Source organism: Oryzias melastigma, linkage group LG22, assembly GCF_002922805.2.
Source record: "Oryzias melastigma strain HK-1 linkage group LG22, ASM292280v2, whole genome shotgun sequence".
NCBI classification, from domain to species: domain Eukaryota; kingdom Metazoa; phylum Chordata; class Actinopteri; order Beloniformes; family Adrianichthyidae; genus Oryzias; species Oryzias melastigma.
This window is the reverse complement of record NC_050533.1, coordinates 26,020,516-26,087,027: the sequence shown is the minus strand read 5'-3', so window position 1 is coordinate 26,087,027 and position 66,512 is coordinate 26,020,516. Positions and strand designations below refer to the sequence as shown.

General features: G+C 42.6%; 4 protein-coding genes across 14 annotated transcripts in view; all 4 read left to right on the top strand.

Annotated features, from left to right (window-relative positions):
• Positions 1–6,394: 6,394 nt before the first annotated feature.
• Positions 6,395–35,578, top strand: larp1b (La ribonucleoprotein 1B). Of its 5 annotated transcripts, none has more exons than XM_024271232.2 (19): positions 6,395–7,246; positions 11,145–11,206; positions 11,939–11,995; positions 13,884–14,097; positions 14,567–14,725; positions 15,096–15,221; positions 15,315–15,483; positions 19,274–19,418; positions 19,492–19,669; positions 23,030–23,217; positions 23,597–23,956; positions 29,273–29,384; positions 29,513–29,682; positions 29,977–30,083; positions 31,179–31,339; positions 31,413–31,557; positions 32,081–32,190; positions 34,113–34,240; positions 34,323–35,578. In XM_024271232.2, exons 1-19 carry the CDS (start codon positions 6,880–6,882, stop codon positions 34,584–34,586), a joined length of 3,222 nt encoding a protein of 1,073 aa, XP_024127000.1. In that variant the 5' UTR covers positions 6,395–6,879; the 3' UTR covers positions 34,587–35,578. The 5 variants fall into 5 exon arrangements, with proteins under 5 accessions (XP_024127000.1, XP_024127018.1, XP_024127008.1 ...); XM_024271240.2 differs by having other exon boundaries at positions 6,396–7,246; positions 13,884–14,091; positions 29,270–29,384; XM_024271216.2 differs by having other exon boundaries at positions 6,397–7,246; positions 29,270–29,384.
• Positions 35,579–37,637: 2,059 nt separating this feature from the next.
• pgrmc2 (progesterone receptor membrane component 2) lies at positions 37,638–44,961 on the top strand. Of its 2 annotated transcripts, XM_024271265.2 has the most exons (3): positions 37,661–38,188; positions 41,337–41,492; positions 43,567–44,961. In XM_024271265.2, the coding sequence occupies exons 1-3, from the start codon at positions 37,846–37,848 to the stop codon at positions 43,662–43,664; spliced, it is 597 nt and encodes a 198-aa protein (XP_024127033.1). In that variant the 5' UTR covers positions 37,661–37,845; the 3' UTR covers positions 43,665–44,961. The 2 variants fall into 2 exon arrangements, with proteins under 2 accessions (XP_024127041.1, XP_024127033.1); XM_024271273.2 differs by lacking the exon at positions 43,567–44,961 and having other exon boundaries at positions 37,638–38,256; positions 41,337–41,475.
• Positions 44,962–48,991: 4,030 nt separating this feature from the next.
• On the top strand, positions 48,992–55,568 carry asmt2 (acetylserotonin O-methyltransferase 2). Its single transcript, XM_024275432.2, has 8 exons — positions 48,992–49,416; positions 49,507–49,681; positions 50,651–50,780; positions 50,858–50,926; positions 52,589–52,707; positions 52,797–52,934; positions 53,024–53,146; positions 54,936–55,568. The coding sequence occupies exons 1-8, from the start codon at positions 49,336–49,338 to the stop codon at positions 55,145–55,147; spliced, it is 1,047 nt and encodes a 348-aa protein (XP_024131200.1). The 5' UTR covers positions 48,992–49,335; the 3' UTR covers positions 55,148–55,568.
• A 7,578-nt stretch (positions 55,569–63,146) lies between these two features.
• The window catches only part of jade1 (jade family PHD finger 1), a 13,511-nt gene continuing 10,145 nt past the window's right edge, over positions 63,147–66,512 (top strand). The window contains exons 1-2 of one of the 6 annotated variants that reach the window (XM_024268237.2): positions 63,147–63,208; positions 64,938–65,020. In XM_024268237.2, the coding sequence (XP_024124005.1) occupies positions 64,972–65,020 (49 nt within the window). In that variant the 5' untranslated portion in view covers positions 63,147–63,208; positions 64,938–64,971. Of the gene's footprint in view, positions 63,209–63,266; positions 63,595–63,631; positions 63,863–64,157; positions 64,819–64,937; positions 65,021–66,512 lie in introns of those variants that run through there. The other 5 variants (XM_024268229.2, XM_024268261.2, XM_024268252.2 and 2 more) reach the window with 5 other exon arrangements.

Below are 66,512 nucleotides of genomic sequence, written 5' to 3'. Positions count from 1 at the left end.
GGGTCTCATTGTGCCGGTCCCAAGCCCGGATAAATACAGAGGGTTGTGTCAGGAAGGGAATCCGACGTAAAATCTTGCCAAATCAAATCAAATCAAACTTTATTTATAAAATATGCGAATCAGACCTACGAAATCCATACCGGATCAGTCGAGGCCCGGGTTAACAACGACCGCCATCGGTGCTGTTCACCGACAGGGTGCCGGTGGAAATTGGACTACTGTTGGTGGAAGAAGGAGAGGAGGAAGGCGGGTTCGTAGGGAGAGAGAGAAGAGGAAAGTCACTAGTGTTGGACTGAGAGTTGGGACTTTGAATGTTGGAACTATGACAGGAAAGGGTAGAGAGTTAGTGGACATGATGCAGAGGAGAAAGGTAGACATACTGTGTGTCCAGGAGACCAGGTGGAAAGGTAGCAAGGCTAGAAGTTTAGGAGCAGGGTTCAAGTTGTTCTATCATGGTGGAGATGGGAAGAGAAATGGAGTAGGAGTTATCCTAAAGGAGGAGTTTGTTAGGAGTGTTGTGGAGGTAAAAAGAGTGTCAGATAGAGTGATGAGTCTGAAGATAGAAATGGAGGGTGTCATGTTCAATGTTGTTAGTGGGTATGCCCCACAGGTAGGATGTGAGCTGGAAGAGAAGGAGAAGTTCTGGTTGGACCTTGATGAAGTGATGATGAGCATCCCTGGAAATGAGAGAGTTGTCATTGGTGCAAATTTGAATGGTCATGTTGGTGCAGGAAACCGAGGTGATGAGGAGGTGATGGGCATGAGAGTGTTTCCAGACAGCACAGGATGGTGGTGTGTAGAATGACTCTGGTGGTGAAGAAGATGAAGAAAGAGAGGGCAAAGGCAGAGAAGAGGACAAACTGGTGGAAGCTGAAAAAAGAAGATTGTTGCACGACTTTTAAGAAACAGTTGAAACAGGCTCTGGGTGGTCAGGAGGTACTCCCAGATGACTGGATAACTACAGCTAATGTGATCAGGGAGACAGGTGGGAGTGTACTTGGTGTGTCATCAGGAAAGAGAGTTGATAAGGAGACTTGGTGGTGGAATGAGGTGTACAAGACTGTGGTGAGACCAGCCATGTTGTTTGGACTAGAAACAGTGGGACTGAAGAAAAGACAGGAAGCAGAGCTGGAGGTAGCAGAGATGAAGATGCTGAGGTTCTCTTTGGGAGTGACCAGGATGGATAGGATCAGGAATGAATACATCAGAGGGACAGCACATGTTAGAGGTTTTGGAGATAAAGTCAGAGAGGCCAGACTGAGATGGTTTGGACATGTCCAGAGGAGAGACAGTGAATATATTGGTAGAAGGATGCTGAGTCTAGAGCTGCAGGAAAGAGGTCTAGAGGAAGACCAAAGAGGAGGTTTATGGATGCAGTGAATGAAGACATGAAGGTGGCTGGTGTTAGAGTGGAGGATGCTGAAGACTGATGGAGGAAGCTGATTGGCTATGACGACCCCTGAAGAGAAAAGCTGAAAGGAAGAGCTAATATTTCAGCTAAATGGTAGCTGTTTTGGCTAGTTTAGGTTTTTTAAAAGTTCCTTAGGCTGTTCTGGAATTAGGCTAATATTTCAGCTACATGCTAGCTGTTTTGGCTAACATATGTTTTTTTGTTTGTTTGGTTTTTAGGATAATTTGGCATTAAGCTAATATTTTAGCGAGCTTCAGCATTTTCAGCTTCAGCATTTTTATCTATCAATTTTAGCATCTTCAGTGACCAAATTCAGCTTACAGCATTCACTCTAGCATTATCACAGGTAATGCTATAAATCTAGTTCATAATTATGTTAAAAAGTTACGGTTTAAAGTTTTAAAAATGTAGTTTTAGAATGTTCAATAAATGTTTATCTTGTTCGGCCCGCGACCTAAGGTGTGTTTTGGATTTTGGCCCCTTGTGTGATTGAGTTTGACACCCCTGAACTAGGGTTAAAGACCACAGAACACCATCTTGATTTCTGTATGCCTGTCATGCTCATCTCCTGACCAGCAGGTGTCGCCACCACCACCTAGAGCCTGACACTACCTCCTGAGAGCTGCTACTCCCCAGTAAAATCCTCCTGCTCTCATCATCACTAGAGTTTGACAGATCTGCTGGAGGTGGATTGTTGTGCTGGGACCTGCCCTCCACCCACTGCAGAAGATCCTTCCACACCAATGAATGAGTTTGAGCTACATCTAAAAATATGACTCCAAGCCGGTTCCAGGGCCACTGAGACCATGCAAAGGTTGATCAGATAATGTCAGTGGCGTTTATTGCAGGCACTGCATTACTACAATAATGTTTCAAATCAGCACAATGAGTTAAAACGCTTTTATTGGTGCATTTTCTGAGAAACGAGTCAAGATTTCTAATAAGTATTGGTGGTTTTTAAATTGAATTGCAAAGTTAAACTTTTTACAAAACCCTTCAAGAGTCTGTCAACGATGTAAACAAACAATAAACATTCCAGCAGCTTTCTCTTTATTTCACATTCTTTTTCATTCATATTGGGTTCCATGTGCTTTTGCTTTTTTTTTCTTGTTTTTTCCAAGATTCTTTCATGATTCAAACCACTTTTTGTGGTTCAAAGTGACACTAAACAAATTGTCCAGGATTGTACCAGGTTGTTGTCACAGATGTTGGTGTTTTCTTCTGAGGGTCATTGTAAAGAGCTGAGCCAGAAAGCAAAGCTTTTGATTTACTGGTCGATCTTCGTTCCAGTACTCACCTATGGTCATGAGCTCTGGGTCGTGACCGAAAGAACGAAATCCCGACTACAAGCGGCTGAAATGAGTTTTCTCCAGAGGGTGGCTGGACGCTCCCTCAGAGATAGGGTGAGAAGCTCGGTCACCCGGAGAGAGCTCGGAGTAGAGCCGCTTCTCCTCCGCATCGAGAGGAGCCAGTTGAGGTGGCTCGGGTCTCCTGGTCTGGATGCCCCCTGGACGCCTCCCTGGGGAGGTGTTCCGGGCATGTCCCACTGGGCGGAGACCCCAGGGAAAACCCAGGACACTCTAGAGAGACGGTGTCTCTCAGGTGGCCTGGGAACACCTCTGGAGGAAGTGACCAGGGAGAGGGAAGTCTGGACATCTTTGCTTAGACTGCTCCCCCCACGACCCGGTCCTGGATGAGTGGAAGAAGATAGATGGATGGATGGATGGATGGACAGTGTAGAGAAAAGCAGAAACGGTTTTCACTTTTCTGAATCCTCACAGTCAAAAACATCCAACCTAGTAAGTCGATGATTCATTAAACCCTTGCAGTAAAAAGAGGAAACTCGTGTAATGGAAAACTTAATTATTTTCTACTTCTGAGTGAACATCTTATGTCTGAGGAAAAAAAAGATTGTACTGTCTTCTACCCTTTTGCATCAAGAAAGAACACGCCTCTACTGGGATCAGTGAAAAAAGCTGAAGTTTGGCAGAAGGTTTAACTGGATTTGGTTCAACTGGGATATTTGACCAGTTTAATAAAGACTAGAACTTTTTTTTCTGTTTGGAGCCGTATTTAACATATCCAGGACCTGAAATCTCAGCTATTCTGATGAAAGAATTCTCCTGATTGTACTTTTTCTGTCGTCATACTATTATTATTGTATTGTCAGCAGTCTAAGGGTGTGTGTGAAAAAGGTGCTATTTTGAAAGTTAATTCTATCAAGATGTTGGAATAAATGCAACTCTAAGGGGTTAATTTAAAGGTTGCAAAGAGTCTGCAGTTTGAAGCCAGTTGAGTCCAGCAGCAGTTATCAGCACAACTTCTGAGAACTTTGGCTTTTCCCTGAACTTCTGCAGAAGTAAAGGTTTGTTCTGTTGTGATCTGTGTTATTATTTCACAGTGACCTTTCACAACAGCATCCCTGTTTCTTCATCACACAACATGAACAGTAACGTCTGTTTCTCTCCGAGCTCCGTCGGTCCTTTGTGTTCCTCCAACTCTGTTTTTCAGCCTCAAGACAGGCTTGAAGTTCAGCTTTCTTCATGGATCTTTATCCTCTCGCTCTAATTTACACTAAGAGAATAAATAACTTCACACAAAATATAAAGAAAAAATATTCATAACATTAGACATAAAAGCCACAACCTGTCAAAGTTTGGAAAACAAAGATGAACTAGATATACAGCATTAACTGCGATAATTCTGTAAGCTAAGCATGACTGCTGAAGATGTGAGAGCTAATAGCTAAAAAAGGTTGAAACTGATAGCTAAAAATGCGCAAGCTGAAAAATGAAATGCTGAAGCTGATAGCTTGCCAAAATGTCAGCTAAATGCTAAAACAGACAAAAAAGTGGAAAAATGTCTAATTCTGCCAAAACTGCTAGCATAATGCTAAAATATTAGTTAACCTCAAAGTTAGCCTAAATACTGGAAACATTTATTCTAAATTTGCCAAAATCAGGTAGCATTTGGCTACATTAAAAGTTAAGTTACAAACTATCCAAAAAATGTAGTAGTTGTTAAACATTTTAAAGTTGGAATGGTGTCTATAACTGAAAATATATCTGGAATTTCACAAGTTTCCAAGTACTCAAAGTTTTTGAAGAATTTCAGCAATTCCTCATTTTATTTCCTAAAGGGCATATTTTGCTCAATATTTCAATAACTACGAAGTTATGAATACTAAAAGCAAAAGCAGTAATCTTCTGAGCGAGCTGAACGTTTTGATACCAAGATTGCTAAAACCGCTGAAAGTGTGATTACGTTTTTACGTGTCAGAAAACGTATAGAAAGGAGCAGGAGAATCACTGGTGTGAATCCTGACTAAGCAATCACACAATTAAAGCTAAAAAGATGAGTGCAAATTTTTAAAAAAAAAATAAGAGAAGCATCACAGTGGTTTAAACTGTTCAAAATGATGTGAAATCAAACATTCTCTGAATGTTAGAAAGGAGTTTTTTAAATGTATGAAATATTTTAAATTTTAGAGATGAATCCCATTTCATCTTTGGTCTCATCCCATCTTAGCTGTCCTTTTGAGGGGGGAGTATGGAAATGCAAGAAGCAGGACGAATGCACCTTTAGAGACCGCTGGAGTCCCTTAAAGAACCTAAAAACAAGTGAAGAATGAGAAAGAAATGATTTAAATGTCCTGTTATACGTTCATGTACTGTAAAACTTTAAAATGACCATGAGGATTCGGACAAATCTGACAGCAGTTTATATAAATGTGTGAACACGCCCCCTGTGAAAAAATAAACTGTTACATGTTTAATGTTAGTTTTTTATTAAAATCAAACACACTAATAATGATTAAATAAATGATTTCTTTTGCCAATGAATGAGAAATAATGACTGGTGGGATTTTTACATCATTAATGAGGATTAGAGGGAAATTATTTTAGTTTTCATGTGCAGAGTGATCCTTTGTTCTTCTTTTGAAATGCTGTAGAACTTTTGCCGTCACTCAACTCCTTCATCTAAAACAGGAGTGTCAAACTCAATCCCACAAGGGGCCAAAATCCAAAACTCACCTTAGGTCGCGGGCTGAACAGGACGTTTCTTAAACACTCTAAAACTACATTTTTAAAACTTTAAAACCGTAACTTTTAACATAATTATGAACTAGATATATAGGATTACCTGTGATAATACTACTGTGAATGCTGTAAGCTGAATTTGGCTGCTGAAGATGGTAGTGCTGATAGCTGAAGATGCTGAAATTGATAGCTGAAAAATGCTGAAACTGGAAACACTGAAGCTGACAGTGAGGTAGCATGTTAGCTAAATGCCAAATTAGCCTAAAAACCCAAAAAAACTTAAATTAGCCAAAAGAACTAGATTATGTAGCTGAAATATTAGCTAAACTTCAAGATAGCCTTAAAAAGATGAACAAAGCCAAAATTACCCAAAACAGCTCGAGTGTAGCTTAAATATTAGCAAAAATTACAAATAGCAAAAAAAAAACTGAAACAAAATGCATAAATTAGCCAAATCAGCTAGTGTGTAAGTATTAGCCTAACTCCAAAACAGCCCAAAAAACTTAAAAAAAGAAAAAAAGTAAATTCACCAAAACAGCTAGTATGTAGCTGAAATATTAGCTAAACTTCAAAATAGCCTAAAAATCTTAGTAAATGTCAATATAGTCCAGAAAGCTAACAGAATGCCATTTTTTAAAACTTTAAAACCGTATCTTTTTAACATAATTATGAATAATAAAAAGGCAATATTATAAGAGAATAGATCAAGTTTAACCTGAAATAACTTTCAGTATTTTACTCTCCATAAAAATATATTTTGTCAAATACAATTTAGAAATGAGCACATGATAACATCAGGCCATAAATAACAATAAAGTAAAATATTGTGAGGATCCGGATCCCGCCCCCGGTCTTTGATTTTGAAACACGTGATTTAAAGGAAAACCCATAGAATGACGCTGGGACCCCCCATGGAGGACTCCAGGCCTCCGCTGAGGAGCTGCTCCTCTCGTCAGCCGTGCAGTACCCGGCGCGGCCGCAGGGGGCAGCAGCCTCAGTGTTTACAGCATGGGGGCAGTCGAGCTCCTGCTGGAAGCGTGGAGTTGAAGCGAGTCGCTGCAGTACTTTTATTCATGTTTTTAAGTTGGTGAAAGTCTCGGGAAAGCCAGCTCCGCGTGTTTGGCGTTGATGGTTACTTTGTGTCGGCTCTGAAGTCGCTCTTAGGTGGAATGAACCGGAGAATCGTGACGGTAAACCGCCTTTAAGTCGGGGTCGCTGCTCCTGCACGCTCCCGTGCTAGCTAGCAGTTAGCTGCAGGAGCTACTTGTCTAGCTGGCTGGCTGGGGAGGTCCAGCCCAGATTCTGTTTACCCCGAGTTGTGGATGTGGTCACTCCCAGAGCTTTCCACCTCATTTCTCTGGGACAAGAAAGCAAGGACCAAAAATCCACACTGGATTTGACACCGCGGGCGGTTAGGGAACTAGCAGGATGTCCGCGGAGGTCGAGCGTAGTCAGGCTGACTCGGGTTTGACAGCCACCAGCTCCGGCTTGGGGGTGCAGGAGACCCAGAGCAACCGTGAGGGGGCTCCGCCGCTCGGAGACCCGGAGGATCAGGGGCAGACAGCGGCGGAGACGCAACCCGGAGACGGCCACACATGCGAGGCGGGCAGGAGTCCGGCGGACAAGAGGAGCAAGGAGAACGATAAGGAGAACGAGCGCGGCGGGGACGCGGACTCCGCCGAGACCGTCAAGAGGAAAGTTGTGGAAGCTCCGCCACCCAAAGTCAACGCGTGGACGAAGAGGACCACGGGCAGAGTGTCGGTCCCCAACATCAGCCCCGGCTCGCAGGACAAAGGTGAAGCCCGTTGGTGCACAGCGCGGCGGGGCTGAGTGTGCGGGTCTCCGCGCTGTGACAGCTGCCCTGCACGGACACTCCACAGCCCCCGCGTGCGCTCTTTGGGGGGTTCATGTTTAGGTGCATAAACTGTCAGTGAGGAGTGGAGCTGGGGGGGCTCCTTCCCTCCCCCTCCCTCCCCCTCCCCCTCGGATCGCTCCTCAGCACCACGTGTTGATCGCTGACTAACGGCTACCTCTGTAGCCGCCAGCACAGACCTGCCGCGTGCGCGCGGGGCTCCGCAGTAGAGCGGCCGGAGGTCACACACTGACCCCGGGAACCCGCGCCTGAGTCCGGAACCACGTCCGAGGAGCTCCGTGGGGCTCAAACCCGGGCTAAAGCAGGCTAGCTGCTCAGCGCGCACGCACGCACGCGTGTCCAATGGCCTGGCTGCCTGCAGGTCCTCCCCCTGCCTGCTCCTCCTGTCACCGAGGAGGCAGGAGGAGCAGCCGCTCACGGCCTGGTTAGTGCACGAGTGTACTGCCGGGTCAGAGGAGCCGGTCAGGGTCCGACCCAGAATTCAAATGAAGTCCTAGTGTCTGAACAGAAAACGGGACTGGAACCGGTTCAGTTCTGAACCAGATCGTGTTTTAGGATCATCAAAGAAGCTGAAGAGTCTGATCCTTCATGCAGATGTGAAGTCTGACAGCTGACTATCACTAAACTAGAGTTAAACCACATCTAAAAACTAGTTAAACTAGACTTAGAAACCAAAGTTAAACTAGAACTAAACTAGAGTTGAACTAGATTTATAAACTAGATCTAAACTCGATTTATAAACCAGGTCTAAATTAGATTCAAACTAGAGTTAAACTAGATATAGACTAGAGTTAAACTAGGACTAAACTACTGTTGGACTAGATTTACAAACTACATCAAAACTAGAGTTAAACCACATCTAAAAACTAGTTAAACTAGACTTAGAAACCAAAGTTAAACTAGAACTAAACTAGAGTTGAACTAGATTTATAAACTAGATCTAAACTCGATTTATAAACCAGGTCTAAATTAGATTCAAACTAGAGTTAAACTAGATTTGAACTACAGGTAAAAACTAGTCAAATTAGAGTTAAACTAGATATAGACTAGAGTTAAACTAGGACTAAACTACTGTTGGACTAGATTTCCAAACTACATCAAAACTAGAGTTAAACTAGATCAAAGCTACAGTTGAACTAGATTTATAAACCAGATCTAAGGTTGAATTAAAGTAGATCTAAACTGAAGTTAAACTAGATTCAAATTACAGTTAAACTAGATTCAAACTACAGATAAAAACTAAATTTACACTATTAAAAAAAATCTAAATATAAACTGGAGTTAAACTAGATGGAAAAATAGAATTAAACTAAATTTTAAAGACTAGGATTAGACTAGATCTAAACTACATTTAAAACTTAATCTAAACTAGATTTAGAAGTTAGTGTTAAAAACTAAAGTTAAACTAAATCTAAAGTATACTTGGACTAAATCTCAACAAGAGTTAAACTAGATTTAGAAACTAGAGTTAAACTACACTAAAAACGAGTTAAAATTGATGTAAACTAGACTAAAACCAGTTGATCTAGATCTTAACTAGAGCTTTAACTGCATCTAAACTATAGTCAAACTAGATTAAAAAACTGGACTTAAACTAGAGTCGCTGCTTGACGCCTGAATAAATGTAGATGCTTAATTAAGGTAAGTTTGGAGCCGAACTGGGTTTAACTAGATTTTAAAAACAGAAGCTCAAATTCAAAGCTCAAATAATTAACTTCAGCTGAATTAGCAGAACCAGTGTGATCAAAGTTTAACAAACTAAACAAAGACGTTAACAAACCTGAACTGACCTGGTAGATTGTGGAAGAGGATCAACCGTCTGGATAGCTCCAATATCACTCCTCATTTATGTTTCAGGAGAATGCTAAGTGGAGATTGTGTGGGGCTGTAAGCTAGCAGGAGAGCGTGTAAACAGAGGGATGATGGGAAAGGGGGTGGGATTACACCATTCCAATGGTCTCGCACACAATTCAGAGGTGAATTTTAAATTAACTGCTGCCACGCTGTCACAATATTATTGATTTAGGCTCAAGCGGCATGATCATAATTAGAGACCATTGGGAACGATTTTGCAGTAATTCAGAGGATGTTCAGAGTGGGACTTGAAAGGATACATTTTTAAAGTGAATTATTATTTCTGAGTCATTTATCTAAACTGGAATTCATTCAAAACTATTTGAGAACAAATAAGAGGCCATCTTCTGCTGGTTTTAGAAGTCTGAACATCCTCACTGAAGCTAGTGGAAGTCCTTCTCGCTCGGAGAAGACCCAGTCTTCTCAGAAGTTGAGCAGGAATGTGCTGAAGGAGCTCCTTCATCTTCTGGGAGGAAGGATGAAGAAATGTTGACAACGTCTTTAGAGCTTCTGCAGATGTTTGGAAGTGCTGATCTGTTCTGGAGTGTCAAAGCTAGAGCTGGTTCTCTGCCTGAAGGCAGATGTGAGTTCCACCTCAGCTCAAGCTCTGGCGTCCCCCTCCCTGCAGGACAAAGGTCAAAGGTTATGTTTTGGACAGTGGTGGTTTGTGAAACGTTCTTTTCGAGTGGCTTCATGAAGGAAAGTTTCATTAAGGAACACTTGGTGAAGGAAGGGATCAAAAATAAATCTTTTCATGGAGGTTTCTTTACGAAGTGTTCTTTCTTGAAACGTTTATGAAGGAATGCTTTGAAAAGGAACATTTCATGAAGAAATGTTTCACAAAGAAAAGCTTCAAGAAGAAGCATTTCACAGTTTCATGGATCTGTTTGAGTTCCGTCGACCATCATCTAGAACTGGTTGGATGTCTGCAGATTAGAGCTGCCACAATTAGTCAACGACTGATTAACTGTTAGAATAGTCGACGACTAATTTAATGTTCAATTAGTCGTTACTTTATATTATATGGAGTCAGAGTGTAGTCAAGTTGAAAGTTATAATGTCATTCTGTTAGCTTTATGGACTATTTTACATTTATTAAGTTTTTTTAGGCTAATTTGGAGTTTAGCTAATATTTCCTCTACATGCTAGCTAATTTAGGCTTTAAAAAAGGCTTTTTTGGGTAACTTTGGCCTTTTTTTACATTTATTAGGCTAATTTTGCATTTAATATGTCAGCTGGCTATCAGCTTCAGTGTTTTCAGCTATCAGCACTACCATCTTCAGTGGTCAAATTCAGCTTACAGCATTCACACTAGTATTATCACAGGTAATACTATATATCTAGTTTTTAGTTAGTTTAAAGCAATGATGGTTAAGATGTGTTCTTTACATCCAGTTTGCGGATGACCTGATTAGTCAACCAATTAGAAAAATTAATCGGTGCTTAGTCGACTATTAAGATAATGGTTTGTGGCAGCACTATTGCAGATTGATCAGCTGATCAGGACTTTCTTAGCGAGGCTGAGTTTACTCTAAAGTTCACCCCCTCCATGGGTCAGACGTGCGTCTGAAATGTGTGTCCGAGCGAGGCGCAGCAGCAGGTTCTATATTTGAAGTGCAGGACTCAGGCATCGTTTTACAGGGTTACTGTACGATCCTCTGGCTGGGTGGATGTCTGCAGGCGTGCACGCATACACCCATGCAGTTGAAGGCCTTATCAATCCAGCCATCCTCTGCTGAGCGATAGGGACCGGCAGCCTGCAGCGGCCCCTCCCAGCCCGCAGAGACGCAGCCACAAACGCTGCTGGTCGTCTCCGTCCCCTCACATTCAGGCGTTTGGGTCCACATGTTCCCGGTCCGGGAGCGTCAGGACTTTGTCTCTGCGGGCTGAGAAACCGTCCTGCGCTCAGATGCAGGCCTCTCCAGTGTGAAGATGTCATATTCACGTGTTGATTGTGTCTCTGCAGATCAACAAAACGCTCTGAAAGTGGTTCGAGCCAGCAAGCCCAGAGTGAGGAAGTCCAGTAAGGTAACGCTCCTTCATTCTCTGACCCGTTTGAATCCTTTCCTGTGTTCATCTCCAAACATCTCAGCCGCTGGAGGAACTGATCATTCCAGGAGCTGCAGCTGCACGTCGGCTTCAGTTTTTCAACAGAACTGCTCTGGCTTAAGAATAAATACGTTTAAAGTTCTGATAGCAATGGTGCTGATAGGCACTTTGGGAAGCCAACATCTGTTCAGAGCTGCCGTTTGCTTTTCCACCGCCGCTCCTCAGGGTCATTCATCAGAAAGGAAGGGTGAAACAACGAAGGACAGAAGTGGCTGTTTGAGGCAGGAATGTCTTTTTTAATATCGGAGGAGATCACACAGTCCTTCTGGTTGGTCATGAACATCCTAAAATCAAAGTTATCTGTTCTTCTGAGGATTGTCGGAACATGTTGGCTCAATTCAATAAATAAACAGTTGTAAAGTAGAGGGTTTAAAGCTCACCTGTTAACCCTCTAAAACCTGAGCTCCAGTGTTTCTGTTCTTTGATTTACTGTAGCTTTACTGTAACTTTTCAACCGTTAACAGGATCATTCCAGTAGATCCACAATCTACTAGAATGATCCTGTTAATGGTTGACTAAAGTAAAGTCTGGAAACAGAGAATCAGATCTTCATCTTCTGTACTCTGAAAGTTTCCAGTCTCTGTCAGACTGTGAAACACCTTTTTGTCCTCCCAGAAGCCTCTGACTCCGTCTTTTCCCGTTTCTCCACAGTCGAGTGACTTCAGCGACATCACAAACTGGCCCACACCTGGAGAGCTGGCCAAAGAGGTACGATGCTGCCGAGCGGGGTGACCTTTACCCTGACCTTCCTGCTCAGAGGGAGGCAGATGATGAGATTCAAACTGTTTCTGAAGACGCAGAAGAAACCTGTTCATCCGTTATTCAGCGTGAACGTTAAAACAGTGCTGTCGTTCAGGACAGATGCAAAAGCTGCTTATAGGACTTTAAAAGACTAAAGTGTAGTATGCTAAAACATCCTGAGGAATAATCCAAAGATGGAGCTTTTTATGAATAAGATATTAAAAATCTTCTGAAAATATTGGTAATTGGGTAAAAACCAACCATGCCTGATGCTCAGTGTGGAGATTAGCTTTCCCAAAACATATCGCTGCAGTCAGATGTTCGTCTGTACTTAGAAGAATCAAAGAAACGTGTTTGGAGGCCTTCACAGTCCAGGTTGTGCTGAAGATGAAGGTGACAGTCCCAGCATTCACCCGTTTGTTCCTTCTGGTTTCATTCAGTCACGACCTTCTGACCACGTTCTCTTCAGCGGCCTTCACAGTCGCTCTGTAGTTGCAGGAGTTTTCTGGTTTTCATGAGTTGTCCTTCCACACTGACATCAGTGTTTCCAACAGAAAACAGCTTTGACAAACTTTTCATTTTTGGGGGAAAAAACCAGAAAAACTCACAAAACTTTAGATTTTTACAGAACATTTTACAGACGCGTTCCGCCACAGCATTTTCGCTATGATAGCAGACATCACATGACGTCACTGATCACCAAAATGTCATAATATTCTGAAATTGATAACTAATGTATATTTAAAGCAAAATACATTTTCAGAACTGAGTTCAGTAAACTGAAATTAAATCTAATTTATTTCATGTATAAAAACTTGATAGTTTTACTTTGAAAATGAGAACCTTCACTGACACTTTACTTTGAAGGTCGCGGGCCGAACAGGATAAACATTTATAGAACACTCTAAACTACATTTTTAAAACTGATGCTGATAGCTGAAGATGCTGAAATTGATGGCTAAAAACGCTGATGCTGAAAGCCAGCGAAAATATTAGCTTAATGCCAAATTAGCTTTAATAAATAAATAAATAAACTTAGGTTAGCCAAAACAGCTAGCATGTAGCTGAAAAAAAATTAAACTTCAAAATAGCCTTAAATTTTTTTGAAAAAGCCTAAATCATCCAAAACACCTAGTGTGTAAGTATTAACCTAACTCCAAAACAGCCTAAAAACTTTAAAAAACTCTAAAGTAGCCAAACAGCTGGCATGGAGCTGAAATATTAGCTAAACTCCAAAATAGCCTAAAAAATCTTAGTAAATGTCAATATAGTCCTAAAAGCTAGCAGAATGACAATTTTTAAAACTTTAAAAACTGTAACTTTTTAACATAATTATGAATAATAAAAAGTCAGGAAAATGATCTGGAGGGCCGGACAGAATTACCTGGAGGGCCGGATCCGGCCCCCGGGACTTGACTTCGACACATGTGGCCTACAGTGACAGCAGTGTGTCCTGTTTATGTCCAGCACTATTCGGCTATTTTAGAGCAATAATTACTTGATCTGATGTTTATTTTTACTCTATTTTTAATAATTGCAAATCCTTGATCTTAGATGTCACAAATATTCACAATTTCCTAAATATATCGCCAACATTTGAGTATTGAGATCCTTGCTTCAGCCCTAGTGTTGACTTGTATTGAAAGCTGGTTGATTCTTATTTAGTTTTAGGCTCAGTGACTCAGGAAAGTGTTTTGATCTTCTGACTAAGTTAAAGTAACGAGTCGCTGTGATGCACAGCTGTTGTCATGAGACCTCAGGAGGATTTAGTGAAGCAGAGCAGCAGTCTGCATGGTTCAGCCTGATGGAGAAGCTCTGGATGCTGCAGAGAGAAACTCTGTGTGTTTCATGTCAGCAGCAGAACGTCCTCAACAACAACGGGAAGAAGCCTCCCCCCCGCAGAGAAAAGGAGAAGCGGCGTGAGCGACCTGAGCGGAAATCAGAGAGCAGCCATGATGGATGTGAGAGCAAAGAGAACCAGGAGGCTCAGCCCGGAGAGCCCGCCAAAGACCAGGAGTCCAGGGGGGGGCAGGACGCCAAGAACAGCCAGAAGAAGAGAGGAGGTGAGGGTGAGGACAACTTCTTTACTTTTTGGATGCACGTGGTGGTGAGGAGGCTGCACGGGTGATCTGCCTTTGAGGCGCGTTAGATGAAGATGCTCTGATCCTTTTGCTTCCATTCTGGACTTTTTGCTAAATGAACTTCCACTCCAGAGAATCCACAGAGCGGAGCTGAGCCGGCTAACCAGGTTCAGCTCCTGGATGATCTCTGTAGAACAGTTAGTCATCAGCAAATGTGTGGAGTTCCTGCACTCCTTCAGTCTGCAGGTGTTGATGTTCCTGCATGGAGGTGAAGAGTTTGTACTTGTTTGAAGCTAGAAACGGATCAGCCCAGTGGCTTTGTCTGACTCGCCAGGTTTCCTGTAATCCTACAGCCAGCATGAAGGCCGTTTTTCTGCCTTTTGAAGTAACTTATGAGAGCTGGGATGTTTGACGCTTTTGGACCAAAGCTTTGTCTCCGGTGTGCGATCACGACCAGGTCACAAACGTAAGTGGGTTTCTCTGCCGCTGGACGAAGGCTCCCGGGACGATGCTGACAAGACGCCCGGCGGGGGCCCGGAGCCCGTCGGCGACACGCCCGACCCCGCGTCGTCCAATCAAACGCTCAGAAACAGCAGGGCGCATGACGGCAGCCTGAGTAAGTGCACGCAGCTCTCTTCTTGGCTCACTGCTTTGCTGTTTGCTCTGATATGGTTTGTTGTTTGCTCACCGCCTTTTTCCAAACCCCCATCTGTCCCGGTGGAGCCGTCCTCTGGCACGGCCTCACGCCCAAAACAGTTTCCCCCTTTATGTTGGTCCCCAAAACATGCAGACGGATCACTCTGTCTGAAGCCAGTACGATCCGGCTGCCCGATCCGGATCGTTCCGTCTGCAGGCAGATCGATCCGTCGGCAGCCGGAGCGATCTGCGCATACGACAGAACCCCTGAAAGTAACCACTTCCACTGGATGGAGGGATGGGTCCTCCTCAGAAAAGTGATTCTGATCAAAGACGATCTTCATCCTCAGGTTGGAGAGCAGAGCCGCGGGACCACAGCGACGACACGGGCAGCACCCGCGGTGAAGGCGGGGGCGTTCGAGGAGGACTGCGAGGCCGGGGGAAAGGCCGTGGGCGGGGCAGAGGTCGTGGGCGAGGTGCGGCTTTGACTTTTGTTGCCTCCATTTGGAAGAAGAGCAGGTGTTGTTGGAGGCCCCTCCCCCTGACCTCTGCTCCCGCCTCCTCTGCAGGTCGGTACGAATACTCCCTGACCTTCAGGGATGCTGCGTCCTCAGACGGCTCCGCCCAGGTCCCAGCAGAGTTCGGCACCAACATGGTTTACTACTATGACGATGGCAGCAAGGTCCAGATGTACACGGTGGACGAGAAGCTCCTGAAGGAGTACATCAAACGACAAATGTAAGCTTCTTTCATCAAGCACGGATAAACCAACCAGACTGCTGACTTCCTCAGGATAAGATTCTCGTTCAGCAACAAAAATGATACAATTATCAGCAATATAAATACAGTTTATCCTTAATTACAAAAGTGGCTTATACAAATATACACCTCATGTGTCAGAAGATCCATAACCCCCTATAGCACACGTGTCAAAGTCATGGCCCGGGGGCCGGATCCGGCCCTCCAGGTAAGTCTATCCGGCCCTCCAGATCATTTTACTTTATTGTTATTAATGACCCGATGTTATCTTGTGCTTATTTCTAATTTGTATAATTTAGACAAAATATATTTTTATGTAGAGTAAAACATTGAAAGTTTTTTAAGATTTAAGTTGATTTATTCTGGAATAATATTCCTGCCATTTTATTATTCATAATTATGTTAAAAAGTTACAGTTTTAAAGTTTTAAAACTTAGCATTCTGCTAGATTTTTGGACTATTTTGGTATTTACCTTTTTAGGCTGCTTTGGAGTTTAGGTAATATTTCAGCTGCATGCTAGCTGTTTTGTTTAACTTAAGTTTTTGTTTTTTTTAGTTTTTTAGGCTATTTTGGTGATTTCCGCTATCAGCTTCAGTATTTTCAGCGGCCAAATTCAGCTTACAACATTCACACTAGCATTATCACAGGTAATGCTTAATATCTGCTTAATATTATGTTAAAAAGTTCTGGTTTTAAAGTTTTAAAAATGTAGTTTTAGAGTGTTCAATAAATGTTTATCCTGTTCGGCCCGTGACCTAAAGTGAGTTTTGGATGTATTCCTCTGTCCGATTGAGTTTGACACTTCAGATCTATTGTAACAGTAACATCTGTCCAACACAAGACACCTTCAGCTCTGATCTGTCTGCTCAGCTGTTGGACAGGAGATGTTAAAACAAAAAACAATTCTCGTTCATCTTTGACCAAATATAGCCGGGGTATCTGTGCTGCTAACCATGAGTCAGCACTCTTTCTGCCATGCTCTGGCTGTAACAGTCTGGTTGGGTCGGGGTTTGTAGTCTGCTGTCGCTCCTCTCCAGCTGCTCCGGAGGCTTTCCAGAGTGTCCTGAGGAGGTGAAAGCTGAGCAGGAAGTCATCAGGTCATGCTGGAGCTGCCATAGCTGCCCCCCCCAGAGTGAGGTCTGATCCAAACACCAGCAAACAGGCTGTACAGCTCCCAGTCTGGCCTGCAGGGGGCGGTGTGTCCTGCGTTTGGTTCTCAGCCTGGCCTGATTAAAGATCAGACTCTGGTCAGGGGGGTGGGGGGACTCCTAAATTTAGCCTGCCTCTGTGGAACAGGCCATGAATCATCCGCTGGGCTGAGCCGGCACTATGAAAACACAAAATACAAACCAGGCAGGAGGGGCGACTGTAGATGGGGGTCTTTTCTCCCCTCTGTAGTGTCTTTCAGGCTGCCCGCTCAGCCGGAGCTAACTCCACAGGAAGCAACAGCTCCTCGCCGCCGGCAGCCATGTGCGTGTGTGTGAGTGCACGTGGGTGTGTGTGTGAGTGCACGTGGGCATGCGTGCGTGTGTGTGAGTGCACGTGGGCGTGCGTGTGAGTGCACGTGGGTGTGCGTGTGTGTGAGTGCACGTGGGCGTGTGTGCGTGACGTGCTGGAGAGCAGGAGCTGTCTGGGTCCTGAGCTGCTTCTCTCAGCCTGAACTCCCTCTGAGATCTGATGACGACAGAATCAAACGTCAGGACGAGCCTCCGTCTGCTCCTCTCTCCTTTTCTGAGCCCTTCAAAGCAAATTCCACTCAAGCAGACGCTGCTGTTTCATTGCCTTCCGTTTTCCAGACCCCCCAGGATTCCTCCATGTTGTTACTACTAATGCCAATTCCAGCAAACCCAGAGATTTGTTGCTCACCCTTCATCTTCACATGTTCACTACAGCTGCAGCTTTGATCAATCTACCATCACAGTCATGGATGACGACGTGCTCCTTTATATTAACTCTCTTTAGCCCTCTGACTCGTTTCTCTTCACGTGAACGGTCATACTCATGTGTTTGCACTGGGGCGGTGGGGGGTGCACGCTGAGCGTGCGGGTGCAGACGGTCAGCCCGCATGAACCGAGGATGAGAGACAGAGGGAACCATTTCACTTTATTGATGACACAAAGGAAGAATTCTGAGTCTGCAGGGCAACATTCACATAGAACCTCCTCCACGACCATCCTACAGACAGCTGAGCGATGTCCCCTCTAACTTTTTGTGTCTGAGCAAACAGAAACCGTTTGACCAGCAACACTCAGGATTCACTCTGCAGTCACGTCTTTATCTCAACTGTATGAAGTCTCAGATCTAAACAAGTCATGTGGCGTATTAAATTAACATAACACTAATTTTCATTTTAAAAAATCGGTAGTTAAAATAGCATACATAAGAAATAATCAAAATGAAAAAAATTGAATCAGTTATTACTACAATTTATAACATCAAATTAAAACGAGGATATGTAAAAGTACATAAAAGCTGTACTAAAAGATGAGTTTTAAGTGTTTTCTTAAAAACCTCCACAGTGGATGAAGCTCTCAGATCCTCAGGCTGTTCCACAGGTCCGGTCCACGGTGCTGAAATGTGGCCTCACTCTGATGGGTTTTAGTTCTGACGTTTGGGACCACCAGCAGGACCTGCACCTGACCTGAGGATCATATACTAAAAGTAGATCTGATTAAAGATGAAGGTCCAATTCCAAAAATTCCCCACCCCCGGCCCAGAGCTCCGGTGCTTTTCATCCTGTTGTGCGTGAGGAACATCATAGAGATGAATCGTTTCTTTTTACCAATTCACAAAGAATTGTTGCATCCTTACTGTTCATGCTGGCTTTTTTTTTAGTTTATCATTTTTCTCTGCAAAATGTCATTTTATTCTGTTTAAATCAATACACAAATATTTGTGTTATTGTGAGCAGAGAGGACCAAAAGTTAATTTTGTGTTTCACGTTTCTATTCAGGTTAAATGACAGCACAACAACATTGTTTATGGGATGATGAAGTCTTTTCCTGCAGTCCGTGTGTGACAGTAAAAAGAGTTCGAATGTGAAGTTGATTTCATAATTAACATTTTTTTTAGGCGCTTTTCACAGAATATATATTTAGAAGCATCGCTACTTTTGTTGAAACTTTTCATAAAAGCTGCAGAAACATCAGGCGTTAGAAACCGCAACAACCATAAAAATCTGCCACCAAATCCTGGAGGGTCTGGTTCTCACATGAACAGCTGAGCAGTGGAAACCAATTCCTAACACCTGCTACCTGCAGGACTATCACCTGACAGAGTCTCAGTTTTGCAGGACTATCACCTCTGACAGAGTCTCAGTCCTCCAGGACTATTACCTGACAGAGTCTCAGTTTTGCAGGACTATCACCTCTGACAGAGTCTCAGTCCTGCAGGACTATCACCTCTGACAGAGTCTCAGTCCTCCAGGACTATCACCTGACAGAGTCTCAGTCCTCCAGGACTATCACCTGACAGAGTCTCAGTCCTCCAGGACTATTACCTCTGACAGAGTCTCAGTCCTCCAGGACTATCACCTCTGACACAGTCTCAGTCCTGCAGGACTATCACCTGACAGAGTCTCAGTCCTGCAGGACTCTGCTCACAGATCAGCTTTACATCTTGTTACAGTTCATTGACAGAAGTGAGGTGAATGTCAGCAGACTGAAGGTTCTGCTGTTTCTGATGTAGGATCTTGGTTTGAAAGTGTTGGTTCAACTGTTCATCTGTCACTGGTGTTCCTAATTGTGTTCCTCGTGTTATCTCCTCCAGTGAGTACTACTTCAGCATCCACAACTTGGAGCGAGACTTCTTCCTGCGCAGGAAGATGGACGTGCAGGGTTTCCTGCCCATCTCCCTCATCGCCAGCTTCCACAGAGTCCAGGCCCTCACCACCGACATCAGCCTCATCATGGAGGTGAGCTGCCTCCCCGTACTCTCTCCTCAGCTCCAGCTTTCTCCCGGTGAGACGGCTCTGTTTGTCCCTCCAGGCTGTGAAGAGCAGCTCCGAGGTGGAGCTGGTGGACGACAGGATCCGCTGTAAAAAGGAGCCTGAGCGTTGGCCCATCCCCGCCCCAACCCTCGTGGGCTCTCCTCGCACCGACTTCTCCCAGCTCCTCAACTGTCCCGAGTTTGTTCCTCGACAGAACCTCGCCTCCACCAACTCTGGTCAGTCTTCACCTCCTGGTGCTCAGCAGGAACAGGGCTCCAGACTCGATGGTTCTATTGAGCGCCAGACTTTTTTCTGAGGTGCACCGGCGTTTAAGTTTGGTGCAGCTTCTCGACCACATTGCATTTAACTCCGCACTTTTACACGGTCGCTTTCCTTTTTATTTATTTAGACTCGACAATGATTAACTTACAAACTGATAAACATAAAGCCCTTTATTTAAAACAGACTTCTACTGCTAAATTTATATTTCATATTGTTCATAAAAATTTAAAAAAGCTTAACTTTGTGACGGCAAATGAAATGAGTGAACGCTCAGTCTCTCCATTCTGATCATCCACTTGCAGACAAATAGATCCATGAACGTCTGAGCTGGAACCTGGATCAGAACTGTACAGCTGGGTAGAAATGAACCTGATCACTGTCTTTTTAAGGCCATTGAAAAATCTAGCTACATTTTTCTTAAACCCTTTCATGATCTTTGACTTACCATAACTATTCAAATATAATTCTGAAACAAGAAAAGCTCCTTCACAATCTACAGAATTTACCTTGATCGTGTTGAGAAGTACATTATGGCTACAGTGTGTCAAAGATTTTGTGTTTGAACGCAGCGTAGAAAAAGATATTTACAACTCAGGAAAGAGCTGAAGACATTTATGTGGAAACCCGGAATCATAGTCAACTATCAAATCCTCTAGATGGGCTAAAAATGATGCTAAATGAGCTGAAATAGTTTTAAAATTCTGTGTTAATTGAGGGGTCCAGCAGGTTAAGAAATGGATGGATAGATGTTAGAAAAAAACATTTCCCATAATTCTCATCATGTTTATTTCTAGATCAATCATTTAGAGTTGGGTTTTTTTTTTTTAACTGGAGTGCATGTGAAGCAGTGCACGTTTGTTCTGCAGGTGAGAATTCAGAAATGATCTGAAGGTTTGGTTCATTCGTGTTTGTGAGCAGAAGAGGCTGAATCCTGTGAAACGGCTGAAGGGTGCAGTCTGCCAGACTCTCAGCATCAAGTTTTGGTGTTTTCCGTGTTGCACGCCGCTGCTCCAAATATTCAGCCGAGCGGCTAATCTGGATTAACGGCAGCTGCTGAGTTTGAGCGGCTGTTCCCACCTGAGATTCCTGCAGGATTGAAGCCCAGAGTGAGGAAGAGGAGGCTGTGATCCTCACAGATCTGATCCTGTCCTCCCGTTCATGTTCAGGGCTGTTTGCTCCCTGAAACGCCTCCTTCAGGCTGATGTGCTCCTCCTGGGAGCGTTTTCATCATATCCCTCATCCTTCTTCATCTTAAATCAGGGGTGGCAAGCTCAAACTCCAAAACCCAAATCCTTAGGTCGCAGACCGAACAGGATAAACATCTATTGAACACTCGAAAACTACATTTTTACCACTTTAAAACTGTAACTTTTTAACATAATTATAAATAATAAAAAGACAGGAATATTATTCCAGAATAAATCAACTTAAACCTTAAATAACTTTCAATATTTTACTCTCCATAAAAATATATTTTGTCAAAATTATACAAGTTAGAAATGAGCACAAGATAACATCGGGTCATTAATAACAATAAAATCAAATGATCTGGAGGGCCGGATAGAATTACCCGGAGGGCCGGATCCGGCCCCCGGGCCTTGACTTTGACACATGTCTTAAGCGATGAGGAGAATTCCTGCAGAGGTTTTCAGCTCAGATCTTCTCATTCTGTTCTCTAAAGGAGTTTCTGCTGTTAGCGGTTCCGCTCACTTTAAGGTTGTTAAAACACTCGCTGGTTTTGTAAAGTTAGTGTTCTGTCCCTTGTGCATTCAGGTCGTCTCCTGCTGTCTCTCTCGTACCTGTAATCTCATGAGTCATTGTCCCAGCTGTTTGTGGGCGGAGTCAAAGTTACAGTAGTCGGAATAAACGCCTGATCAGAATAAAAAGCGTCATGTAAACACACCATCCTGAAAACTCTGACCCGCCCAGACTCATTCAGATCCAAATTTCCTTCGGATCGAGATAGATTAGTTCTAATCGTGTCATTACTGCTCTGGATTTCACCTCATCCATAGATGGTACGGCGTTCCAGAGCAGTCTTTGGAGTGTGAGCAGGACCGATCGGCTCTGTGTCTCCCGGAAACAGGTCTCTCTGAGCGACTTATAAGAGTATAAGAGCCGGTGGAATGAATGTGGAAATGCTGCTCTACACTCCGAACAATCCTGAGAAGCCGTGCAAACAATCACGTGAATTCATGTTTACAATCATGTCCAGACTAAAATGAAGGCTGATGTTATTCCAACATATTTACCTGCAGCCAAGATGCAGATTTAGAAAATTATGAGCGAGCAGCCACTTAAAAATATTATTAATAATAATGAAAATGTTCAGAGGGTCATCTCGCTCTATACAGCATCTTTGTTTACAAAAGAACTCACTATTTCTTCCTCTACAACTGTTAATACAACTATACAATTTACAGCATTTTAGACAGTTGTGAAGGTCAACATGATTTATTCCAATCAACTGTGTGGCGCATGGAAACGTTTGTTACGATTGGATAAAGTTTTTCAGGCCCGTGTGAACAGTTTTGCACATGTAGACGCAGCTGTGCGGAATTGATGGTGAAATGTTGAAGGGAGTCATTTCTGGACCTTCTTTATAGACCATTTACTTTTTTAGATTAATTTGTCATTTAGCTAATATTTTAGGGGGCTGTCAGCTTCAGCATTTTCAGCTAATCAACTTCAGGGATTTTAGCTAATCAACTTCAGCATTTTTAGCTATTAGCTTCATTGTTTTCAGTGGCCAATTTCAGTTTCCAGCATTCACACTAGCATTATTGCAGGTAATGTTATATATCTAGTTCATAATTATGTTAAAAAGTTAGGGTTTTAAAGAGTGTTCCATAAATGTTCATCCTGTTCGACCTCAGGTGTGTTTTGGATTGTGGCCCCTCGTGTGATGGAGTTGGACTCTCCTGCTTTAGGAGGTTTCTCTTGTTTCCATGAATGATAACATGTCTGTAGAACTCTGGCCCAAAGACTGAAGCTCTGAGATGACATCAGCCTGCCTTCTGTAGTCCTGGATTAGATGAAGTTCTAAAGGTTGACTAAAGTTAGTCGTCATCACCACACTGAGGTGTCACTGGTGACGCTTAAACACAAAATCTTTAACCTACGTTTTAACATGATCAACATGATTCCAGTAGATTCTGAAGGAGAAAGCGTCTCGTCGAGACTCTTTCTCCTTCAGAATCTACTGGAATCATGTTGATCGTGCTAACAATAAAAGAATTACAGTAAATCGTAGAATATGAACTCTGGAGCTCCGGTGTTGAAGGGTTACTGTACCGATCGTGTTTGTGTTTCAGCTTCGTCGCCTGTGAAGGACGCTCCTCTGCATCCGGAGGCGCCTCTGGACTCGGCCGAGTCCGGCTCGTCCAGCCAGGAGTCGCTCCCCGCCGCCGAGGACTCCAGAGACACGGCCGCCCTCACGGCCGACCCGGACGCCTGGATCCAGGTGGAGAAACGCCACCGGCAGCCTTCTGGGAAAGCTAAGGTAGTGAGGGGACGCCGTCAGGAGGTTTGGGGAAAGCAGGAAAGGACTGAACCTCCTCCATCACCTCCTTCTCGAGTTTCATCCTCTCCATCATTGCCTCTTGTCTTCTTGTTTTTCTGTCCTCCTCCCTCTGTGATCTCCTCTTCATCTCTTGGCCAGCAGCATGCAGAGGAGCATGCATGTGCTGCTGGCTCCCCTCCTCCTCCTCCCTCCCCACTGCTCCAGCCAGAGAGCCTCCTCTCTGCAGTTGAGTACCTCCTCCTCTCTCCTCCTCTGCCTCTCCTCATGTCTGTCCTGGATCGGGGAGCTGCTTTGTTCTGCGACTTGAAGCTCTCGCAGGTCTTCTCTCCTCACTCTCTGTGTCTGCTGTGTTGTTCAGGGGGACGGGAAGGCTCCTCCCCCCAGCCCCCAGGCCCCCCCGCAGGCCGAGCCCGACCAGGAGGAGCTGGACTTCATGTTTGACGAGGAGATGGAGCAAATGGCGCCCAGGAAGAACCAGTTCACAGACTGGTCCGACGAAGACGACTCCGACTACGAGCTGGACGACCAGGACGTCAACAAGATCCTGATCGTCACCCAGACTCCTCCCTACCTCCGGAAGCACCCCAGCGGCGACCGGACCGGCAACCACGAGTCCCGAGCCAGGATCACAGCCGACCTCGCAAAAGCTATCAATGACGGGCTCTACTACTACGAGCAGGACCTGTGGAAGGGAGAGGAACCCCCGGAGAGCAGCAAGGTGAGCTGGAGATGAGGTTTCCACAGTTTTTGTTCTCCAAACAGCCCACTAGAAAGAGTCAAAGGAGCTTCAGAGACGCAGGAGCTCTGTGAAGATGATTTACTGCTGGAGAGAAGCAGGAACACCTCAGCCGGTAGAGAAGCTCACTGACTAGAGCTGCCACAAACGATTGTTTTAATAGTCGACTCATCAGGTCATCCGCAAACTGGATGTTACGCACACATCTAAACCATCACTAGCTTTAAACTAACTAAAAACTAGATATATATCATTACCTGTGATAATACTAGTGTGAATGCTGTAAGCTGAATTTGGCCGCTGAAGATACTGAAGTTGATAGCTGAAAACGATGAAGCTGATAGCCAGCTAAAATATAAAAAACTAGAATTATAAAAAAATATATATAAAAACTGAAAAAAAGCCTAAGTTAGCCAAAACAGTTAGCATGTTGCTGAAATATTAGCTAAACTCCAAAACAGCCTAAAAACCTTCATAAATGACAAAATAGTCCAAAAATCTAGCAGAATTCCATTATAACTTTCAGCTTTACTACACTCTGACTCCATATAATATAAAGTATCAACTAATCGACTATTAAATTAGTCGTCGACTATTTTAATAGTCATTAGTCGTCGATCAGTCGACCAATCGTGGCAGCTCTATCACTGACACAGAAGCAGAGCTGCTTCTCCACAGGAACTGAACTTCTGACGGTTTCCACTAAGGATGTAACGATTCTTCAGGAATCTGTAAAAAAAAAAAACAATTCACACTCAACATGTTCATCGATCCAGAATATTAAAAAATCGATTTGTCACGGCCTAAGTTCAGATAAATGCAGAGCAGATGACAGCTTCCATGCAGGCTCCTTGTGTGTCGGTGCTTACACACCAGCCGCACAATCAAACACTTTAAATCAGGGGTCTCAAACTCAAATCAGCCGGGGGCCACTACAGGCGGCGTCTAGTTGAGGCCGGGCCGCATCAGGATTTTCTCAAGAAAATCGCTAAGAAAACATTCCAATGTTCTTAAATATCTTTATTTTTAACACAAAATAATGAATAAATAATGAATGACATGTATAGATCTTTGTCCGTGTTGATTTATATATATATAAAAATAAGGGTAGTTGATGTCCGTTTCTGAAATAGTTTATATTGAAGATTAAATTTAAGATATATTGCTAGGGGGTAGGATTGAAAAAAGTTTTTTAAACTTCTTCCTACTCCATTTCGAACTACATAATAGAGGTGTAATATTTTTACATATAATATATGTAGAATTTTCTGTTGTTGTTTTCTTGTTTTTTACCATGCATTAAAAGATTAATAAAAAAAACAAGTAAATTAGTAATAAATAAATAAAATAATAATAATGACCAAACAACAGATACAGACAACTGAAGAAACCACATACTGACTGACTAGAGAAAACTCATTATTTTTGTTCAGTTTCAAGTGTCTGTATTAACAGATCCTCCTTCAGAGTTAGAGAAGCCCCGGTAACGAGAAAATCTTTGAAGGATTTCATTTTATGTAGATTTTTGTAGAACTCTCCTCACAATAAATAAATCTGACCTACAGTGGTGGACAAAAGTGTTGGTACCCCTCAGTTAAAGAAGGACAAACCCACAATTCTCACTGAAATCACTTGAAACTTACAAAAGTAACAATAAATAAATGTAAAAAAATGAAAATTAAACAATCAAAATCAGCCATCACTTTTGAATTGTTGATTAACATAATTATTTAAAAATAAAACAGGCCTGGACAAAAATGATGGTACCTCAATGAAAGATTGAAAACTATTTGACCAGAGTGACATGATTAACTCAGGTGTGTCCTTTAATTGACATCACAGGTGTTTTATTTATTGTTACTTTTGTAAGTTTTGAGTGATTTCAGTGAGAATTGTGGGTTTGTCCTTCTTTAACTGAGGGGTATGAACACTTTTGTCCACGTCTGTATGTGTCTTCCATTCATTGGAGGTGTGGGGTGCTCGTGCGCGCGTCGGCTGCATCAACGCGCATTGGGGGGGTGTGGGGGCTGCTTTCAATGGGGATTCTATGCAAACGCGCGTAGCAGAATATCGGACTTCTATCGCGTTTACATGGACTGGAATGCGCGCCGACACAGCCGGTGTGTGAACCTTAAAATTCACAGACACGCGCACACAGGCGCGAGCCAAGCTCAGGATCACATGTCTGAAAGGCGGGTGCAGCGGATCGCCGCGCAGGGCGGGCTTACAGGTTTGAGGATCGGAGCTTGAGGAGTTCTGGTTAGGAACAGTCAGCACGTCAAAAAACGTATTCCTCGACATCATATCTGTCTCCCATTCATTCTGAGAGAGACATCCACAGACGGAGCTGGTAGCCCCTTCGACACGCGGCGCGGCGACAGAAACACATTTTTTGACGAGCCGCGAGCAGCAAGTTCCCTGCGCGGGGCACGAGAAATCACGTTTGGTGCTTCATGGCTCCTCCTCCGCCCAGCTGATTGAAGGAGGGAATGAATGATAGACAGAGGTACTGGACAGACCGCCGATGTCCCGCCCTCCAGAGTCATATACCTCACTGTGATTGGTTCATTCAGCTCTGCACATAACAACTGTCATTCATATCAGTCTTGCGGGCCGCACGAACAGTAATCTTTCATATGAAGACGGGGGCCGCAAATCATCATCCTGCGGGCCGCAAATGGCCCGCGGGCCGCGAGTTTGAGACCCCTGCTTTAAATGAAAGTCCTGCAAACGCGTGTGAGTGGAAACTATAAGAGGGAAAAAGAAAACACACTTGCCCTTAAAATACCTATACTTCTTAGTGTTTGGAAAAAAATCTAAATCACGACTTTAAAACTGAGAATTGAATGGTGGCTGACTGAATCGTTACATCCTTAGTTTCCACCGTAGGAAGACGGCATCAAACCCTCACTCTGGGGCAGATTGTAACCTCACTGAGGTTGGGGGTGACTCTCCAGACCTGAAGCCAAGAGGCTGCAGACATCAGCACCCAGCACAGCAAGTCCTCAGCTGGAAGTACCCCATATTGTTAAAAAACCTTTAATTTAACTGGCCACGCTAACGAGTTACATAGTCGCGTCATGCCAGTCTCACTGGAGCGGTTTCCGATGACCACATGAGCTCATGTTCTCGTCCCGGCGTCTGCAGAAGCTCCTCTGCCTGCGGCGCTGCTTCAGCTGTGTGACACGTGGATAGAAGGTCCTGAGGACTGAAACAGCCTCGTCTGTTGACCTTCACAGCAGCAGGTCCACTCTCACTCTCCAACAGAACTGAGAGAACCCTCTGGACCCAGAGCAGCGCCGCTTCCTCAAGTGGGCGGTCCTGCTTTGAGCATGAAACCCAAGCAGCATGTTGTAGATCTGCTGCATCCATCCTTCACCGTGTGATTGTTGTCAGAACAACCGATGTGGACTCTTCTGTTCACCAGACACTGTTGGATGCAGGCTCTGAGGGAGCTGATCTGAACACTGTTCTTTGTTTTTAACATTTTATTATTTTTTATGGAAAGCACTTTGAGTGAAATGGATCTTTTTGAAAAGCGCTATACAAATAAAGTTTGATTTGATTTATCATGATCAGCACTTTATAAATACTCTACTGAAGTCTGTATGTGGAGAACAGACATTTTTCTGCTGTAAAGTCAGACAGAATACGGCAACACTGTGAGTGGGAGGAGCACAAAAACATTTCTAAAAAGTTATCAATCACTTTCTTTATAAAGCACTTTTCATCAACATGCTGTTGAACACAAGGGGCTGAACAAAGATGAGTTAAAACATCAAAAGTTGTTAGATAAAAAGTCACAGATTCAGACGTCCAGGATCAATATGTCCTTTAATAATCATTTAAACCAACAGTAAATGTCTCTTGCATTTTACCCAGTTGTACAAAGACATTTCAACAGAAAAAGTTCAGGTTTGTATATTTTTAATGAGAACGGCGCTCTCCTGCTGCGACAAAGATGGCGGTCAGACGGCTGCTAAGGGACCGTCTGCAAAGTGGAGAATCTGTGAAAAAGTGATTAAAAACGAATTCCCTCAAAAACAGCCCAAACTGATAAATGGTTCCATAGATATGAGCTGGTGTGAGAACTATTTATGCTACAACAATGATTTAAAAAGAACGTAATTTCTTTAATTCTTAATGGAGATCTGGATCTGATCAAAAAAGTTCTGGAGATCCTAAAGATGATCACCTATAATCACACATTTCTACTAGGTCTAATAGTTTCACTATTTCCACTTAATTGTTGACGCTGCTTCACAGAAGTCCTCTGTGGGTTAAAGGAGGTTAAAAAGGCCTAAAACCATAAAGGAATGTTAATGACATGTAAATAGAAAAAAACCTGAATCTGTTTTTTAACATTTTGTTCATTTTTTTAAACCTTTTTACAAAATAATTGGATCAGGACATCCGTACCTTACAGCTCATTCTGATGATTCTCAGTTTTTAGTTTTCATTAATTTCCACTTTAAGTTTGATACTGAAATCTTTACAGCCCGTGTGTCCAAAGTCAAGGCCCGGGGGCCGGATCCGGCCCTCCAGATCATTTGATTTTATTGTTATTAATGACCCGATGTTATCTTGTTCTTATTTCTAACTTGTATAATTTTGACAAAATATATTATTACTGAGAGTAAAATATTGAAAGTTATTTAAGGTTTAAGTTGATTTATTCTGGAATAATATTCCTGTTTTTTTATTATTCATAATTACATTTAAAAGTTACAGTTTTAAAGTTTTAAAAATTGGCATTCTTCTAGCTTTTTGCTTATCCTGCTGCTGACAGAAAGCTGTGAGGTCAAAGGTTGTGGGTGCATTGACCACATATGGGAAAGTCCTGGCCTGAACACACACACGCACCAAGGCCGCCTGCACGCGGCGCGTCCCTCCTCTGCTGACGTGTACGGAGTAAAGTGCGCTCACAGCTGCCGTGTGTCCCACCAGCTGGCGGCGTTATCACTGCAGAAACAGCCGTTCTGCTGAATTACCAGGATCGTTGATCTCTGCTCGAGTCACACTGATGCAGTCCTGAAGACGTGCAGAAAAAAACATTAAAATGCCAAAGAAATACCCTGTTCCTCAAGGGTCTGTAGCTGACCCTGAATCAGTCCAGCTTCTGACTGACTAACACACCTGATCCAGGTGAGCAGCGTTAGCTGCAGAACAAGCAGGATGATGGCCCTCCAGGAACAGGGTTGGAGACCCCGATGTGGTCATTTTCAGCTTCGCTTCGTTCTCGTCAGCTCTGCAGGCAACGATCTGTTGAGCGCTTTGTGTGTTTGCTGTCCTCAGCAGGATGTGGAGAACTTCAAGAAGCTGAACATCATCAGCCAGGATGAGTTTGACACCCTCACACCCAAAGTGCCTGTCGACCCGAACCAGGAAGCCCCGCCCCTTCCCATGCCAGGTGAGTCTGTGCAGCGAGTGTGCTGCAGCCTGTCTGCACGGGGACCCCTGTTCACGCAGACCCCCCAGGTCCAAACGGGTCATGAGACCCTCTGTGTGTTCTAGGTTCTAAAAATGTTGTCCTTTCAGTTGACGGCGGAGCAGAACTGGCGCGCTCTCTTCCCACATCGGTGCCCGAGTCGCCCAGCTCTCACCAACCCCGCACCCCCAGAACCCCCCGCACCCCCGGACGCCAGGACCCCAACAAGACCCCTCGCTTCTACCCCGTGATGAAGGAGAGCAGCAGCCTGGATAAACAGGTGAGACCTCTCAGTGAGGTCTGCAGAAGAGCATCATGGGATGGATCAGCAGAACGTTTGACATGTGGTTCTGCTTCTGCACGTCTGCTGCAGCCCTCTAGAGTAGAAGCTCTAGCTGTTACAGTGGAGCTCCAGACCTCAGGAGTCCACACGACTCCCTCTGCTCTGCAGTCCCGTCGCGTCTTCTGCAGCAGCAGCTGGAATTACTGGGATTTCATTAGTGCTCATGCTTCAGCATCTGCAGATGCTTCTCTGCCGTGTTCCTATTAATGCGACCGCGCCTGTGTGTTCCAGACGCCCAGGAAGAAGAAAACTCGACACAGTGCCAACCCCCCCCACGAGGCTCACATCGGCTGGGTGATGGATTCCCGTGAACATCGACCGCGCTCGGCGTCCATCAGGTCTGACCCTGTGGCGGCGGGGGCTTGAGGATTTGTTAGAAATGTGCAGCCCAATCTGAATTCCTAATTCTGAGGCAGAAAAAGGCATTACTTTTTATGTATCGTTTTTATTTGTTCATTCCAAACTGATAAAATATAATAAACATCATAAACAGAAGTACAGCGATGAACAATATTCAAAGTTTGAGAAGAGCTTTGGATGACCGATCGAACTTTAACAAATAAACAGTATTTTTACAGAATTAAAAGAAATCATTAATCATTAATATTCTAAAACAATCAAATATCAGACTTTTTAACTCTATCAAGCAAAATGTAACAGTAGTGCTGCCACTAACGATTATTTTAATAGTCACCGATTATTTTTTCAGATTAGTCAACGAATCGGGTCGTCTGCAAACTGGATATGAAGCACATCTAAACCATCATTAGCTTTAAACTAACTAAAGATAAAGATGATTAAGATTTAGCCTATTAAACTTTTCATGAATCGTGCAGCTTCTGTCCTTCATTAGTTTCTGGTATTAAAACAAAATGAAACTAGAAAATTTGCATTAGCTGCTATAATGCTAGAGTGAATTCTTTTTGCTGAAAGTAGTCGCTGAAAATGCAGAAGCTTTTTGCTGAAAATGGTGATGTAATTTACTTAAACTGCTGAAGGGATTCACTGGAAATCCAAAAGCTATTTGCAAAATGTTGAATTTGCTAAAAAACTGGAAATTTTGTTAAAGAACTATGAAAAAACGCTGAAGTTTACCTAAATTTCTGAAAATTTTGTAGTAAAATTGCTTAAAAATCCATAATACGTGTCAATTTTGCAAAAATATTTAATGTACCCAAAAGAACCTTAGCCAAATTATCCAATAAAGCTAGCTCGATGCTAAAATATTAGCTAAACTCCAAATTGGGCTATAAAAACCTGAGTCGATAACACATTAGCCAAAAACGTTAGCATGTTGCTAAAATATTAGCTAAACTCCAAATTAGAGGGAGGGACAGATCTTCATCAGACACTTCCTCGAGCTGGAGCTCGCTCCTGTTGGCTGATGAGCAGCTGCGATAACTCAGAATGTTTTCATCTCCTCCACCCCGCAGCAGCTCCAATGCATCTCCATCTGAAGGCGCGCCGCTGTCGGGAAGCTACGGCTGCACCCCCCAGTCTCTGCCCAAGTTCTGGCACCCATCCCACGAGATGCTGCGGGACAACGGCTTCACCCAGCAGGGATATCACAAGTACCGCCGAAGGTGCCTCAACGGTGCGTAGGCCAGAAGTCTGATGGAGCGTGTCAGCCCTCCAGCGTCCTCTAACAGAAAGTCTGTGTCCCCCAGAGAGGAAACGGTTGGGCATCGGCCAGTCCCAGGAGATGAACACTCTCTTCAGGTTCTGGTCCTTCTTCCTCAGGGACAACTTCAACCGGAAGATGTACGAGGAATTCAAACAGTTTGCAGTGGAAGATGCCAAAGAAAACTACAGGTCAGGAGATGATGCAGCAGGTGCTTCAATCTGGGGGTCGTATGTAAAACTCTCTGTATACATGAGTGTCAGGCCCTGCAGCTCTGAACAGCTTCTCTTCAGGCTCATGAATGAGTTAATGCTGCAAAGTCTATAGATTTTTGTGTTCTGAGGTCACTTTGCATAAATCAAAATGTGTTTGATGAAAAAAAACAAAGGAATCATTTCTGGAGAGCTGAAGGTTCTTGATGAAACGTCACACCTGCCGACACCTGCCTCAGCCGGCACATGGGAACAGTCGAATATCGGTTCAAGTCCAGACACCGCTGGACCGGTTGGTTCGGTTCTCCTGTCAGAAGCATTGAAGCCGATCTTTGGAGTGAACACTGCTGGGGGCCCTGCAGATGTTCAAGTGCATAGCTCTAATTAAAAACACTGGTGACATCCACTCCAGCTGAAGATCTGCTGATACTGCCACCGTCTGCCAGCTTTCTGCTGGGCTCCAGTCTGCAGATGTTTCTCATGCTGCCTTTACCGCCTGCAGGTATGGACTGGAGTGTCTGTTCCGATACTACAGCTACGGTTTGGAGAAGAGGTTCCGGTTAGATCTGTTCAAGGACTTTCAAGAGGAGACCCTGAAAGACTTTGAGAAAGGTAAGCAGGAGCTGAAGGTGAGCGGCATGCTGGGAGTCGGGCTTAAATCTTTAACATACTTCAGCTTTTCAACCGTTAACACGATCAACGTAATTCCAGGAGATTCTGAAGGAGGCCGCTTTTCTCCTTCAGAATCTACTGGAATTACGTTGATCGTGTTAACATTTGAAAAGTTACATTAGATCAAAGAATATAAACATTCAAACTCAGGTGTTCAGACCTCAGTCTCTTGAAGGCTGATTTGGTTTAAAGAGCCACCAGATATGTCTATCTGAGAGAAAGAAGGGATTGTGGGAGTTTTTTAAGTTTTCAGTGCAAGTATGAAAGTGTTTCACATGGCTGTTCTGCTGCTGAATGAAAGGTTCCTCGTAGAATCTGTGGGAGCAGACACAGTTAGTTTGCAAAGACCACCTGTCTATCAAATAGATTAGCATTTATTTCCTTTGAGCTCTGATTTCAGTAAACATTTGTCTTTCAGCAAATCCCTTCAGGGGTCGACATAATGAATCAGGTTTCACTGGTTCACAGAGTTTTATGCCTCATGCTCCTTCCTGACACAACATCCGGGCTGGGGACCAGCACAGGAAGGGTCTTTTCTGTGGACCCACACTAGAAAAAGCTCTTTAGGACCCCTGAGAAACATGTTTCCCATACGCCAGTCCTGCATGCAGCTGAGCCATCCTGACACCTACCTCTGACTTCAGTGAATCCTCATAAGGATTTGTTCTTAAAAGGGTGTAGAGACCCTGACAGGTGTAAATCTCTGTTAGCCATCGTGCCTAGATTGTTTCCTAAAAAACCTGTGAGGTTTCCAGGAAGAACACCAGAGGTTGGCAGGTTGTTGTTTGTCAGGAACGTCAGTTAACCCTTCAGGTCTGATCCTCCATGTTTGACCTGCAGATTCAACAGTAGCAAATCCACATTTCAAACTTCCAGGTGTAAACATTTTCACAGATGGGTGTTTTGGGGCTTGTGAAAAATTGAGTTTGTCTTGTTTCTGAGAACCCAACTGGAAATGAATTTCACTGCATGTTTAAACATGCGCATGCACATCTGCAGCATTTGCAAAAAGCCTCTGCAGACTTTGAGATTTTGTTTGTGTAGTATTGACAGCATTAGCCCAAAGCATCTGCAGTGTTTGGTCAAAGTGCCTGTAACGTTTGCACTAAGCATCTGTAACGTTTACGCTAAACATCTGCAGTGTTTGCACCAAATGTCTGCAATGTTTGTGCTAAACATTTGCGCTAAACGCCTACAATGTTTTTCACTAAAGATCTTGAGCATTTGCGCAAAGCATTTACCATGTTTGCACCAAACATCTGCAAAGTTTGCGCTAAATGAATCTGAGAGTGTGGTGGAGATGTGAGGGGGGGGCAATGGCATTGATAGTAAACGGGAGGATCCTGAATAAATTCTGAGGTGAAAGAGAATTTTGTGTTTTTTTTAGGCTGTAGATTTGGTTTATTGTTTTAGACCTGATGGAAGGACTAGACCTAACTTGTCAGTAGACTGTAGTCAGGTAGGCGTGTGTAATGAAGCTGTCACCGTTTTAGCGTTATCTTGAAGATCGTAAAGATGTCAGGATGACTGAAGACTCTTCACCACAGTTATTTCAACATTGCAGTCTGACACACTGCTATGCATCAGTGTGGAGAAAGACTTGAGTGTCTCCCACTCACAGCCAGAATCATTTCTGTTTTCATCTCCAGTTCAGAGAATTCACTAAAGCTTTGTGTCTGCTGGAGCGGGTCACTCACAGAGGTTCTGACCCGCCCTGTCCTGTAGGACTGCCCCCCCCCAAACATCACTTCATTAAAATCAGTCGATGATGTTGAATCTCCAAAACCCTTTGGCCCTGACGTCCATGCTGATCCTCAGAATGAATGCTAGTTTCTGACAGTCGGACCTCTGCTGCTCCTCAGGTCAGCTCTATGGCCTGGAAAAGTTCTGGGCCTTCCTGAAGTATTCAAAGATGAAGAACCAGCCCATCGACCCAAAACTGCAGGAGCATCTCCGCAAGTTCAGGAACCTGGAGGACTTCAGGGTGGTGGTGAGAGCGTGTTTTCCGGTTCTTCGTTTGTTCTGTTTTGGATCATCAGGTAAAGTTTCTGCGTGACGATCTGTACTTTCAGCCGCCAATGGGGGACGAGGGAGGCAGGAGGAGGCGTCCCTCGACTGGGGAGGACGGGAGGCGCCGGCGACATCCTTCCAACACTACCTCAAAGCCCGCACAAGCCAACAAATCCTCCACCACTCAGCCCGCCGCCGCCCAGCCCGCCACAACACAGACCACGCCCAACGACGACGCGCAGAAAAAGGCCGCCGCGCCGCCCGCCCACAGGAAGAAGGCTGACGGAAAAGCAGGGAAGAAGGAAAGCACCACACCCAACAAATGAATCGGTGAAGCTCGAGGAGAATGTGTGAACAGGAGAAAGGGGCGTGGCTCTGGACTCCTCCCCCCGTTTGGGATGAAGACAGACTGAGCGTGGTTGATTTGATTGTTTTCATCAGTGCATTTCATTTTTAAAGCTGACAGCTCTTACCGTTTACAAACTCAAATGCTTCCTGCATTTGGCCTTGTGTCTCAGATGCCAAACTGTCGGAGCGCGGTCATGGCTGACCCGGCGCTCTGGCAGCGGGCTCCGCCGTGCCCAGACAGCACATACTGCATCGTCTGGTGTGCCTTAATTTTTTTCAGTGCGAAAAATGTGCTTCTCGAGGTCTTCCTTTTCATTTCTCTGGGTTTGAACCTTTGACGCCAAGCGGGTTTGCTAGCCTGCACACTTTCCGTTCTCATGGTGACAATCAGGCTGGAAGCAGCAGTCCTGGAGGAGCCGGCTTCTCTGCAGTCGCTCCTCAGTCTGTCTGCAATGATAAACCATCATGTTTGAATGAAAACCTGAAGAAATCCTGTCTAGGTTTGGGGGAAGCTTTACTTCAGTCCCATTTTACAGCCAGAGATTGTTTAATTTATTGTTTCCTTTTGCTTTTCTTCCATTTACTTGACTAATGGAATAGTCTTAGGCGATCTTAGCAGTTTTGAATGGCTTTTAATGATCACCAGTGGGAATGATGGGTGTGAGCTTTCAGCGTAGACCTACCGTATATTTAAGCTTGAAGTTTACTTCGTCTTCTGCTTGAGGCTTGGTGCTGGACAGCACTTTGTTCATCTTCATTTTTCTTCTTTGAACTTAAAGTTTTAGAGTTGAATAAAATAAAAAAAATGTAAATACTATAAAAATCATTTGCTTTTCATTTATTCATCTGATTTTAAGACATGATTTGTTTTATCATTAGTGTGTTTTTGAGTGTTTTAGGATGAAATAATGCATGTTTATGAATTGTAAAATGCAAAAAAAAAATCTCTATAAAATATCTGCTGATTGTACGAAGGTGTGTCGTGTGATCTGTCCCTGTTGGGCCTCCTTACCTGCAGCTGCTGGGGTTAGAAGCTGCTGAGCTGGATCAGCCGGTTCTGGTTCCCAGCAGAAGCAGCAGCTGAATTCCACAAACTACAACAGCAATCGAAGCTCCAGTTAAAGCAGCAGGAACTGAAGCTGTTTCATCTACTGCAGGAGTGTCAAACTCAATCACACAAGGGGCCAAAATCCAAAACACAGCGTAGGTCACGGGCTGAACAGGATAAACACTTATTGAACACTCTAAAACTGTTTTAAAACTTTAAAAACTGAACTTTTTATCATAAATAACTAGATCTATAGCAGTACCTGCAATAATGCTAGAGTGAATGCTGTAAGCTGAATTTGGTTGCTGAAGATGCTGAAATTGATAGTTAAAAACCCTGAAGCTGATAGCTGAAAATGCTTAAGTTTATGGCCACCTATAATATTAGCTAAATGCCAAATTAGCCTTAAAACAAACTTAGGTTAGCCAAAACAGCTAGCATGTAGTTTAAAAAATAGCTTCAAGATAGCCCAAGAAAAAAAAAAAAAAAAACAGCCAAACAGCTTGCATATTAATATTAGCTTAACTCCAAAATAGCCTAAAACATCTCAGTAAATGCCAAATTAGTCCAAAAAGCTAGCACTGTAACTTTTTAACATAATTATGAATAATAAAAACACAGGAATATTATTCCAGAATAAATCAACTTAAACCTTAAATAACTTTCAATATTTTACTCTTCATAAAAATATATTTTGTCTACAAGTTAGAAATGAGCTCAAGATAACATCGGTCATTAATAACAATAAAATAAAATGATCTGGAGGGCCGGATAGATCATGACTTTGACACACATGATCTACTCGGATCAGAACCAAGAACCGGATTGAGTCTTGTTTGCTTGTGCAGTCAGCAACAAATGACTGAGAAAGTGTGAAACTGAAATCCCTGCATTAATAATTTGCCATAAGACTGCAAATATGAAGACAAAGCAGCTACTCAGTTATTTACTGCATGAGTTTATGCATCCAGAATTAGGAAGAATAACACGGAAGTGGCCTCCTGTAACCTTTGGATGCATGGTTTTGTTTACTGAAACCTTCAGCAGCCAGGATCCTCCAGAGAACGGGTGCGATGCTGCCTTCACGTGTCCCATGGAAACTTCAGCCCCATACCTGTTCAAGCATCAAACCCTATCTTTCTGTGTACGGTTTGTTTCTGCTCCTTTTTTAGTATTTGGAAGAACTTCTCCTTAATCATTTCCTTGGAAGGGAGTGTCACTAAAGTGTCATCACTTTATGAAGAAAAACACCGTCCGTTGATTGAGTGAGGACGGAGGTGAAAACACTACACACTACACACACAGCATCTGCCTATATAATGCTTCAAGCTGGAGTGAGTTTGCAGTATTTGCCCCTTGATGGACTTTTTCAAGCATGAATGTGAATTACAATGATGAAAATATACAGAAATTCAAGTTAATTCCATAAAACAACGAGACATAGAGACGCCAGAGTAACCATTCTTGACAGATTCACATCCTTGTGCTGTTTGTTATCATTTTTATAATCTCTTGTGTTGGTTTAGTTTTGGTTCAGCTGTCTGATTATTCATCACTTCTGTCTCTGGAAAATCGTCTGTTAGTGAATCAGGGATTCAGCACACTCTAACCTCCAATGCTGAGAGAACTAGTGACTCATTGGATGGATGGATGGATGGATGGATGGATGGATGGATGGATGATGGATGGATGGATGGATGGATGGATGATGGATGGATGGATGGATGATAATGGATGCATGTGTGGATGATGGATGGATGGATGGATGGATGGATGGATGGATGAACGGATGGATGGATGGACACTTGTGACTTCAGCATTTTACTTCTACATGTTTTACCAAGAAAGTCGTTAAAAATAACAAAGTTTTGTGAGACTGAAGATTAGTTTTCAATGATATAAAAAGTAATCCGGAATGCGTTACATTTTGGAGGTCACGTGGACAGCACTGCCAGCCGCTTCAGAATAGGCAGTTTTTTGTTCCCCGTTCATAACAACTGTTGGATTTGCATGATGACGTGAAGCCCAATTGAAGATAAATATCGGTTAGGAAGTTGTCTGGGATTAGGTGGTTGCGTGTAACGCAGGAAGTGCGCTTTGTCTGATGAAGTCAACTAGTGTCCTCGTCGTTCCGAGCCGGACGTGAACGCAGCTTCTCGGCAGGGGCGTGTAGGCGCTAACTGTGCAGCATGGCGGACGATGGAGACAGTTCGAGCGGATCAGTTGACACAACAGGCGGGCAGGGGGCAGCGGAGGAGGCGAGCGGGCTCAGCTTAGTCGGGATGCTGCTGAATCTCAGCATTTTGGTTGTGCTCGTGGCGGTCTGCGTGGCGGTGTACCGCCGGTGGAGCAGGCGGCTCGGCGCTGACGCGGCCCATGGCGACGAGGCCTCGGCGCTTCCTAAGATGAGGAGACGGGACTTCACTCTGGAGCAGCTGCGGGAGTACGACGGGGTGCAGAACCCCCGCATTCTCATGGCCGTTAACATGAAAGTGTTCGACGTGACGAGCGGCAAAAAGTTTTACGGTAAAGGTGAGTGTGCAGGCCGTCTGGCGGGTTCTCTGGCGGCGGGAGAGCGGGCGGACTGGCCGCCGCCTGCGGTGAGTGGACCGGGATCAGATTTGGGCGCAAACCGCTTTAGCTTAGCTGGCTTTGTGTTTTTGAATGAGGCGCGAGCTGCTAGCTAGCTAGCAGGACGTCCGTGGAGCCGTTAGCGGGACAGCTCCCGAACCGAACCAGTTCTTGGAGCTTCTCTGGACGCCTTTGGGTCAAAGTTGTCGTTTTTTGTGAGATTTGCTGGTTAGTTTGTTAGCTTGTTTACACCCCGGGGCTGGAGCCACGCCGCGGCGGGACAGTTGGTATCAAACCTGAAGATCACATTACTGCTTTTACTTGGACCTCACACATTCCAAGCCGGGCTCGGTCCGGATAAAGCTCGGCTCATCTGCGACTCAGCAGTTCGTCACACTTGGCGGACCCTCCTGTCAGCTCAGTATAAAACTATAATTATTCAGCGCCGCTCAGTGTCGAGTGTCGCTCCGCGCGACCCGCACACCTGACGGGCGCGCGCGGGCCGTGCGACAGAAAACGGAGTAAAAGGAGAACAAGTTTGAGGGTCAGGAGATAAATCAACCGTGTTTGGTCATTTCGTAAACTTAAGCAGATAGTTTAGTTGAGGGCATGTCCGCGTGTCTCTATGGAGACATGGAAATGAGTTGACATCAAAGCAGACAGTGGTCAGATAATAACAACTCTTCAGGCTCAAAGCTCTGCCGTCCAGAACACGACGAGGTGTTTTAGGTCTTTAGGATGACACAACAGTTCATTTATAAGCAGATTTTAGGACAATATGAGTCGTTTTTTCAGGTTTTGTTGTTTAAAAATCTCTGAACTAGTGCTGCCAAAAACGATTATTTTAATCGTCGACTAATCACTGATCTTTTTTTTTTTTTCAGATTAGTCGACTAATTGGGTCATCCGCAAAGGGTGTAAAGCACACATGTTAACTATCATTAGCTTCAAACTAAATAAAATTAAGATGATTAACTATTCAATAGTTTCTGGGATTAAAACAAGATTAAATCAAGAGGTCGGCATCTGGAAAAAAAACAAAACATTTTTTTTTTCACAAAAAATAAAGTTTTGGTCTCACTGACTGAAATATAACTAGAAAAGTTGCATCACCTACAATAATGCTAGTGTGAATGCTTAATGCTGAAAGGATTCACATTAATGACTGGAGAGATTTACTGAAATTGCAAAAGCTATTTGCAAAATGTTAAATTCACTAAAAGACTGGAAAATGTCATTAAAGAACTATGATAGAGCACTGAAGTTGACCTAAATTTCTGAAAATTTTGTGGTAAAATTTCTTAAAATCCCTAATACATGCCAATTTTGCAAAATAGTATGTTGCTTAAATATGAGCTAAACTCCAAATTATTCCAAGAAACCCCAATAGATCCTGAATTAGCTAAAAATGTTAGCATGTTGCTAAAATATTAGCTAAACTCCAAATTTATTTGAAACTTATTTTAAAAAGATGAAAACATATCCCTTGAAAATATATCTAAAGACTTGTTGCTAATCTACTGAAATTGTTTGCATTTGAAGACTTTCCCATTTATTTCCTATGGGGCATATTTTGCTCAATATTTCAAAACCTAAAATCGCTGAAAGTGTGATTGAGTTTTTACGTGCTGAAAACGTCCTGAAAGAAGAAGCAGAACAATCACTATAGTGTGAATGTTTACTAAGCATTAACACAAAGAAAAGGTGTTTTTTTTTTTTTGTTTTTTTTGTTTTTTGTTTTTTTTTTTTGGCGCTGAACTCTCACAACTTTGTTCAACTTTACTACACTCCGACTCCATAGAATATAAAGTAAGGTTAATCAACTATTAAATTAGTCATCGAGTATTTTAATAGTCGATTAGTGGACTGATCGTGTCAGCCCTGCTCTGTAGCCTCATCCAGGCTCTGCAGGGCTCCCTCTCCGCTGACCTACTGTCTGGACTTCAGACTCGGCATCAACAGCCTGGAGCTTCACAAGTACAGCTCTCATCAGTTCTGACATTTCAGAGAGTTGGTCCAAATCAGTCTCATGCACTGCTGCTGCTCATTGAGGCTTGCATTTCAATATAAGGAAATGATTTTGATGTTCAGACTCTGTTCCTATAAATACTGTCCTTAATCCAGATGCCGTCAAACTTCACGTCCTGCACTTTAACCAGGAAGATGCTTGATAAGATTTGTGCTAAGGCTTATCTAATCTTCCTGTCCGGGTTCTGTTGGGCTTCAGGGAGCCTTCATTTTGAACACACTCTGGTTTTCCTCAATGTTTTTGGAGTAAAGGAAAACAGCAGGAAGCCTAAAGGGCAAAAAGTTTTCACATGAGAGTCAGATGATGCTCGCCTGCCCAGAAGCTCCACCAGAAAGACCAACGTGCAGCAGGTCAAACGTTCTCACGGCTGCACAGATGTCAGAGTCCCAGCAGAAGTCTGGCTCCCAAAGACAGGATTTAAATGAGAAACGTATAAGAGTTCAAGCAGTGACCAGAATAAAAGCAGGAAGTTATATTATTTTTACAAATTTGTTGAGATTTTTGATGTAAAAAACCAAAACGGCTTTCATTGATTGTTGGAAGTATTTCCTGGATGACACGGCGTCGGCCACGTCTGTCCATGTTCCCAGCATGTTGTGCTCAAACATCAGAATCGGGGACTGATGACGCCCCCCTGATGTTTGATGACAGGAAGCTGTCACAATATCAATGTTTGTGTTTTATTTCTATTCCTCCTTTACTGAAACACGTGAGCCTCAAACGCGTGAACATGCTGCTCTGAGACTCCTGGGTCATGGGGGTTCTTCTACGTTCGTCTGACATCTTGAGTGTCGTGAGGAAAGTGCTTAGTCACCGTCACCAGCAGGTCTCAGAAGAAGGCACAGATGTCTGCTTTTACTGCAGCCAGATGTCGTTTATGGAGCCGGCTCGTTGGCTGGAAGGCTTTTAATGCCGAGCAGGTATCTGCATATTTAGGTCAGAGTTTATCACCAAGTGCGGGCTTGTTCCATTGCTGAATCCACAGTCACGCCCCCTCCCCCCGTCATAACGGATTAAGCAATGTGCAGAACCGGCCCATGTTCACGCAGACTCTTTTTTTTTCCCTGCTCTTTTCCTCAGATGGTCCTTACGGGATCTTTGCGGGCCGCGACGCTTCCAGAGGCCTGGCCACCTTCTGCCTGGACAAAGGCTTCCTCAGAGACGAGTACGACGACCTGTCAGACCTCACTGCTGTGCAGATGGAGAGCGTGAGAGAGTGGGAGATGCAGTTCATGGGTACGTTCTGGTTCAGTCCTGTGGTCTGAGCGGACCGCTCACCTTCTACTGAGTCCAGCTGAAAGAAGAAAAACTGGCCATCCTTTAAACTGGACTAGAGCTGCCACGATTAGCCCACTAATCAACGACTAATCGACTCTTAAAATAGTCGACGACTAATTTAATAGTCAATTAGTCATTATATTATATTACAAGGAGTCAGAGTTTAGTAAAGTTGAAAGTTATAACGGCATTCTGATAGCTTTTTGGACTTTTTTGACATTTATTAAGATTTTTTTAGGCTGTTTCTGAGTTTAGCTAATATTTCGGCTATATGATAGCTGTTTTGGCTAATTTAGGGTTTTTTTTTTCAGTTTTTTGGTCAATTTGGCATTTAACTAATATTTTAGCTGGCTATTAACTTCAGGGTTTTCAGCTAATAGCTCCAGCGATTTCAGCTATAAGCTTCAGTGTTTTTAGCTATCAATTTCAGCATCTTCAGCAGTCAAATTCAGCTTACAGCATTCTCACTAGCATTATCGCTGGTAATAATATATATATATATATATATATATATATATATATATATAGTTTTTGGTTAGGTCAAAGCTAATGATGGTTGAGATGTGTGCTTCACATCCAGTTTATCCATGACTTGATTAGTTGGCTAGTTGGAAAAAATAATTGGTGATAGGTCGACTATTCAAATTATCGTTTGTGGCAGCACCAAACTGGACTGTTTCTGCCATGAGTTTGTTTCAAAGTTCTTTGTTCTGATAACAAATTAGGACCTGCAGACGAGTTTTTGTTCATGTCATCCACAGGATATTTTAAGATCTTTTCAGTGAGTTGTCTTTAAGTTCCTTGCTTAGCACACTGTTTTAAACCCAGAGAGCTACACTTAAACAGCTCCTTAAAACAACATGGAGGCAGAATGACCTCAGGAGGACGAAGGTCAGACAGGCTGCTCTAAAGAACTGCAGGTGAATCGTTTTCTGCAGGAACATTCTTCAGAAGCAATCTTCACCTTGCATCACAAACAATCAAGCGTTTAGGAGTTGTTTCAGTTTGAATCTGAGAACTTTCCCTTTCTGTCTCTTTTGGTTTTCTAATCAGTCTCCTCCATGGCATGCTCAAACATTGCCAGCGCTGCCCTGATCGTCTATGATAGAAACTTCAGTCATAGACACACATCTTCATCTAGTTCAGGGTCTGCAACCTGAGGCTCTCCATAGTGGCTCTCTGGCTAAAGACAAATAAAACAATAGTATCTTTTAAGAAAGGGTTATTACATTAGCATTTATTTACTTTAGTTATGTTTATAAATTTGTCTGACCTTAAAGATCAACTGTGTAAAGGTTTTTACATCCCTGCTGACTTGAAGTTTTCTTTGCTCTATACTTCCTCCAGAACATTTCAAATACTAAGAAAAATGTTGGCAAAAAGTCTGATCCTTTATTGGTTTAAAGCACGTATGATCTTCTGCTGTCCACAGCTGCACTGGGAGTATCCGGTCTGACACAACAAGTCTTTTATTTTGAAATGAAATCATACAAACTTTTATTAAACGTAAAAAATAATTTCAAATGCTCAGAAAACTAATTTTTTATGCTTCTGTTTTTATTCATGCCACAGAAGAAGCATAATTCATATTTATTATTAAAACATGCATTGTAATGAATGCACAGGATCAAAATAAGACTTTGTGGCTCCTCCTAAGTTGTGATCAGTAGAAAACAAGACCAGATGTCTTTTTTACTGTTAAAGGCTGCAGACCCTGATCTAAGTGAAAGTGTCCGTTCTAACAGGAAACTGTGGAACTGGAAGGGAACAAAAGCTTTCTTCATTTCCCATTGGTCATAATCCAGGGATTACACTGCACCCAGAGTAGTTCAGCTCAGCTCATTATGGAGGGAAATCTTCCAGCCTTCCTCGGTGTGGATCAACAGTGCTGGTGTGGAGTTATCACACATGTTCAGTTAGAATGTCTGTCCGCTCTTCCAGTCCGTCTGTCAGCTTCACTTTTAGCTTAACGCTGATCAGCAGTCGGGACAGGAACCCGTCTGGTTTTAAGGTCAGCTGTTGTCTGTTTCAGAAAAGTACGATTATGTGGGGAGGTTGCTGAAGCCCGGAGACGAGCCGTCAGAGTACACAGACGAGGAGGACATCAAGGACCACTTGAAACACGACTGAGCTGAACCATCACTCCGACCAAAGCCAGAAGCCCCAACAGCTGCAGCGGACCGCCCCAGAATCCCAGACCTGCTCCTGCCCCGCTCCCGGACTCCTCCCTCTGCTGGATCTGGTGCTGAGGCCTCCCTCCGCTGAGGAGAACCGCCACCAGAACGCGATGAGGAGCCTCGTCTGGGGTGGAGATGGCCCGTGCCAACACTCCCATCTGGAGCAAACCCTCAAATCTTGTAGTCAGGCGTCCGGTTGGGGAACGCGTGGTCGTGGTGGTGTGCAGAGCGCTGGGTGGAGGTCGGTCGGTCGGTGGGGAGAACACAGGTTGGTCTGAGCAGACGGGTGGATCAGGACGGGGAAACAGATTTTATCTTCAGTTTAGTCACATTGCAATCGGCTTCAGACAGCTTATCAATCAATCAATCATCTCCTTCAAAGAGCGCTGCAGCGCGGCCTGACTTGAGGCTGCTGCCGGGCGCCGCGCTCTCCTGTTTGTAGTGGAGGCACTACGAGTTTTCTCTGTTTGTCACCATGTGATTGTATGTGTTGAGTAGCTTAGAGGGCGTGCGGGTGGGCGGGAGGGTTTGCTTTTTATTTTTGGAAGGGTTTGGGGGTCAGAAGTCCCGTTAGAATCTGATCGGCCGAACACACAGCTGATTGGGAGAACAAAGGGAAGGTGATATGGCAGTCCTAATCAATCCGATCAATTGTTTACATGCCTCACAAGCACGCTGCAGTCTGTAGATCCCCGAACATGGTCCAAGTATTAACCGTGCCTTATTTTGGTGGGAGTATCCGTGCTGAGCGGAGGGAGGGATGGTGGTGTCGGTTCTGCCCCAGGCTCGGCTCCCCCGACGTGAAAGAAGGCAAACGTCAGTCCACACGCAGACTGTAACCCCCCCACGTCACAATCTCTGTAAATAACCCCATGAATTACTCAGTGTTACTGCCATATTTATGTAGTGGAGGAACTCCATATACATACGACGCTACGTCTTATCGGCCAAACTTCCCGCTGGTTTTCTGTGTGTTTTCCTTTCAGCCCCCAATCAGAGGAGTGTTGCAAAGTGCTGCAGGGCAGGACCGGGAGCTGCTGTTGCCAGTTTTGTTCGTAGTCATTGCTTTTCCTGTAAATATATTATCATTTTATTAAAGCATGTGCAACCAGAAAGTGAGCCACTGCAAAGTTCCACCCCGTGTATTTAAATGTTGGGTATGAGTGTGTGTGTGTGTGAGCGCACGAGTGTGTTTGTGACAGGCAGGAAGGGATTTGTTCATGCATAATAAATCAGTTTGGTTAATAATAGCAGGAGTCTGGAGTTGATTTACTGGAAACGTTGGTGAAGAGGGTTCTCATCAGAACAGAAACGAGGTTCTGCTGAGCTCGGGTGGATCCAACAACTCACTCCACAGGTTTCTGTGAAGCCAACAGGCTGTAACCTGAGCTGCTTGGGGTAAACTCAGTCCTCTGGAACTGATGAAAACGGTTTAATCAGAAGCTTCAGAAAAAGGAAAACTTCTAAATCGAAGTGAAAAAGGTAGAGCTGAAAATGTCTGAAAGGGTGAGTTGAAACAGCAGGAAATCATAAACTTTCACTTTCCTCCAACATTTCTCACTGAACAAGTCAGCTAACCAGGATACTCCCTCCTCCGTGTTTGTGCATCAGCTCCCTAAACCTTTTAGTTTTAGATCTTTTTACGTGATTAAAACTTAAAACTTTTAAAACGTAATTTTTTCTAATATAAAACAAACACACAGGAATGTCATTCCACAATAAACCAACCTAAATCTTAAATAACTTTCGGTATTTTGTTCTCCATAAAGTATATATTCTGTCAAAAGTGGGATGTTACAACATGAAATTGGGCAGTTTATAATAATAAAATAAAATGATCTGGAGGGCCGGATCTGGCCCCCGGGCCATGACTTTGACACGTGCCTTATATTATTTACAAATGAAGTATTTAATGACAATTCTATGACAAAAGGGTACTTCTCATTTCTTTAAAGATCAGAAATAATACAAGTCTGAAAAACAGAACTTGTCAGCATAAAACTCAAAGTTCATAAATGTGATTATTCACTAATAAAATCTCTCTGTAAGATAAACCACTGCGGCTTTGATCAAAGAAACTAATTTTCTAGTTTGGCCCTAAAGATTCTTCGCTCACGTTCGTGTCTGTCATCTCCTCTGAAAATAAGTAACCGAGCAGTGTCTGCATCTGTGCTTTCATCGCAGGCGAATGAAAAAATGATGGCTGAAGCTATTCATTATAATAATCACTGAATTCATATCATAGTTTGTGGTTTCTCATCTGATCTATAGTCTAGATTGGATCCGATTCCACAATCTAAAATGGATCCAGAACATCTTCATCCAAACTTCCAGCAGTGAGACTCAGAGATAAATATCTGCTACTGAACAGTTCAGCTGAAGGTTTCAGATTCTTGTATTTCTTCAAGATAATAAATTAAATATGTGTACAAACAAACAAGAATGAATGTCAAATCCATTCACATGTTAGTTTGATAAAGTTCAGTCCACTGTTGTTTATCAGAATAATCATTATTAGAACATTCTGTATGGTCACATGACTTTGATCAATTCAAAGACTGGAATGATGGTTGATCACTTTCTGCTGCATCACATGTGTGTTGTCTGCAGTGATGGTCGTTTTTACATTACAGTAAAATAAACTGACTGTGTCTCAAACCACACAATATGTTCCAATATTAGTAATAAATTATTTAATTTTTAAAACAATGTTAGAATGGTTTAGGCCGATTCAATTAACACGGGGGTGTCAAACTTAATCGCACAAAATCCAAAACACATTAAGTTAGAGGCTGAACTTGATAAACATTTATTAAACATTCTGAAACTACATTTTTAAAACTTTAAACTGTCACTTTTTAACATAATAATGAACTAGATATATAGCATCACCTGTGATAATGCTAGCGTGAATGCTGTAAGCTGAATTTGGCCTCTGAAGATGCTGAAATTTATAGTCCACTAAAATTTTAGCTAAATCCCAAATTAGCCTAAAAAAAGAAAAGAAAAAAAGACTTAAGTTAGCCAAAACAGCTAGCATTTACCTGAAGTATTAGCCTAACTCCAAAACAGCCTGAAAAAATCTTACTGATTCCCAAAATAGTCCAGGGCTAGCAGAATGCCAATTTTCTTTTTATTTTTATTGTTCGTCTATCTTGTTTTTGATTCTAATTCTGGTTAGAGCGCCCCTAGTGGTGAAAAAAAATCCACAGAATAGCCGCACCTTTGTATAAGCCGCATGGTTTCAAATCAAGGAAAAAAGTAGCAGCTTGTAGTCCAAAAATACGGTATTCATTTTCACTGATATAAAAACATTTTCTATCACCAGGAGATCAGCTCTGCTTTCATTTAAACAGACCCTGATAAAACACTGAATAGTTAGGAATATGAAGCACCATAAAATACTTTTTATTTGTGTTTACTTGATTCCAATAAAGACTTTTTGATAAGAATGATGGTCCCTCAATTTACCCACTGTTTTTTGGAGAAGTTCCACCCCTCCAACTGTCTCCGCCAATCATTCTTGAGGCTTAATCTGTCATCAGTCTGACCAATCAACAGTTAACATCCTCGTTTTTGTTCTCATAAAGTCTCACAGTTCCAACAAAAATAACAGCTAAAGTTTATGTTTCGTAGTGTAGCTTCCTGCAAGATCTGGTGTCGTGGAAAAAGTGAACAAAATAATGAGGCTCAGAGATGTGAGTTTGTCCAGCATCAGTGTCACTTTTTGCACTGCAGCTCCCATAATGCATTGGGGTAAAGTGACAGCACTTCTGCACTGTGCTACGAAAATAAAAACTATTTATTCACCAAAAACTAAATAAAACATGTTTTGTTAAAGTTACATTTTGTATTAAGACCATAAAAAATAATTCATTCATCTTCTTGTCCGCCTTGTCCCTTTCGGGGTCGCGGGGGTGCCGGAGCCTAACCCGGCTACTGAAGGGCGAAGGCGGGGTTCACCCTGGACAGGTCTCCAGTCTGTCTCAGGGCCTCAATCACACACATTCACTCTCACATTCACACCTAGGGGCAATTTAGAGTCACCAATCAACCTATGAAGCATGTTTTTGGATGGTGGGAGGAAGCCGGAGTCCCCGGTGAAAACCCACGCATGCACGGGGAGAACATGCAAACTCCACACAGAAAGGTCCCAGGCGGGAGTCGAACCGGGGCCTTCTCGCTGTGAGGCGAGAGCGCTAACCACTGCCCATAAATCAAAATAAAACTTCGAAATGTTCACTTTTTATGTTGTTACAACTGAACCTGAATATAATGTTCTTTGTGTGTACAAAAACAAGGATGTTGTGATCATATATTTGTTCAAAAATTACAATTGCTCTGGCATAAACATTTAAAGAGGTTTTTTGTGAGCTCACATAAAATTGCATATTAATAAAGTTATTAATAAATGGGAAAAACAACTACTTGAGCAAATTTTCAACTAATTTGAAAATTAGTTGATTTTCAACTAATTTTCACGTTGAAAATGAGTTAATTTTCAACTAAATTAATTTTAATTCATTTTAATTTAAATTAATTTTAATTAATATTTTTCAACTAATTTAGTTGAAAATTATTTTTGGTCACAATCACAACATTTTTTTTTTTACATTTAGGAAAAACAGTCCCAACTTCCATCTTTTCTGCCTGAATTAATACCAAAAATTGTCAGGAGATTGTGGAGAGACTGTACTCCAATACAGACTGTAGAGTTTCTCCTGTTTTACATATCTGGATGCTGGTGTGCTGCAGAATTTTTGTCAAGGAAAAAGTGTACCTTAGCTCAAAAAAGGTTGAAAAACACTGATGTGGAGAGTCACAGGAAGATCCCTCTGCAATGCTGCCACAGATTTACAGCGGCCAATTATGGAGTTTAGTCAAAATTATGGAGTTTAGTCAAGGTTGTTATGACAGGGGCCTGTGGCTGGTTGGCCCGGGGGCCAGACTTTAGACATGCCTGCTGTAAAAAAATAAAAATAAAACCACAAAAACTCCCATTTTCACACTTCTCTCTCTCTTGTTTTATTTCTCAAAGTTCAAACTTTCATTTGAAGATGAACCCAGAAGATTTATGAAGCCACAGGAGACGCTGAGATTGATTGACAAGTGCAATAGCCAATCAGGATGCAGAGAACAATGTGCTTAAAAAAGCAAAGACGCCCTAAAAAATCCACGACAGGTAAACAACAATACAGAGACTAACGACACAATGAATAGAATGAAAACAGGAACGGCTCAACAGCGCCCCCGCTGCCGCTGCGGCTCAACCCGGAGCTGCAGGTGTCTGTGTCCCCATGATCCGGCCTCTGCTGCGCGTGCACTGAAGGAACCGTTCTCGTGCACAGCTGATGCTACTCGTGCACAGTTAAATGCCGCTCGTGCACAGTTGGTGTCGCCCGTGCACAGTTGGTGTCGCTCGTGCACAGTTGGTGTCGCTCGTGCACAGTTGCCGCCGCGGCTCCTCGTCGCTTCCAGAGATGCGTCTCCTCCGCGGATGACCCGCTCCCCCCGCAGAGACTCTGGTCTCCATCTTGGCTGGAGCCTCAAACGCCACCGGGACGGAGTCTCTCACTCTCTCTCCGTCCGTGGGCCGTGCGCGTGTCCGTGGGTCCGCTGCAGCCATGGCAGAGCATCTGTCCCAGAGCGAGCTGGACTACCCCTTCAAACTTCTGGAGTATCTCAACGGCTTCAGGGTGTCGAAGGTAACAGGCGGACTTTGACGCTGTCGCTTCCGGTTCTGATGGTTCCGACCGAAACAGTCTGAGTCCGGACCCTACCTGTCCTCACCTCAGGTGATCTTCAGCGCCTGCGAGCTGGGAGTCTTTGACCTCCTGCTGAACTCTGCGGAGCCTGTCAGCGCCCAGACGGTGGCCCGGGAGCTGCGCACCAGCGTGGACGGGATGGAGAGACTGCTGGACGCCCTGGTGGGCATCGAGATCCTGGAGGTGGAGGTGACAGGTGGCACAGGTGAGGAGGGGGCTGACAGACGGCACAGGTGAGGAGGGGGCTGACAGACGGCACAGGTGAGGAGGGGGTGACAGGCGGCACAGGTGAGGAGGGGGGTGACAGACGGCACAGGTGAGGAGGGGGTGACAGGCGGCACAGGTGAGGAGGGGGTCTACATGGAGATCCTTAAACCTGAAGGATGAAAACCTAAAACTCGGTGACGTCTGTTGTAATTGTTATTTGGTCCAAGGTGTGAAGATTAAAGCTTTTCTTTAAGCTTTTTTAAATTCAAATAAGTAATCAAGTTTCATAAAATGAGTAATTTGTGCTTGAAAGTGGAAAAATGAAATGTGAAATGTGACAGACAGTGGATCAGAGACAGAGACAGGAAGCAGAGCTGGAGGTAGCAGAGATGAAGATGCTGAGGTTCTCTTTGGGAGTGACCAGGATGGATAGCATCAGGAATGAATCCATCAGAGGATCAGATCATGGCAGATCTGGAGATAAAGCAGAGAAGCAGATGGAGATGTTTGGACATGTTGAGAGGAGCCACAGTGATGATGTTGGTGAAAGGATGCTGACATGGAGATGCAGGAAAGAGGAACGAGGATGGAAGGAGAACAGGAGGCTGACCGAGGGGGAGGAGAGTCGAAGGTTAGAGGGACGTGGATGAGGAGGAGAGATTTTAGAAGCAGAAACTTTCAGATCAGTGCATGAAAACACTGATGTCAAAGTTGTACTCCTCAGATTTACTAATGGTACCCCATCATTGTCTTCACTGTAATGACGAGCACTGGAACGATCTGGATGTGACTGCTCTGAGGCTCCAAACTCAACCGAACTACAGTCCAGTTCCCCTCCACTGTTATTTTAGGTTTCCTGGTTAGTTGAGTAGCTCTCAGGTCGGTCCAGATCAGTGACTTGGTGCGGTGCTGTCAGAACCTAAAGCAGAACCGTCTGGTTCTCCTGTCTGCTGCTGTTCTCGATCAGCTCTGTACAGCAGCACAGACGTGGCCAGCCTCTACCTGGCGAAGGGAAGCGCCAAGTCTCTCCACGACATGATCATCTACCAGTCCCAAACCATCTACCCGCTGTGGAGCAACATGGCGAATGCCGTCAGGTGGGTGGGGCTGACTGATCTTTGGGGGGAAGTGATCGGTGAGGTCTAAAGCATTCCCCCTCTTCTCCATCACACAGAGAGGGCAGGAACCAAAACCAGAAGACCTTCGGCCTTCCACCTGAAGATGTGTTTCAAGCGATTTACAGGTAGAGGAGCGTCTGGTTCAGATCATCCTTCTGTCACCTCTGGTGAACCTTTCATAACGTGTTCCTGAGATTTTTGTAATATTTCTAAAGATTAGTAACCATGACAACTGGGAAATTCTTACAGTATTATAATAGTATATGTATAAACATTTTAAAGGCATAGAAATGTGAGGATATTAGATTTGAAAGAGGATCATGTCAGGAAAACAACAGACATTCTTCACACATTCATGCCATTTCCAGGACCTCACATCTATAAATTTAAGTTATCTTTTTTTATATTATCTCTATCATACAACATTGAGACTTTCCCTGTATTGAGGAATTATAGTATTGCACAGTTTTTCTAGTATGGCATTTTACAGTTTTATTAGTATAGTATTGTACAGTTCTTCTAGTATAGTATTGTGCAGTTTTTCTAGTATAGTACTAATACTGTTTCTAGTATGGCATTACAGTGTTTCTAGTATTCTAGTATTTTACAGTTTCATTAGTATAGTATTGTACAGTTCTTCTAGTAAAGTATTGCATAAGTATAGTACTAATACTGTTTTTAGTATAGTATTAATACTGTTTCTAGTGTAGTATTACAGTTTTTCTAGTAAAGTGTTGCACAGTTTTTCTAGTATAGTATTAATACTGTTTCTAGTGTGACATTACAGTTTTTCTAGTATAGTATTTTACAGTTTCATTAGTATAGTATTGTACAGTTCTTCTAGTAAAGTATTGCACAGTTTTTCTAGTATAGTACTAATACTGTTTTTAGTATAGTATTAATACTGTTTCTAGTGTAGTATTACAGTTTTTCTAGTAAAGTATTGCACAGTTTTTCTAGTATAGTACTAATACTGTTTCTAGTATAGTATTAATACTGTTTCTAGTATAGTATTAATACTGTTTCTAGTGTAGTATTAATACTGTTTCTAGTATAGTATTAATACTGTTTCTAGTGTAGTATTACAGCTTTTCTAGTAAAGTATTGCACAGTTTTTCTAGTATAGTACTAATACTGTTTCTAGTATAGTATTAATACTGTTTCTAGTGTAGTATTACAGTTTTTCTAGTAAAGTATTGCACAGTTTTTCTAGTATAGTATTAATACTGTTTCTAGTGTGACATTACAGTTTTTCTAGTATAGTATTTTACAGTTTCATTGGTATAGTATTGTACAGTTCTTCTAGTAAAGTATTGCACAGTTCTTCTAGTATAGTACTAATACTGTTTCTAGTATAGTATTAATACTGTTTCTAGTATAGTATTAATACTGTTTCTAGTGTAGTATTAATACTGTTTCTAGTATAGTATTAATACTGTTTCTAGTGTAGTATTAATACTGTTTCTAGTGTAGTATTAATACTGTTTCTAGTATAGCATTAATACTGTTTCTAGTGTAGTATTAATACTGTTTCTAGTATAGTATTAATACTGTTTCTAGTGTAGTATTACAGTTTTTCTAGTAAAGTATTGCACAGTTTTTCTCCTTATTTTATGATTATTTTTCTCTCTCCACTCCTGTGTCATGTGAGTTTGAATGTTGAAGACACTCTCTGCACCTTAACCATAGAATTGTCCCTCGAGGATGAATAAAGTTGTTTGAATTGAATTGATTTAAAGAAACATCATGAAGTTCAGACGACTGAATCCCTGAGTTTTGCCTCACAGGTCAGAGGAGGAGATGCTGAAGTTCATGGGTCTGATGAACTCCACCTGGGTTCTGGATGGACACGATGTCGTGACCGCGTTCAACCTCTCAGGCTTTCAGACAATAGTTGATCTTGGAGGTGAGCAGTTCCTGTAAAGCTTATGGAAAATCAACACCCCCCCCCCACCTGCTGGGACCTTTGATGACCTCCCAGTGTCTGACCTGCAGGCTGCACAGGTGCTCTGGCTCGGGAGATGGCGCTGGCCTATCCCTCCTCCTCCGTGATGGTGTTCGACCTGCCTCAGGTGGTTGAAGCAGCTCAGAAGCATTTCTCCCAGGAGAACCAAACTGTGGTGTTTCAGACCGGTGAGTCTGTTACAGAAACATGTTTTTAGACTTAATTTAGTGTTGTTTTACTCCATGAGTCCCAGAGCTGCTGTTTCACGTCTTTGCAGGAGATTTCTTCAGTGGGGAAATCCCTGCTGCTGACCTGTATGTTCTGGCCAGGATCCTTCATGACTGGCCTGAGGACAAGTGTCTGAAGCTGCTGAAGAAGATCTACGATGCTTGTAAGCCAGGTGAGTTCAGAGGAGACCTCTGAGATAACACCTGAGGGATCTCATAGAAATGGAGAGAAGGTGCAGAACGCTGTTCACGTGAGAAGCAAGAGATTTGTCAGAAGACAATTTGAAGAATTTATAGTGGTTACCATATAACACCCATCAGAAATACATTCACATCATGATTCATCAGCTGTACTGCTGAGAACGGTTCTTTGATCATAAGAGACTGTCCACGCGCATAACTGAGGGTTATTTGGTTCTGTTTCTGTGTAATGAAATAAGAACCAGGAAAGACCAAACTTTTATTTTGAAAATGGTTTACTCTGGTTCTGTAAGTTTCTCTGCAGACTTCTTTACCATCATCATGCTGCGTTGTTTTTTTAAAGGCTGAGTTTTCTGTCAGCTCTCAGTAGGTTTGTCTTGGAGGCTCTGATCCAGCTCCTGTAGGTTCATGTGTAAACATCTGCATCAGGAGTGTCAAACTCAATCCCACAAGGAGCCGAAATCCAAAACACACCTGAGGTCGCAGGACGAACAGGATAAACATTTATTAAACACTCTAAAACTACATTTTAAAACTTTAAGACTGTAACTTTTTAACATAATTATGAACTAGATATATAGTATTACCTGCAAAAACAAAAAAAACTTAGGTTAGCCAAAACAGATAGGATGTAGCTAAAATATTAGCTAAACCCTAAAATTGGCTGAAAAATCTTAGTAATGTCAAAAATCCCAAAAGCTAGCAGAATGACAATTTATAAAACTTTAAAACTGTAACTTTTTAACAGAATTATGAATAAAAAAATGGCAGGAATATTATTCCAGAATAAATCAACTTAAACCTTAAATAACTTTCAATATTTTACTCTCCATAAAAATATATATTTCTATATTAAACAAGTTAGAAATGAGCACAAGATAATATCGGTCCATTAATAACAATGAAATAAAATGATCTGGAGGGCTGGATAGAATTACAAGGAGGGCCGGATCCGGCCCCCGGGCCTTGACTTTGACACGTGTGGTCTACATTAGCTCTGGGTATCGGTTATAATCTCCAGAAACGATTCGATTCCATTCACAAGAGCCTGAATCAATTCGATTCCGATTTTTTTCGGATTCTTTCAATTCTTAAATTCGATTCAATTCAATTTTGAGTTTACACATTTATACACATTTGGTTAGAAATAAATTAATAATCTACTATATGTTTTGAAAATATTTATATGAATCTGATCCAGTTCACATACTGTAAATGTATCAGTGAAATAATGAGATTGTTAATATCATCCAGAGTTACATGGATTCTCTAAAGGAGAAGTTCTAACTAAAATGTTCAGATCATTAACATTGGAAACATTGTTCTGCTTCTCCTGGAGGATGTTTCAGTTTGACCACTAGGTGGCGATCATGCTATAGCATTACAGCTTATTCTAGAAAAATAGTTACTTCAAAAATTATTTCCTTGAAAGAGTTTGGAGAATTAATGCCTATAAGTTAATAAAGATGTTCATTTAGTCAGCAATGTATTTTTTTGGTCAACCGAGCGTTAGCATTAGCCGTCCTATAGGAAATTATTTTGAACGTTAGCATCAAGCTAGCAGACTTTAGCTTTGTGTGCTAAATCGATTAATATCTTTGTGAATCAATTATTGATCTATTAAGCTTAGATTGATTCAAATCGATTAATCGATTTTTTCAACCCAGCCCTAGACTATATATTCTGTACATGTCCCTGTGATGTTGTAAAGCTGAGATGAGCAGCGCTGTGCTTCAGGATCTCTGTCCATCCCTTTGCCAGGCGGCGGCGTTCTGCTTGTGGAAGCCATGTTGTTTGAGAACAGACGTGGGCCCGTCATGGCGCAGATCTTCTCCCTCAACATGCTGGTGCAGGCGGAGGGCAGGGAGCGCGCTCCGTCTGACTACTCCCACATGCTCCACAAGACGGGCTTCCACAACATTCAAGTCTGCAGGACTGGGAAGTCCTACGACTCCATCCTGGCCATCAGATGAGCTCTTTGTTTGTCTGAGAAAATGTGGAAATCAACATTTTAGGATCCTGTTTAGTTTTTGTGAGGTACTGATGGTCACACTACAGTACTATATGTCCTTGTTGTGTAAAGGTTGGCACTAATATTAACACTCCTGAGGTCAGTTTGCTGCTGGACAAACCTTCATCTGGTCTCCTGAAATCCTTAGCTGTTTCCACATTATCTTCAAGTTGGAATGTGAAGCAAATGAAAAAATATGGTGTTTTTTGTTTTTAATGTTTTGTGCTGAGCTTTGTGGGTTGAGTTGACTTTTGCTGAGAGTGCAGGGGTGTCAAACTCAATCGCACAAGTGGCCAAAATCCAAAACTCACCTTAGGTCGCGGGCCGAACAGGATAAACATTTATTGAACACAATTAAACTACATTTTAAAAACTTTAAAACTGTAACTTTTTAAAGGGGCCATACAATCATTGTCTTCACCCTTTCAGAGTGAACTATATTCATATATATGATCATATATTACCTTTGGAACACCAAAAAACAAACTATTTATGAAATATTTGTTATATTTCGTGAGACTTTTCCTACCTGGATGTAAAACGACTTGATTCCTGAAGCTCCGCCTGCTGCTGCGTGTGGCTGCACTGCCGACAGTCCACTTCATGACGTCATCCCAGAGAAATCTCTGTATCTGCATTACTCCCACGAAAATAATCCAAACTTCAAAGATGGATGCAAATATGATATATCTGCCTTTAGTAGGTCTGGCCATCGCTAAACTGCTTCACAACAGAAACACACGCGGCTTCTGCACGGCTGTGTGGGAGTGGAGGGGTGGTTGGATCTTAAAGGAGCCCCGTGTCTAGATTAACGAAGACCTGTTTCAGCTAAAATTTATTGAAGACAGGACACAACTGGAAGATATATGGTATTCTGCATCTAAAATGAAAGTTTTTTTCTGATCATCACTGAATAAGGGGAGAAATTGAGTGTTGTGTTAGTCTGGGGGCGGAGCTGTCAGAGCAGACTCTTCCTGGAGGGAGCTGTTGACATCGATCTTACATCAGCACGTTTCCACCTGCTCGTTTTTGTGGGTATGGGAGGGGCTTCTGCAGACAGCGCAGGTTTTTGGGGGATTACTACTAAATGTAAGAACGAATCAAAATGCTGCTTTAGGGTTCTTTATAGAGATGAATGAACAGTATCATGCATTTAAAACCTCAAAAAGTAGAATTTTCATGGTAGGGCCCCTTTAAAATATTTATGAACTAGATATATAGCATTACCTGCAATAATGCTAGAGTGAATGCTGTAAGCTGAATCTGGCAGCTGAAGATGCTAGTGTAGATAGATGAAGATGCTGAAATTGATAGCTAAAAGCAGTGAAACTGATAGCTGAAAATGACAAAGCTGATAGCCAGCTAGAATATTAACTAAACTCCAAATTAGCCTAAAAAAACTCGGATTAGCCAAAACAGCTAGTATGTAGCTGAAAAAAATAGTTGAGCTTCAAAATATCCTAAAAAACTGAAAAAAGCCTAAATTAGACAAGAGGGAAATATTAGCCTAGCTCCAAAACAGCCTAAAAAACGTTAAAAAAAGCCTAACTTTGCCAAAACAGCTGTCATGTAGCTGAAATATTAGCTAAGATCCAAAACAGCATAAAAAATCTTAGTAAATGCCAAAATAGTTCTAAAAGCTAGCAGAATCTCAATTTTTAAAACTTTAAAACTGTAACTTTTAAACATAATTATGAATAATAAAAAGTCTGGAATATTATAACAGAAGACATTAACTTAAACCTTAAATAACTTTCAATATTTTACTCTTCATAAAATACATATTTTGTCAAAATTATAAAAGTCAGAAATAAGTGCAAGATAACATCGGGTCATTAATAACAATAAAATGATCTGGAGGACCGGATCCGGCTCCTGGACCTTGACTTTGACACGTGATCTAGAGATGAAGCTACATCCAGCATTTAGTTTAGCTGTTCAGTCAGGTCTCACTAGCCTCTCATCTTTTCCTGAACCTCTACCTGTGGGGATACAATAGCTTCTTACTGAAGATAATATGGGCTCCGATTTCTCTGCATCTTACATGTTGCTATGGTAGCAAAAAGAGGAAACATAGCATTTCATTTGTGTCTAGAGTTACTGCTGAAAAAGTCAGACTTGACCTAACTTCCTTTCTGAGTCCTTCAGAATTGCCTGGATCTGGATTTAAATATACCTTTAGAATCAGGAAATGTTAAATACTTTGGTGTCACGAACTCCTCCAGTCTATTAGTACAATTAAATGATGACCATTACTTAAAAATGTTCAGGATGATCTAATGCCAAAACAGCTAGCATGTAGCTGAAATATTGGTTAAATGTGAAATTAGCCTAAAAAACTTGAAAAATGTATAATTTATCCAAAACAGCTAGCATGTAGCTGAAATGTTAGCTAAACTCCAAATTAGCCTAAGAAACAGAAAAAGCTGTAGTTTTGGGACCCCCGGTCTAGAGGAAAGATCTAAATCTCTCATCTTTACTGCCCTCTGCATAGCCAATAAAACAATCTTAGTTCATTGGAAGAGGAAAAACAGCATCAGCTGTCATCAATAACTGAAACTACTTTTGGATCATATCAGCCAGGAGTTCACACAGCTACTAACAAAAACAATACAGCAGAACTTCAGCCCCTCTGGTTCAGTGGGGGTGGGTGGCCTCTGTGCTCCTCTCCATGGCCTATTGGTGGGGGTGTAGTGTTCTGGTCTGGTTCTAGGCCCAGGGGGTTTTCTGGGGCAGAGCTCTGCGGCTCCATGGTCCAGAGCTGGACCTCTGCCTGGGATGGAGTAGAGGTTATGCCCCTGTCTGGGTTAGGGGTGGGGTATGGGCTGGGTGGTGTGTCCCTGCTCGGCCGGGGGCGTTATCTCCTCCTCCAGGTTTGGCTGGGGTGCTCACCTGGATCCGGGGTGGGCCTCCATTGCCTCTAGTTCTGGGGGTGCGTTGGGGCCATCCTGATTGGCCTGCCTGTCCCCCCCGGTGCAAGTGGCGTGGCTCTCCCCTGGGCACCGGCATGGGTCTCATGTGGTGGGGGCCTGGGTCTGGAGTGCCCTGGGGTGGGGTGGGTCCCTTCCTGGGCTGGGGCTCCTGCTCTGCATGCTCTCTGTTCCTCCTGTTCCTTGGCCTGGGGGCTGCAGGCAATAGTTTTATCACTAGAGATGACGTGCTAGCTTGTTCCATACGCAAAGTCAGACGCCATATTGGAATGGTATAGATGTCTGTTTACTGCTGTGTTACAATTGAACAAACAGATCTGGAAACACAAGAATGTGACTTTTCACGAGTAAATTATTGCTGTCAGCTGATAAAGGAGAACTTCTAGAAAACATTTGAACAAGATCTGAGTGAGTTTACTCTCAATAATGAACGTTTAGGCTGATCTTGTAGTCTATTAAAGTCAATGACAGCTTTTGACTTGCTGCCCTCGCCGGTTAAATTTATCCTGCAGCATTGCATCACAACTATAATAAGTCCCAATAAAGTTCAGCTTCATGTGCAAAATGGGTTCATAGCAACACACTGGAGGAAGTTTCAACAATCCTGATTGTCCATCCATCAGAAGAGACCCTCAGCTGCAATCTGGGTTCATGTGCTGGACAGGAGAAGTTAGGAAAAAAAGAGAAATGCCTGGATCTGTTCCATGCTAACCCCGGTTGAAGAGCTCAATAATGCTGCACCTTTGCCCCTCCCAGGAGATGGGTGAGGTTTAAACCCCCCATGAATGAGGCTTGACTCGAGCCGCTGCAGGCTGCTGTTATGAATAAAAAATGTCTTGTTTTCATTTCATCCTTTGCTGTCAAATCGCCACAAAACTGCAGGTTCCACCTCCTTCAAGGCCAGCACTGCTGCTGCTGTGAGAACACAAACATCTGCTGTACATGTCAAAGATTTACACAAATTTACACATTTTCATGCGTTATCGTAGAGGTGATGCATGACAAACGTACCCACAGCTGAAGAAGTTACATGAATATTCTTCTGATTGACTGGTCATTAAATTAGTGCTTCATCTTCTAGTTTTCTTCTGTGTAGTAAACTCCAAAGAAGACCTTAAAAAACGCCTGAAGGTGAATTAGAACAGATGAATCGACTCTCCACATGCTCCTCCTTCTTGATCCAAAGAGCTTCTTCCTGATCTCCTGTGGTGAATCTGTGCTGGTGGACAGTCCTGATGTTGAGAGCTCAAACTCCCAGAGGGATTTGTGCTAGTGTTAAGGCTTTATTCAGTGTTGAAGGAGGAAATTGTCCTTTGTCCTGTTCATTCATGTCAAAAAGTACATTTTTTATAATATATTTGTGATGTTTGCTGTGAGTTCCATCTGAAGTTTCCTGTGTTCTCATTGTTTGTGGTTGCACTCTGTTATGCTGTGCAGTCACAAACACTTACACTCCTGCACTCCTGCTTTTTCCAGTGGAAAGTTTGAAATCAGGTAGAGACTGTGAAAAACGTAATGAAACTCCAGTGCAACAACCCTTTATTGTAATTTGTTGTTCATCTATATGGCTCATTAAAAGCTGAAGATATTATCATTTGGAATAAACTTGAACTATCCAGAATTATTGATGATTTCTGCTTTTTCTTTTAAAATTCTTTGTGAGGCTCTTAACTTAAATTTACACTTTAGAAATACGCTGAATCAGTTTGTACATAATACACATTTTCTGTGTGTCTGATGACATGTGGGGTAACGGTTTTAAGAATCTTTGTGTTATGGTGCAAAATTCAGAGAGATAATTGACTGTGAGGACAGTCCTACAGTGAGATCACAGACAGGGTGCACTTACCTTTAAATGCAGGCGATCACCTGGGCCTTACAAAAATAATCTAAAATGATCCCCACGCCTATTATTATTTAGCTCTGTCACAAAGAACCCAAACCACTTAATGACATAACACCGCTCATGTCAAAGTGTTTCATCCTCCCCCGTCTCTGCAGCAATGGAATATTCCGTCAGCAGTAAGTTAGTAAGCAGACAGAAACTCCTTGAAGAGATTTTTTTAAAGTGGTAAGATGAAGTGTAGCTGTCCAAGCAGCAGAGAAAATGATCATCATCATTAGACTGTTGATGCAATAAAAGAAAATTAAATCCTTTTCACACAAAATTTCATCAACAATAAAACCGATGTGCAGGAAGACGGATGAAAGAAAAAAAATATCAAAGGAACTTAAAGGGTAACCAAACAGTGCAGTTGGAGGTTGACTCCAGTCTCAGCCCAGATTGGAAAAATACCAAAAGGGGGTGGGGCTAGTGGAGGGCGGACTGAGCAGCAGAGGCGTGGCTTGGATCTATGATTGACAGTTAGGTTAGCTTTATGTAACGTACGCTGGGTCTTCAATATGGAGGGTGGTTTTTCATTGTTATGTTCAATCAAAAAACAAAAAATATGGAGAGTGGTACCAGTAAAAGTGAAGCAAGTTTCTCCACAGAACTTTCCAAGGAGGCGGAGGATATTTCTCCTCCCCCTTCTCTTGAGGCTGGCGCTATTGGTCCAGAATCTTCTTGTTTCGAGCCGCTGGCTCAAGACGGTGCTTTTGCAATGTCCGACAGCGGGGTTGTCAGCGCAGCTGAGGGTTTGGAGGTCCGAAGGGGACCAGAGTCTGAGATTGGTAAAATGCAGCTAGCATCATAGGTAATAAAGGCTAACATATTAAACAAGCAATCATGAGTGAAACCATGATCCATCACCGGATGGAGTTCGCTGGATTCAGTGCCAGTTGAACTCAACTTCTGTTCCTTAACTTCCAAGTCTTCTGGAAAGTTGTGAAAGCTGGGAGATTTTTGACAACTGAAGGCAAAACACCTACAAGTTATGTTAAAACTAACGACCGACCATTACAGAATCAAAGATGGGCGGGGCTTTTACACTGATGACATGAAACTCATGGGACTTAACCAGTCGACCAATCACAAAATTCAATCGCAGTACCTCATTTCAACCTGTAGGGGGCAGCACACAGACGGTTTTTGACTATAGTTTCATGAATTAAACAAGATTATTTTAATTTGTCAAAAATTTGGCAACGACCATCAGACATCACTTCTAAAACCCCATTTCAGACACTCCGGGATTTCGCGGCAGATTTTTGTGATTGTTGCAGCCTAAAAGGCCTGATGTTGCGGTGGCTTTTGTGAAAAGTTGCAATAAAAGTTACTATGTTTTTTTTCTATGTATTTATTTTAAAAGCACCTCAGAATGTTAATTATGAAATAAAATTCACATTCTCATACTGCAGCTCTTTTATAGTGACAGATGCTCTAGTAACATACTTCATCATCACCTTATGTTATGTTGTAGTGCTGTCATTTAACTTGAATAGAAACGTGAAACACAAAAGTACCTTGGTCCTCTCTGCTCACAATAACCCAAATATTTGTGTTTTGATTTAAACATACTTCAGAATAAAATGATTTTCCAGAGAAAAATTATAACCTTAAAAAACAGCATAATCAGATTAATCCTCAGATCTCCAGGTTCTCCTCAGAATCTTCATCTTTATCTGTTTCAAAAGCATCAATTGTTGGTAGAGGAAGACAAAGACTTTGAGGAGCAGGTTTGGTTTGTTATCTGCTCTGTTTCAGAGGTTCTCTCAGGTGTCTATAAGTTTCTTAAGGAGAAGGTTCTACATGGAATTATTGTCCTGCAGACTCTAAATTCTTCCTTTGTATCATCAATATCTAGCCTAAGAGTCTGCAACCTTTAATGCTAAAAGATCCATATGATCCAGTTTCCTCTGGACTAAAATCCATCGAGAGCCATAAAGTCCCACCTCAAAGTTAGAACAATACTTTATTTATGTTTTTGTGATGATTGAGACATTTATTAATAAAATATACCTTTAAAATAATCTCTACAATTGAGTTTTTATTTATAAAATTAACTTCTTTTACTTTTGAAAGTAGCTCATACAAGTTCCTTTCAAAATAAAATCATCTTGTGTTTGATCAGATCCTTCAGCTGCAGCAGATTTACTTGAACTAAACATGTAATAATGTATTTTCTATTATTGAACTTTAGAGTTCCTTCGTCTCATTTTACTATTGAATACAAACACAACAACTTTGGTGTAGAATAACAATACTTTTAAAACTAAATGTAATAAGATGATATCATTCTGATAATAATCCGTTCTGATAGCAGATTAAACATTTTACCATCATTTTGCTCAGTTTTGTTTAAATATTGTTACTAAACATAAGTAACAAAATCTAAATAATTAAAGTAAATGAACCAATGCTACAAAACCATTTTTTATTCAAATTGTTTGTTTCTTCAAACCCATAGAGCCACAATGGAGGAGGGAAAGAGCTGCGTTTGGCTCCAGAGCCTCGAGTTGCAGATCTCTGATCTAGTCTCATAGTCCATTCATGTTCTGCTGCATGTGGCGGGGCGGGGTAAGAGAAAAAAAAGTGGAAAAAGACTAGAGAGTGATGATAAAAAGAGCACGCCTCCCTTTAAGAAGTTAGAAGGGAAAAAATCATGAAGCTGTGCCGTCATCCGGTTGTCATGGTAGATTGGTGAAAGTTGCGGTGAAAATGAAAAGTTGTAAGGTGCGCAACTAGTCGCAGGGTTTCCTTGATTTTGTGTCAATAGTTGCGATCGCAACATCGCGAAATCCTGGAGGGTCTCGCATTTATAGAAGTCAACAGCCAAAAAAAGGTGATTTAGTGTTTGGTGATCCTTTAATAAAAAGATCAAGAATGAGAAAGGGGACAGAAATGTAGAGAAAAGGCAAAAACAGAGAGAACATGTGAGAACATGTCTTTATTTTTTATTATCGTATGCTGTTGTGTTCCACCATTCAAGTAATCATTCAACCGCTGCAGTGGCCTGGGGCCCCTGAGCAACTAAATCAGCCACTGCACACAGATTAATAGGGCAATTATGTGTCAAGAATGATTAGAAATGTAATGATTATAATATAGTTTAGGTTTAAATTTGAAGGAAACAAAACACATACAAAACTAAAAAGTTTTAACAAGCAGTCATTAAGGCTGGTCTATTTTTCTCCTTGTGGACACTAAAGCTGTGAGTGGATCCTCTATATTCTGTTTTAAGGACCATAGTTTAGTGGTGTTTAATTTATATAGTTTATGCATGAAACACTTAGGAATTGTATGCATTTTTCAGATGGGATAGCAGAGTCATAGTCACATTGCTGCGCGCGCGTGTTGACCACAGAGGTTGTGGAAAATTACTTTCTGTGGGTCGCGTGAGAGTTTGAGGGAGTTCTGCTGCCCTCTGGCGGTGAGCATGCGCAGCTGCGCTCCGTAGTCCCCTCCCCGTCCGCCGCTTGTGTTTATGTGTGTGTGGAATACGGGTCAAGCGGAACTCACTCGAAAAAAAGAAAAAGAAAAGAAAACAGCGCTTCTAATCAAACTCTGCCTCCAACCTCCACCGGCCTGGCGCGCTTTGTACGTACCCCTCAGTTTACTGGAACTCACTTACTGCCTGCGCGGGGTAACTCGGTGCTTTTATCGGGGTATTTGGGCGACTTTACCCGTGGCATGGTCGCAGCAGCGATCCGCTAGGAGAACGCGACATCGTCATTTAAAATGGCGCCAAAGATTAAGCTGAGGCAGGGGAGCGCTGGTAAACATGCCTCCCTGCTGCTAAGCTGCGGCGTTTCCTTCGGTTTTCATACCGTTTGCAGCTCGTGCATTCACGTTGACTTTGAAGTAGGTGCGTGACCTTTAACCTTTGTCAGAAATCTTGTGCTGAGTTGGTTTGAAACGAGGAGTGGAAGCAAAGCTAGCATCGGTGGCTAATGCTAAACACAAATCGCTGTCACTGACGTTAGCTTCCTGCTAGCAAACAGGCCAACGGCGCTATTTTCCAGCAGCAGCTGAGCTCTCCCGCTTAAAAAGTTTAATTTGGATGTGCACAGAGCCGTGTGGTGTAATCTAGCTCATTTCACGCATTTATTAATACTTTTATAAGCTAAAAAAATAAAGGCGCGGTGAGTGGGTGGGCCCGCGGTAAGGCTACACATTAGCATTTAGCTAACATGAGCTACAACTGGTCACAGAAATGTGTGCATTGAAGTACAACCATCTTCTACATGTGTGGGGGGATGGTTCTGAACTGTCCACGTTTTTAAAAGTCATTTGCAGAAAAAAAGTTATTCTACATGACGCTAAATGTAGCGGCATTTTATCACTTTCTTTCTGCGTGTTGGTAATAAATCCGGGCGTCACTCGAACCGTCCAGAACCGAGTTCCTTCAGCGGGTTCGGTTGGTAGCGACTGCGAAACCTCCCTGCCAGGAGCGGGGTTTGGGCTCGCGGCGGTTCGGTACCGACTGGTTTCGTAACTCGGCGCGTCGCTGCTGTTTGTGTCGCGTGTGGAAACTTGTTGTCATCGCCTGCACACGTCCCTGACGCTGCGTCATCACCTAGGAAACGGCGAGCAGGCCGTCAGCAAGCCTGTTTTCGCTCTGTGAGGCTGTCAGCTCGCCGGAGGCTTCCTCCACACTGACTGGAGGAAGCACGATTAGTTTTTTAGGGGTAAAAAAAAGTCAGAATCGTGTTTGTTGTAATAAGACTAAACCTGGTTCAGTGCTGAGCTGTCATGTTATGCTGTCACTCTGCATCACTTTTATTCTGCAGTCTTTGAGTCTTGAATGTTGCTCCTCTAAAGGTTTGTCTGGATGGAACTGACCTGTTACTCTAACTGTTAACTAAATTATTCTTGTTCTTAGTTATGAACTTAGTGGTGCATTATTGTCTCTGTCTGACTGTACTTTCTCTTTTGTGAAGAGTTATCACCGTGGAGCTCTACCGACTGACGAAGATGAAGAGGAGCCGGCACCTTAGCACCAGTGATGACTCAGACAATGGCAGTAAGTGCTGCGTCACTTTTAGAGCTGCCACAAACGATTATTTTAATAGTTAACTAATCACTGATTGTTTTTTCCAATTAGTCGACTAATCGGGTCGTCTGCAAACTAGATGTAAAACACACATCTAACCATCATTATTTTTAAACTAACTAAAAATCGAGACAATTAGGATGATATTTTATTCAACTTTTAATGAGTCATGCAGCTTCTGTCCTTCATTAGTTTGTGGTATCAAAAAAAAGATTATCCCTTTAACACCCGAGCCCCAGTGTTTGCTCAGCCGCTTTTGTCCTTCACAATCTGCTGGAATTATCCTGTTAACGGTTGAAAAGGTACCGTATGTCAAAGATTTAGTGTTTAAGCGTCACCGGCGACGCCTCATGTGTTAAAGGGTTAAATTAAAGGAGGTCGGCATCTGAAACAAGAACTAATTTTCACTAAAGTTAAAGCTTTGGTCTCACTCAAATTAAAAAAGTGCTTTTTTTAGTGCTCACAACTTTGTTCAATTTTACTACACTGGCTCCATAGAGTAACGATTGATCTACTATTAAATTAGTCATCAACTATTTAAATATTTGATTAGTCGTTGTTTATTCGACTAATTGTGGCACCCCTAGTCACTTTTAGATTAACTGTATAAACGCCGTCTGGGTGTGGAGACTCCTGCAAGCCTTCCTCTGCTAAAACTGACAATATCAAAAGTTTAATAAAATGAATCAAATTTTAAATATTTCTTACAATTTAATGATGGTCTACTTGGGCTCACTGATTTTTTGTTTTTGGAGTCACTTTTTCTTTTTTACAGTAATAAAGTGAGTAAGTAATTCATGTTGAAGTTTCACACAGAGAGGAGGTGGAGAGGAACACACTAACCCTTAAAATACCAAAAAAAAGGCATTTTTTTTCCTGCTGTTTATTGCCTTTGTTCGGAGCCCCTAAAGAGACATCAAAGTTTTTTTTTAAAAATGATTGAAGTAAAAATAAGATTTCTAAATAAACTTAGGGGCTCTGTCAAAAATAAAGTAAAAAAAACAAGTTCTAGTTACTCACTAGAACTTCTTTTTCTAAAAATTATAGTAGTAAAGAAAAAATAATCGGTTTGGTAACTGGTGCACACTAGATAGTAACTATTTTTTTTGTTTCTAAAAACTTATTAACAAAAAATGTTCTTGTTAGTAACAGATGCGTACCAGTTACTATCTGGTGCGTATCTGTCACTGACCAGAATTCTTTTTTTTTAAATTTATTTCAATTTTTGGGGAAAAAGAAGACTTCATTTTTTTTCTCCTCAATTTCCCTTTAGGGGCTCCGTACCGTGGGGAGTAATGCACAAAATCAATATTTTCAAAAACATGTTTTCTAAATGTTTGGTTGAGCAGGCAGTTAAAGGGTTAAAAGGCTTTCTGTCGGAGGCAAAGTAAACTGCAGGTGTTCATCAGGTTGTTTGAACCGTCTTATCTTTATGAAAGCAGACACACTGAAATGGTGACAT

Excerpts from the sequence above, each read along its gene's own strand:
- pgrmc2 (XM_024271265.2), top strand. The coding sequence starts at position 37,846 with ATGGCGGACGATGGAGACAGTTCGAGCGGATCAGTTGACACAACAGGC. Across the intron at positions 38,189-41,336 it reads CAAAAAGTTTTACGGTAAAG|ATGGTCCTTACGGGATCTTT; the intron begins GTGAGTGTGCAG and ends TCTTTTCCTCAG. Across the intron at positions 41,493-43,566 it reads GTGGGAGATGCAGTTCATGG|AAAAGTACGATTATGTGGGG; the intron begins GTACGTTCTGGT and ends TGTCTGTTTCAG.
- larp1b (XM_024271216.2), top strand. The coding sequence starts at position 6,880 with ATGTCCGCGGAGGTCGAGCGTAGTCAGGCTGACTCGGGTTTGACAGCC. Across the intron at positions 14,726-15,095 it reads GGCGCATGACGGCAGCCTGA|GTTGGAGAGCAGAGCCGCGG; the intron begins GTAAGTGCACGC and ends CTTCATCCTCAG. Across the intron at positions 23,218-23,596 it reads AGCCTTCTGGGAAAGCTAAG|GGGGACGGGAAGGCTCCTCC; the intron begins GTAGTGAGGGGA and ends TGTGTTGTTCAG.
- asmt2 (XM_024275432.2), top strand. The coding sequence starts at position 49,336 with ATGGCAGAGCATCTGTCCCAGAGCGAGCTGGACTACCCCTTCAAACTT. Across the intron at positions 49,417-49,506 it reads ACGGCTTCAGGGTGTCGAAG|GTGATCTTCAGCGCCTGCGA; the intron begins GTAACAGGCGGA and ends TCCTCACCTCAG. Across the intron at positions 53,147-54,935 it reads CTACGATGCTTGTAAGCCAG|GCGGCGGCGTTCTGCTTGTG; the intron begins GTGAGTTCAGAG and ends TCCCTTTGCCAG.